This window comes from Nicotiana sylvestris, chromosome 9 (assembly GCF_000393655.2).
Source record: "Nicotiana sylvestris chromosome 9, ASM39365v2, whole genome shotgun sequence".
In the NCBI taxonomy this organism is placed as follows: Eukaryota; Viridiplantae; Streptophyta; class Magnoliopsida; order Solanales; family Solanaceae; genus Nicotiana; species Nicotiana sylvestris.
In genome coordinates this window covers 22,016,075-22,088,163 of record NC_091065.1, presented here as the reverse complement: position 1 = coordinate 22,088,163, position 72,089 = coordinate 22,016,075, and the positions used below count along the sequence as shown (strand labels likewise).

Here is a 72,089-nt window from a genome sequence, read left to right as displayed (position 1 = left end):
AGGAAATAGAAACACTAATTAGGGTAAAAAAGAGTACCTTGAGGAGGACGGCGGGTGCGAAGGAGCTGAAGAAAGTCAGAGCGAAGATTGGCGGCAACGATGGCTGCCTCCTCCGCCATTTTGTTGTTGGTGTTGCGATCAGTGAAGAGGACTTTATTGTTTGCTGAGGAGTAGTTGTTCACATTTGAGACTCGGCCCCGGTGTTTATAGCAGAGAACGCATGGCTTGTCGGATTGCACGTGCAGTATGGGTCCCACTCCCACCAACATCCCTGAAGGTTCCTGCGCACCTTCAGGGATAACAAACACACCAAGAAGGTTCCTACGCAGCTACCGCATCCTGCAACAAAATTAAGAAAGGGAGTGCGTGAAAATCCCAAGAAGATATATTTCAAGAAAGGGGAGTATCCTTTCAACGAGGGGAGGGTCATGTATACTCTTACGCAACGCTTTGCTGATGTTCTTTGGAACGGTAACGTAAGGCTAAGCAACCAATGTCACTGCGGTTGCTGTCCGCCAATGAGGTCCCCTCCGCACGCTAGACTAGATTGTCAGTGTCGTGCGCGAAAACTAATGTCATAAGCAATTGCGGAAGCTGAGAGAGAATTGGGTTTTGAATAATGATGATGATTTTATTGATGACTGAAAATGATGATTACAATGATGCGGTGTCAAGGGAGAGAGACACCAGAAAATGCTTGCTTGAAGATGTTTGATTGTTTGGTCCTTGCTTAAAAAAAATAAACCAACATTACATAACTAGTCCTAATAAAGCTGTAGAAGCACACTGAAATGAAAATGATGTAAACTAGTCTATGATTACAATAAAAATGACTTAGATTATTACAAGGTAAAACTAAGTCCGATGGCAGCAACTTTGTCTTGCGGGTCAGGGTCTGCGCGCGCGTTGCTGTGGGCACGCACGACACTTGATGTGCTGGCCTGAGGCTGGGCACTGGTGTTTGGCATCGGGGTCTGTGCGCGAGGCGCTGCTGGAATGGGCCTGCAGCTGGGCGCTGGCGAGGCATCAGGATCTGCGCGCGCGGCATTGTCGGGGCGCGCGGCGCTGTTGTCATTGGCCAGCCCTTGGGCGCTGGCGAGAGGCATCAGTAGGGTGACAGAGGCGCATGCGCGCTTGTCACTTGGCGCAGCCAAGACCACGGGGCCGACCATGACGCTAGGCATTGTGAGGCTTGCTAGGCCGCCATGGGGCGCGGCCAAGGGGTCATGGGGCATGTCTGGAAAGCAACTCATGGCATTCTCCCCCACCTGAGTTGGCGCCGTCCTCGGAGCCTTATGATGATAATGTTTCTGATGGTTGTTAGATGGGAGGTCTGCGCCCCTCTGTTCTGTGAGCTTGTTGTTGTGGCAACGCAATGATTTCATGCGGCTGACATGGAAGACTGGATGGATCTTCCACCAGGATGGAGTTTTTACCTGGTATGTGGACTTCCCAATGCGTTTTTCAATGGGCAGGGGCCCGATGTATTTTTGTTGCAGGCGAGGGTCATGGGTCCTTTCTGCAAACAAGTACCGCTTTGGGATGCATAGCATTACTTTGTCCCCTGGTTGATGTTGGGCAAAGCAAAGCTTTTGTTCGGTGAACCTTTTTGCCCGCTCTTGGGCTTTGACGAGATAGCTCCGCACTATCCCCATGTTGCGCTCCCATTCGCTCGAGAAGTTGGCAGCTCGAGGAGATTTCGGCATGGTTGATGCATTCACCGTTTGCGGGAGAAGCGGTTGCTGTCCGGTAACAATTTCAAAAGGGCTCTTGTTTGTATGATGGCTCTTTTGAGAATTGAAACACAGTTGAGCAGCATCCAGGAGCTTCACCCAATGCTTCTGTGATCCGGTTGCGAAGTTGCGGAGATATTCCTCCAGCATGTCATCGAACCGGTCTGTCTGGCCATCCGATGGTGGATGGATGTCTGAGTTGTGACTCAATGTTGACCCAAAATACATGAAGAGATGGGTCCAAAAGTTGCTAGTGAAGCGTGAGTCGCGCCTACTAACAATGTCTTTGGGCAGGCCCCAATGTTTGACAATGTGCGAGAAGAAGAGTCGAGCTGTATCTTCTGCTGATGCATTTTGCGGGGCTGCTATGAAGGTTGCATAGTTTGAAAATTGATCTATGACAACCATGATGGATGCAAGATTACCGACTTGGGGCAATCCCGTGATGAATCTGAGGGAAACACTTTTCCATGGTCTCTGAGGGACATGTAATGGCTGTGAGGGTCCCGTCTGTGATGAGTGATCCGACTTGTCCTTGTGGCATGGCTGGCAAGTCTTCACACGGTGAGGAGCGTCACCAGTCTTTTGAGGCCGATGACATGATGACTGATTGTTGCTGCGAAGGGTAGCCGGTATCAAGGGTTCATGTCTGTCGACTACCTTCTCCAACTGCATGGCCGAGATGTTTTCAGCGGCCATCTTTATGGGAATACATGGTATGGTGCAGGGCTTGGCCCCGTTTTCTCCCATCATCAGGAGCATGTTGGCATATAATACCGGTATGGTGTTGGTTTGCCTCATGAACTCCAAACCCACTATGATGTCGAAGTCATCTATGATTGCGATGCGCAGGTTGATGCTTCCTTTGTATGGGCCAAGTTTCACTGGGACATTTGTAGTTGTTCCACCCAATGTCTGAGATGGTGAGTTGATAGCCTTGATGCGGCCTTTGATCTTTTGCACAACAAGACCTAGGCGCTCTAATTGCGTTGATGACAAGTAGTTGTGGGTGACACCCGTGTCTATCAAGGCGTGAAGGGGCTTACCGTTCACTTTCAATTCGACGAACATTAGGGTCCTCGCTTGTTTAGGAGGCCTCTCGTCCATCTTTTCCTTCCCTTTCTTGGTGATTGGGACTGATGTTTTCTTAGGAGGACATGCACTGGTCCCCGCTAAGGCATGCGGGATAGAGCCAACAATTGCATTGAAGGCGCTTACCTGGTCATCTTCTGATGTGTCTGATGCATCTGTCTCATCCTCGACAGTCTGATGAGCATTGACCTTGATGTTTGGGCATTCATTGTTCCAATGTGCCCCACCGCAATGACGGCATTCTGAGGGAGGCTTTCTCCCCTGATTGTTGTTGATGGATGCAGCACTGTTGCTGTTGGAGGGAGGAGTCTTAGTTTTGGATGCACTCCGATCTCCCCCACTTTTGCTTGGGCCACCATTGCTGGGATGGTGCCCGTTGAATCCCCCTCGGACAGACGGCTGGGGCCTGTCGTTCTGAGTTCCCAAATGATAATCGCCAAGGCATTCTGCAGCTTGAATGGCCTTGGGCAGGGTGTCTACCCGTTGTCGCTGTAGTTCCATACGGGCATGAGGTTTCAAACCTTCTATGAATGCGAAGAGTTTGTCTTTGTCCCCCATGTCGCGTATGTTTAACATGAGTGCGGAGAATTCGCGCACGTACTCCCGCACTGATCTGGTGTGGCGGAGTTCCCGTAGCTTTCTCCTTGCATTGTATTCCACATTTTCGGGGAAGAACTGCAGGCGTATGGCTACCTTCAATTCATCCCATGTCTGGAGAGTATCTTCACCGGCCTTGATGGCTTCGTATTTGACCTGCCACCAAAGTTTGGCATCGCCCTGAAGATACATGGCAGCAGTCGCTACCTTTTTGGATTCTTCCAAATGTTCCACGGCATCGAAGTATTGTTCGATGTCGAAGATGAAGTTTTCCACTTCTTTAGCATCCCGGGATCCGTCGTATGGCTTTGGATCCGGTATCTTAAGTTTTTGTGGAATGGGGGTGAGATTTGCTGCACCCGTGATGTGGTTGTCGCCTTCTCGAAGTAGGCTCTGTAAGGCAGCATTGACAACATTGAGCTTGTCTGTCAAGTCGTCTATGGTTTGCTGCATGGCAGTTAGTCTGTCTGCCTCTTGTTGCTGATGGGCTAAATCGTCGGCACGCTCCTGTAGGAGGTCCTCAAATTTGCCATGAATATTGGCAGTTTCGATGGCTGCCGTTTGTCGGTCCTCGTCAGAGTCACGACTGATGTTTGCAATGTCATTTTCCGCCTGTCGCATTCGGCGGTCCAGGTCATCCAACCTTTGCACTAGGTTGTTGTTTTGATGAGGCACCGTATCCACGATGGGTCGTAGTCGGTCAACCGTCTCTTCTAGGGATGCTAGACGCTCCCCATGATTCACCATGGTCAGAAATGGTGATGATGGCAAATGTTCCCTCATCCGATGTCGAGCCTAGGCTCTGATACCAACTGTTACGCAACGCCTTCCAGATGTTCTTTGGAAGGGCAACGTAAGGCTAAGCAACCGATGTCAGTGCGGTTGTTGTCCGCCAATGAGGTCCCTCCGCACGCTAGACTAGATTGTCAGTGTCGTGCGGGAAAACCAATGTCATAAGCAATTGCGCAAGCTGAGAGAGAATTGGGTTTTGAATGATGATGATGATTTTATTGATGACTGAAAATGATGATTACAATGATGCTGTGTCGAGGGGGAGAGACACCAGAAAATGCTTGCTTGAAAATGTTTGATTGTTTGGTCCCTCTTAATAATGCTTAAAAAAATAAACCAACATTACATGACTAGTCCTAATAAAGCTATAGAAGCACACTGAAATGAAAATGATGTAAACTAGTCTATGATTACAATGAAAATGACTTAGATTATTACTAGGTAAAACTAAGTCCGATGGCAGCAACTTTGTCTTGCGGGTCAGGGTCTGCGCGCGCGTTGCTGTGGGCACGCGCGACACTTGATGTGCTGGCCTGAGGCTGGGCACTGGTGCTTGACATCAGGGTCTGTGCGCGAGGCACTGCTGGAATGGGCCTGTAGCTGGGCGCTGAAGAGGCATCAGGATCTGCGCGCGCGGCATTGTCAGGGCGCGCGGCGCTGTTGTCATTGGCCAGCCCTTGGGCGCTGGCGAGAGGCATCGGTGGGGCGACAGAGGCGCATGCGCGCTTGTCACTTGGCGCAGCCAAGACCACGGGGCCGACCATGGCGCTAGGCATTGTGAGGCTTGCTAGGCCGCCATGGGGCGCGACCAAGGGGTCATGGGGCATGTCTGGAAAGCAGCCCATGACAGTACGCATACCATACCCCTGCCCCGGTAGGACAGAGAGACTGTTTCCGATAGACCCTCGGCTCAGAACGACGGGAATAAAGAAAAACAAGGAAAACAAGAAAAGAAAAGAGAATTTATCAGTAACTCCGGTAAAAACCACTATAGTAACAGAAGCATAAAAATCAAAAGATGAATGACATGCAATAACAAAAATATTGCATAAAGAACAAAAATAGTGTGGGTTCAACATAAAGTACAAACCATGTAAGATTTAAACTTTAAGCCCGGCATTTTCAAGCTACCTAGAAAAATAAAAATAAAAAATCAAGAATAGAAGAACTTTGTAATTGTAGCTTTTTCATAGATTTTATTTTCTTACTAGTGATATAACGCTTGAATTGACGAAGATTCGTGTCCAAATTTTCAGCAAAAAGGTATCTAATAGCTTTTTGTTAAATACAATCCAAGAGGTTAACAGTTAGATTTTCTATTTAAATATTTTTTAAAATTTGTCCAATGGAAAAGATATCATGTGCAACTCTTCAAATCTTATATCTTATGCAAGATAAAAACTTTGCTTAATGGAAAAGATTGCGTGCATATTTTTAAAATTATTATTAGTTATTTCAATAATTTTATATGGCTGTTATAAAGGGGTAATTTTACAAAGAGCATTATAAATATAGTCATTATTGTTACAGATAAAAAATTATTATAAAGAGGTAAAATATAACTTAAAAATCGGTTCTAAGGAAAACTTGGCTTTTATAGTGAATGACTGTTATATATGGATGTTGTTATAAAGATATCTGACTGTATTAGAAAGCTTATAATTTTGCCCTTTAGTTGTTCCTTTTTCCATTAAAATAAAAGTGTAAAATAAGGTATTTTTTTTTTCTAAATATGTAATCAAACACTGAAGATTCATTTCTTTTTTAATAAAAAGTATTTGGTACTCAAGAACCATGAAAATTTTCATAAGCTACAAAATTCAATTATATTAGGCGAAGAAAAGCAAGTTCAATATATTTAAAAATAAAGTTTTAATAAGCAAAACTAAAGTTGAAAAATTATTTAAATTTGCTAACTTATGGAACAATTAAATTAGGTGTTTAAAGGATAGTCAATTTCCTGATTTATATCACGTTCTTAAATTTATACTAAACTCTTACTTCTCCTGATTAAAAACAATCGAGTGAATTCAAATTAGGGATTCCCTATATATTTTGTAGGAGCCTATTTCTTCTTGGGAGTCAAATTCCAAATCCCCCACCATGTTTCTAGTCTTTAAATTCCTCTCTTATGAGTCCCGAATTGATGTAGCATGTACCATATTCAAGAGACCTTCCTAGAACTCATATTATCACAACAAAGAAACAAATCGTATTCCCTCTGTTTCAATTCATATGGCTTATTTTATCACAAGCAGAAATTTTTACTACACTTAATTTGCTATTAAAGCCTTTAAATATTTAGAGATTAAGACTAAAGTGAACATCTGGTCGGTATACAACTTGATAAAGAGAGAGCGAGGAAGTATTGGTATAAACTTAATTGCAACAGTCAAATGGACAACCCATTTGTCATCTTTTATCATTACTAGTTTCTCGACACATGTGTTGCACGTGTATGTCGAGTCATGTAATACACAGTTTTATAAAAGTATTAATATTTTTAAAATAAATTTTTGAGCAAATAATTACAAATAAAAGAATATAATATAATTTTTTATGAATAATCAATGTGGATCTATCGTATATACGTTTTGATAATACTAAAGAATACTACAAGATAACATTAGTACGATAGGTTTATGTATGTAGACCTTACCAATAAGGACAAATGTTTGCACATGAATGAATTAGTTGTCACGCATATGATACATAATCCTTGCTATCAAAATTGTCGAATAAATTCATACATGAAGGACAATCAATATAAGAGTCTGTTCGGCCAAGCTGTCAAAAATAATTTACTTTGTAAAGTATTTTTGTTTAGAAGTACTTTTACAAAATAAAAATTTGTATTTGGCCAATTTATTTAAATATTGCTTTTGCTAGCTCATTGTGTTTTGCCAATCTTTTCAAAAAGTACTTTTAAATCAAATTACGAAAAAGAACACTAAATATTTAGTTTGTAATTAATATTATTTTAAAAATTAAATATTTATTATAAAGGAATTCAATTAAAATATCAAACGTATAATAAAAATATAAATTAAAAATCCCAATCAATATAAAATATAACTATTTCAAAGAAATAACATTGAGTATTTGATATTACTTATTATTTATATGACAATTTGAATATATTACAATACATTATTCAATATAAATTTAAAATCTACTCTTAGGAATAGGGGAGGAAAATAAAAATATGATTAAAATATAAAAATATAGAAAAAAGATATAGTAGAAATAAAAAAGTAAAGGAAAATAAAGTGAAACTTATTAAATTAATGAGGGATAATTTGAAAAATATAAATCTATTGTAAGGTTTTTTTTTTTTTGTCTTGAACAAATTAGTTTTCTACTTTTGCTTCTGCTTTGGAAGAAGTTAGAATTTGTAGCTTCTTCTCAAAAGTAGAAAAACTGCTTCTGCTGTTGCTCAAAAATACTTTTTCATCTGGGCAAAATACCATAAATTTTTCAAAAATTATTTTTGTGACAAAACTAAAAAAATATCATTGGCCTCCTAAAAGCTCAAACAGGCCGTAGGTGTCATTATCCTCGTCTGTTCAACAGTAATTTGCTAGTTGATTTACACATTAATAATGTTGTGACCTTCTCAACTGTTGGTTGAATGTATTTTTTAACATTGAAACCTGCGAAATATTTTGAAGTATAACGCGAATACATCATAGTCCATGAAAGAGAAACAAACTTTTTCAGTGCATCTCACATTTCTTCATAATCAACATTTATATATGTTACAATTGCCACAAATTGTACAACTATTTGTAATGTCTTATAGCATTTTTAGCAAGAAGAATACCAAGACTCATCTTTAATTTATTTATAATATATTTGTAATCTTTGCATTGAATCTATAATATAAATCATACATATAAACACTGGCTAATTAATTAGATTATATCATACACATATGAAAAAGAATGCATGTTGTAAAAATGATTGTAAAAAGTGAACCATGTATTTGCAAATAAGCAATCCATAATATATCATCTATCTTCACTTCTTTGATTTTGATTTTTTTTTTAAAAAAAATACTATTTGGTATTTTCTACATATTTTGTATTCATGGTATCACTTGTATTGTACTTTATGTTAAAATGTACCTTCCCTTTTGGGGGGAAAAGTATCAAACAAAAATATCGACATGTATATCAATATCAATTTATAATTAGAAATTAAATTGTGCAATCTTCAGGAAACAATAAGACCATTTTGCCCCTAAAGCAATTGACCTACAGAGGAAACCAGTAGAAAATGTGCACTAACTCTGCATTTGATGGCTAGTGATAAATTTTAAAAGTTTCACGAGTTTCGTAGACCATTTTAACTTCTTTGTGCACTGGAGAGCAGTAGTGGAGCCAGAAAGAAGCCAAAAAACAGAAACTATACTACAATAGGGAATTGAATTTGCGACCTTCAGTCACTTTTGACACCCTTTGACCATTGCACTAGGAGATTGTCTTGTGTCAAGGGTTGTCAACCCATTGTATATATTCAAATTTTTTTTAAAAAATACCTATTTACACAGTGTTATTTTTCGGCGACAAGGGTAGCTCCGCCCTTGCTGGAGAGTAGTTGGGATTAATACGATCTAATAGGTTATTAATAGTATAACGTATTCTCTTCGTTTACTTTTACTTATTCACTATACTAAAAATATATTTTCACTTTTACTTGTCCACTATACTAAATCAAGAGAAAAACAATCTTTTTTTTTCTATTTTACCCTTATCATTAACTACTCATCTTTCAATCTTTTTTAAAATACTGTTATTATCATGGGTAAAATGGTAAAATATTTATTTTTTCGTAAAGGGAGTGTAAAGTCAAAAGTGGACAACTAAAAGTGAAGGGAGGGAGTAGCTCATATTTGATTAAAAAAAAATTCTTTCACTTTTCGACAAAAATACCGAAAAATATTGTTTGGGTCTTTGTCCCCTATTATATTTAACTAATAATTGTGTCATTAATAAAAACGATATAAAAGATTATAGTTTTTCCCACTGTAGATTTTCTTTAATATGATAAAGCTTTGATTAGTATTAGGATTCAAATTATCAGTCTCAGAAATTCGGCATACTACAGGTATTGAACAATGTTGACCTCTATTATTTCTCATAATATGCTAAATTAAAGAAAGGAACACATGATACAGTACCTATGGAAGAAAGTACTACGTGAAATGAAATAATGCAAAATGATAGTAGGAGTATATTTTGACGGCCACAATGCTGCCTTTTCGCTCACATCTAATGGTTGTGACTATTAGGTTTCTTCAAAACAAGTAGTCGCCAGTCTTTTCTAATATTAAATATGTTATTTAGGCAAATAATAAAAAAGGTATTTTAGTAATTCAGCTTTTAACTTATGGGCTTCCTGATTTTAATATAAAAGATAATATAGATATAGATTAATCACGCATATTTCAAGAGGAAACATTTAATCTAACTAACGAATTTACACCAAATCGCTTTATTTGACAGGAATAGTATGTGAATGGTTCGGGTCACTCGGTTATTTTATAAAATTTGTATCACATTAACTTTTCGGTTATTCTATTATATATAACAAAAATTAGACTTTTTAAAACCGTCTCAATCATGTCGGTTTCTTTTCAGTATCGGTAATGTTTGATTAATTTCGGTATTGTTAAAAGCCGTGTAAACGTCACTAGTAGAAGTAGAATGTAATAACAGACGTACTTTTATAGGACCTAGCAAAACTCTCTAAATATTTTTATTGTTCAAAGGGTGATGAATTAAGAAAACATGAAAGATAGACTAGAGTTAGATCTATCAACTATTCTACACTAGCGAAAAATAAACTAAGCAAAGACAAAAAAATATAAATCACATTAGTAAAAAAAATATTAACCAAAAATAAAGTCTATGGAAGATTAAATACTCAAAAAAAATCTAAATTATACGAAAGGAAAGATGCTTAATACATTGTAGTTTGCTACTCAAAATCGCTAGAATACCTTGTGTCTTGCTAGTAAATATACTGAAAATAATTTAGTTTCAATAGGAGTAACATAATAGGTTTGGAACTTAGGATTTTGAGTTTTAATTACTTGTTGGCTTACAGTTGTTTTCATAATTCTAAGGCTCAAGGAAAAAATTAATGCTTTATTATTTTTAAACTTAATATATAAATATATTTTTCACATGTAAATTTATTCGGCACGATTCAGTATTTTGTCGATTTATTTTCATAAAATTAAAAATATACCTTAATTATCGATACGGTTATAGATTTATATAAAAATCTTTGATTTTATTAAAAGACACCTAAAAATCGATTTGATACGGTATGGTTCGATCGGCATAATTGATTTTTAAATATTCATTGACATCCCTACTCATTATATAAGAATAAAATAGGTTAACACAAGTATAGTGTTCAGGCTGGGAAAAAAGTTCAAGTTCCTATGACATATCAATAAAACGGTATACAAGCTTGGGATTAGATACTCATTATTGCTTAACTATTTTGTAGACGTGAGTGTCCAGAAGAACCCTCCATAATGTAATATCCTGGATCCACAAAAGTAAAATGCTTTATCAGTGAGATTTACTTTCTACGCATTTTTACTTGTCCACTTTATACTTTCACACCCTTTAAAAAATAATAATTATAGTATATATTTTACCATATAACCTTTAATAATAATAACATTTCAAAAAGTCTTGGAAAATAAAATTGGAAATGAGTAATTAATGATAAGGGTAAAGTAAGAAAAAAAAATATCTTTCTCTTGATTTGTTAGAATGGACAAGTAAAAATGAAAATGTATTTTTAGTATAGCGGACAAGTAAAAGTGAACGGAGAAAGTATTCACGTGAGTATGAATCACATTTTCAACATAAAGAGATTCTAACATCACAATTTCCGGCAAAGTCAGAAATAATATGGATAAGAGTAAGAAAAATTCAACAATCGTGCAAAAGGTAGCTAATACAAAACTTTCATTCTTTTGCCCAAAGGTAGAGCATGACTGACCTTTTAGTAATGCAACAACTATATGACCAAAAATCTTAATATCCAATACTTGTTCCTATTTCATTATAATTTCTTTTTCTATTCATCTGTTATCCACTACTAACAATATGTGTACGTACATATATTCCTAGGTCAAACCACTACTTTGTCTAGTTCTATCCTTTAAAAGTTCCAGCAAGATTATGATAAAGTAATTTGCAAATGTGGTGTTGAGCTAAGCATACTCCTCAGTCCTCACGTTATAACGCAATTTAGGTAGTGGAATTACTGATGTGAAATTATTTCTTTGGTAAAGACCTGGAATATGATTGGATAAATTAAACGTAGCTTATCTGAGAATTCAATTTAGTACAACCATATAATTACACAAGAGAATACTATGTAACTAGTGGAGAATTCCTCATTTTTGAAGGTGACTCGCCCGTTTATGTATAATATTTATGTAGATTTCAACATGATAATCAGATACTTAAATTTGAGGTAAGTGTGAGATTCAGCCTCTTGCGTGCATGCTTTTTTAAAAACATGGGTTATGAGCGAGCATGTACTAGGTCATTGTATCTTTTCGATAGACTGTTATGCATCTTATGACACATTCGTCATACTTTTGAGATACCAAAGCATGCTTTATTATTTATTTTCAGTAACTAAGCATATCATACTTTCTTGTATTGATTGTGAGCACGATTATTATCTATCTCATTGATATACGCGTTGAATATTCATGACATGACTATTTTATATCAAAAAATATTATTTGACTTGCACTGGTGCTCAGTTGTGATAAGGGCATAATAGTATATTGTTGTTTGGTCTAGCTGTCCTATTTCACGAGAGCCTATGAGTTGGCCTAGTGGATCCTATATCCATGGGGACTTATAGTGTGCGCTAGTTGGTCTAATGTATATCTTATTTACGAGGACCTAGTGTACATTAGTTGGTCAAGTGGACACTATCCACAAGGGCTTATTGTGCATGAGTTGATCTAGCTGTCCGACTAGAGTGCGTGAGTTGTGGTGTGACTTGTATACCCGTTTATGATTCGTTGCACATGTTATGCTTGATTGAGATTACATATGTTATATTATATGCACATGCATGATATTTAAAAGACTTGCTCCACAAGGGGCTAGTGTGCGACCACTCAGAGTCGGGGACTACAACAAGAAGGCCAGGGTATGACCACTCAGAGTCGGGGACTACATCCTCAAGGCCAAAACACAGGCAGCAAAAGATCCAAATGAAGGAAAATTGGAAACAAACTGGGACGGGCCATATAAAATCACCGCAGCAGCAAGCAAAGGAGCATTCCAATTAGAAACAATGGAAGGAAAACTACTACGAAACAACGGGAATGTCGCCCACCTCAAACATTTTCACTTCTGAGAAATGACGCCACCCAAGTCGTACTCTTTTTCCCTCACCCGGGTTTTATCCCAATCGGATTTTCTCAGAGAGGTTTTTAACGAGGCGACGAGGGGGACGTCTCGATATTCAAAGTATAATTCATCGCCCGGCCTGCCGATAGCATCTCCAGGCCGAGCAATGAGGGGACTAGGTACAAGGAAATTACTCTGTTGAATGTAAAATCGACATGTATCTCCAACGCATGAATGAAATTACTATTTATGTTAGTATGGTATTTTCTTTTAAGTAAAGTATTTTAGTAAAAGTTTTATAAGCATAATTTTGGATAGTTGTCATTATTACTATTTTCGGATATGGTAAATTATACTCATAATATAAGAAAGTTTATGAGATTTTGTTTATTGTAAATATAGAAATTATTTTCTCACAAGAAAAGAAGGTTATAGTTTTACCATTTTAAGAATTAAGCGTACGAAAATTTTTACTCTTTATATGAGATTAGGATAATTTGAAGTTGAGAAAAATATATGCATTTTTTCTTTTTACATGGATGTTTTAAATAATAGTATATGTATTTATTTTATATGATACCACATGACCATGATAGTAAGTTATATAAGGTGTGTTAAAAAAATAAGTAAAATTTTAAGTAATTTGAAATAATTCTTAATTATACGGGTAATTGGTTAATTATCGCGTAACGGGACATTAACTAATTAACTAATAAATTCGATAATGATTAATCCCCCCCCCCCCAAAAAAAAACGTGGCAGTCCCCCTTAAAGTTTAGATGACTCTTAAAGTCATGGGAAAGGTGGCAAATTTTGAAAACTGGTAGTTGGTAGTTGGTATACTAAAGCTCTAATTCATCATGTCACAGTATCGACCAGACTGTCTTAGCTTCAGAGCTATGAGTCTGTTCTTGTACTTGTTGAATCTTCTTTTTTGTATCTTCTGGACAAATGTATCGTCCTTTATCTGTCAGCTTGTAAATAAGATTTCATTACATATGAAAATATTTTTATTTGCAATTGACGAATACAACTGATTACCTAAATGTAAATTTTGATAATGATGTGTGCTATTTCTTATGCACCTTGAGTTGTCAGGGAGCTTGATGGCATATAGAAGTGGGGCAACCAAAGAAAAGAAATATTGATAGCTATACCGTAGGAAATGTTCATAAGGTTTTAAGCTCATCAGTTTTTATTATTGAGTAACACTATGACTAATTAGCTCCTAAAGATCGAGCATGTGATAATTCAGTGGCAAAGCTTAAGACAATGTGTAGCTTTGGCGGTAAGGTATTACCTCGGCCTAGTGCTGGGAAACTCAGGTATGTTAAGGTTATCCCTTCTTTCTTTAGGCATGATCCAAATTATACAGAAGAAACGAGCAAACGCACAATTTTCATAAATGAATCTATTCATAGAAGTATTAGAGATGCCTATGTTTTTGAATTCCCATAAGTCTTATTATTCTATTGTCTATTCATGAGTCTCAGAAAAATACGTAAGTTGAAAAAAGTTTATTTCACGATATTAGTCAGAGGTAAAATGGTCTTACGACGTTCCGAGAAGTTTTATTAACGTACTTCTCATGCATTGCACTCATTTACATGTGCATATACGTACTGTTTTGACACGAATTCTTGTTTTATCTCAACTTGGCTAATAATATTTATGTTGCTTGTTTTAGATGGAGAACATGACATTCTTTTTTGCTGAACTTGGTCTTATGAATTACAAAACCACAATATCATACTGCCCATCAATGCTAGCAGCATCATCCATTTATGCTGCTCGAAGCACTCTCAGCAAAACTCCACTATGGACTCAAACTCTGCAGCACCATATTGGCTACTCAGAAGATCAGTTGACGTAATTTTCCTCAAGAACTCATTTCCGTTTAGTATCTTAATTAGGTTGATATTAAGTTTCTATAGTCTCATGAGTTTAACTTTTTTGTGTAACAGGGAATGTGCAAAGCAATTGGTTAGCTATCACTTGGGTGCTGCAGAAAGTAAGCTGAAAGCAGTATACAGGAAGTTTTCGAGTCCAGATAGAGGTGCTGTTAAATTCATACTACGGAGAATCCTGCTGATATGCTAACTAAGGTGGTGACTGCGATCAAGTTTCAACATTGTTTGGATTTGATCAACATTGTTGAACACTGAAGATTGAAGATGAAGACACAACCAAAATTTGTTATTGAGAGAGAATTGAAAATGTGGAATTTTGCCAAGGTGGAGATTTGTTGAAGTTTGGCAAAATGCCAAAGTCCCACATTGGTTGGGAGTTAAGTTTGGGGGGGATTTTTCCCCTATAAAAGAAGGCCTAATGTTTAGGATTGAAATACACCTCTCATTTGCCTTCTCATCTGTTTAAGGCATTTGTATCTTCTCTCTTTAGTATTATTTCACTTGTATTTTTGGAGTGAAATAAAATATTGGTTGTGTCCGAGGAGTAGGCAAAATTAGCCGAACCTCGTAAATTCTGGTGTTCCCTTTATTGTTGCTTTATTGTCTTATTTATTATTTGGTGGCTGTCATAATTTTTGGTATAGTAGTTGTGACTTATTCACACTATATACATTTGGCTTCCGCAACAATTGGTATCAGAGCCAAGGTACTGTCTAAGTATGCTCTGTGGTTGCAGCATAGTCTGATCTTCCACATCAGAAAAGATTTATCTTGGTAACTGAGTCAAGGTTCTGTCTGAGTATGCTCTGTGGTTGCAGCTTAGTCTGATCTTCCACACCAGAAAGGAAATAATCTTGATTTGTGTCGTCAGCTATTAAATAATATTTGTGTCAAAGATGGGAGACAATAAACAAGAAGAATCTACATCAAGTGTCAACAATACGTCATCATTGGCATCTTCGCTTATGACAAGAATTGTGTCAAATGCGAAATTTGCGGTCGAAATATTTGACGGGTCCGGACATTTTGGGATGTGGCAAGGCGAGGTTCTAGATGTCCTTTTTCAACAAGGGCTAGATCTGGCCATTGAAGAAAAGAAACCAGATGTTATTGGAGAAGAAGATTGGAGAATTATCAACCGTGTTGCTTGCGGTACTATTCGATCCTACCTTGCTAGAGAGCAGAAATATCCATACACAAAGGAAACTTCTGCAAGTAAATTATGGAAAGCACTGGAGGATAAATTTTTGAAGAAAAACAGTCAAAATAAATTGTACATGAAGAAGAGACTGTTTCACTTCACCTATGTTCCTGGTACCACGATGAATGAACATATCACCAGTTTCAATAAGTTGGTCACAGATTTGCAAAATATGGATACAACTTATGATGATGGTGACTTGGCCTTAATGTTGTTGGCGTCACTTCCTGATGAGTACGAGCACCTTGAAACTACTCTACTCCATGGAAATGACGAAATTTCTCTCAGAGAAGTTTGTTCGGCTTTGTACAGCTATGAACAAAGAAAGCGAGAAAAACAGAAGGGCGGAGAAGGAGAAACACTGTTTGTGAGGGGTCGTCCTCAAAATCAAACGAGGACAAAGAAGGGAAGATCCAAGTCAAGATCCAGACCCAGCAAAGATGAATGTGCCTTTTGTCGAGAAAAAGGGCACTGGAAGAAAGACTGTCCGAAGTTGAAGAATAAGGCCAAACATAACAATGGAAAGGCTATTATGGATTCAAATGTAGCTGATTGTGATGATTCAGACTTCTCATTAGTTACAACAGAGTCATCAACATCATCAGACATATGGTTGATGGACTCGGCTTGTAGCTATCATATGTGTCCCAACAGGGACTGGTTCGTGGAATTTCAAGAAGGAGAATATGGAGTCGTCCACACAGCGGATAACAACCCTCTTACCTCATATGGCATTGGTTCAATACGATTAAGGAACCATGATGGAATGATCAGAACATTGACAGATGTTCGATATGTACCGGATTTGAAGAAGAATCTCATCTCTGTGGGAGCCCTAGAATCAAAAGGGTTCAAAATCATTGCAGAAAATGGAGTGATGAGAGTATGCTCCGGTGCACTAGTGGTAATGAAGGCTAATCGGAAGAATAATAATATGTACCGCTATCGTGGCAGTACAGTTATTGGGACAGCGACAGTGACATCCAGTGACGACAAAGAGGCAGAAGCAACCAAGCTATGGCACATGCGCTTGGGACATGCTGGAGGAAAATCCTTGAAAACTCTATCAGATCAAGGATTGTTAAAAGGAGTAAAGGCTTGCAACTTGGAGTTTTGTGAGCATTGTGTCAAAGGGAAACAGACAAGGGTTAAATTTGGTACAGCGATCCATAATACTAAAGGCATTTTGGATTATGTACACTCTGATGTTTGGGGTCCTTCCAAAACACCTTCATTGGGTGGGAAGCACTATTTTGTAACCTTTGTTGATGATTTTTCCCGAAGAGTATGGGTGTATACAATGAAGAGCAAAGATGAAGTGTTGGGAATTTTTCTCAAATGGAAGACGATGGTGGAGAATCAAACAGGCAAGAGGATCAAGTGTATTCGCACAGACAATGGAGGTGAATACAAAAATGATCATTTCAATAAGGTCTGTGAAAATGATGGCATCGTCCGACACTTCACTGTTAGACATACACCACAACAGAATGGAGTGGCAGAACGTATGAACCGGACCTTGCTGGAGAAGGTACGGTGTATGTTGTCCAATGCTGGCTTGGGCAAAGAATTTTGGGCTGAGGCAATTACATATGCATGCCACCTCATTAATCGTCTACCATCTGCTGCTATTGATGGCAAGACACCATTTGAAAAATGGTATGGAAAACCTGCTGTAGATTATAACTCTTTGCACGTGTTTGGCTCAACTGCATATTATCATGTGACGGAGTCAAAATTGGATCCAAGGGCAAAGAAGGCTATTTTTATGGGAATTACTTCTGGAGTCAAAGGATATCGCTTATGGTGTCCTATGACAAAGAAAGTAATATTCAGCAGGGATGTTACCTTTGATGAATCTATGGTAAATAAGGTAACAGAAGATACCAAACAAAATAAAGGTGCTTCTAAGCAGGTGGAGTTTGAGGGAAAATTTATTTTTCCTACACAAGAAGCAGAGGAGGAAACAAATGAAGATTACCCTCTGGAAGGAGAGCCAGTAGAGGAGATTCCAACTCAGGAACCTCAACAACAACTTGAATCAATAGCAACCAGCAGGCCAAAAAGAACAATAACGAAACCTGTTCGTCTCATAGAGACAGTTGCTTGTGCAACCTCAATTGTAGCTGATGATGTTCCTACCACTTATAAAGATGTTGTCCAAAGTTCAGAAGAAGATAAGTGGAGGATTGCCATGAATGATGAAATACAGTCCCTTCATCAGAATCATACATGGAGATTGGCCAATCTCCCGAAGGGAAAGAAAGCAATTGGGTGCAAATGGGTATTTGCAAAGAAGGAAGGATTTCCTAACCAAGTAGATGTTCGCTACAAAGCAAGATTGGTGGCCAAAGGATATGCTCAAAAGGAGGGAATTGATTACAATGAAGTGTTTTCTCCAGTTGTAAAACATTCCTCCATTAGAATTATGTTGGCTTTGGTAGCACAATTGGATTTGGAACTAGTTCAGATGGATGTAAAAACTGCGTTTTTACATGGAAACTTGGAGGAGGAAATCTACATGACTCAGCCAGAAGGATTCAAAGTTGCTGGAAAAGAAAATATGGTGTGCAAACTTGAAAAATCGTTGTACGGATTGAAACAATCTTCTAGACAATGGTACAAGCGATTTGACGAGTTTATGTTGCGGCAAGGGTACAAGAGAAGCAAATACGATCATTGTGTGTATTTGCACAAGCTTAAAGATGGTTCATTTGTATATCTTCTCCTATATGTTGATGATATGTTGATAGCTTCCAAGAATTCGGAAGAAATTGATAAGTTGAAGATTCAACTGAAGAAGGAGTTCGAGATGAAGGATTTGGGTGAGGCAAAGAAAATTCTTGGCATGGAGATAATTAGAGATAGACGTTCAAAGAAACTCTGTTTATCTCAAAAGGAATATTTGAAGAGAGTACTTCAACGTTTTGGCATAGATGACAAGACTAAGCCAGTTAGTACTCCACTTGCTTCCCATTTTAAGCTAAGTACTATTATGTCGCCAATGGATGAAGCTGAACGAGAGTATATGTCAAAGGTACCATACGCAAATGCTGTTGGTAGCTTGATGTATGCAATGGTTTGCACAAGGCCTGACATTTCACAAGCTGTTGGAGTTATTAGCAGATATATGCACAATCCAGGGAAGGAGCATTGGCAAGCTGTGAAGTGGATTCTACGGTATATTCATAATACTGTAGATGTCGGGTTAGTTTTTGAGCAGGAAGACAATCAGTCTGTAGTTGGATATTGTGACTCAGATTTTGCGGGTGATATGGACAAACGAAGATGTAGTTGGATATTGTGACTCAGATTTTGCGGGTGATCTGGACAAACGAAGATCAACTACTGGTTATGTGTTTACTTTTGCAAAAGCACCAGTTAGTTGGAAGTCTACTTTGCAGTCAACAGTTGCTTTGTCTACAACAGAGGCAGAGTACATGGCTATTACAGAGGCTGTGAAGGAGGCAATTTGGCTTCAAGGATTGCTAAAGGAGCTTGGTGTTGAACAAAAAGGTATCACAATTTTTTGTGATAGTCAAAGTGCTATTCAATTAGCGAAGAACCAAGTTTATCATGCAAGGACGAAACATATTGATGTTCGGTATCATTTCGTACGAGAAATCATAGAAGAAGGAGGAGTCACAGTGAAGAAAATTCATACTACGGAGAATCCTGCTGATATGCTAACTAAGGTGGTGACTGCGATCAAGTTTCAACATTGTTTGGATTTGATCAACATTGTTGAACACTGAAGATTGAAGATGAAGACACAACCAAAATTTGTTATTGAGAGAGAATTGAAAATGTGGAATTTTGCCAAGGTGGAGATTTGTTGAAGTTTGGCAAAATGCCAAAGTCCCACATCGGTTGGGAGTTAAGTTTGGGGGGGATTTTTCCCCTATAAAAGAAGGCCTAATGTTTAGGATTGATACACACCTCTCATTTGCCTTCTCATCTGTTTAAGGCATTTGTATCTTCTCTCTTTAGTATTATTTCACTTGTATTTTTGGAGTGAAATAAAATATTGGTTGTGTCCGAGGAGTAGGCAAAATTAGCCGAACCTCGTAAATTCTGGTGTTCCCTTTATTGTTGCTTTATTGTCTTATTTATTATTTGGTGGCTGTCATAATTTTTGGTATAGTAGTTGTGACTTATTCACACTATATACATTTGGCTTCCGCAACAATTGGTATCAGAGCCAAGGTACTGTCTAAGTATGCTCTGTGGTTGCAGCATAGTCTGATCTTCCACATCAGAAAAGATTTATCTTGGTAACTGAGTCAAGGTTCTGTCTGAGTATGCTCTGTGGTTGCAGCTTAGTCTGATCTTCCACACCAGAAAGGAAATAATCTTGATTTGTGTCGTCAGCTATTAAATAATATTTGTGTCAAAGATGGGAGACAATAAACAAGAAGAATCTACATCAAGTGTCAACAATACGTCATCATTGGCATCTTCGCTTATGACAAGAATTGTGTCAAATGCGAAATTTGCGGTAGAAATATTTGACGGGTCCGGACATTTTGGGATGTGGCAAGGCGAGGTTCTAGATGTCCTTTTTCAACAAGGGCTAGATCTGGCCATTGAAGAAAAGAAACCAGATGTTATTGGAGAAGAAGATTGGAGAATTATCAACCGTGTTGCTTGCGGTACCATTCGATCCTACCTTGCTAGAGAGCAGAAATATCCATACACAAAGGAAACTTCTGCAAGTAAATTATGGAAAGCACTGGAGGATAAATTTTTGAAGAAAAACAGTCAATTTGCTAAGAGTTTTTGTAATGAATCAAAAAGTATATGTACTCTTTTCCAGTTAAACCCGACCATGAACAACGTCATCTTCTTCTCTTGATTAAGAAGAATGATTCATCCTACTATGTAGCTCTCCACTATTATAGATGTTCAATTTGCTTACTGGGACATGAATTATGCTTTGCTTTTCATTAAACACAGAGCTCTATGCTAAAGCTCCATATAGAATTTATATTTCGATGTGTGTGTGCGCGCGGGCGTGTATAATCATCCGAAAGTTTTAGGAAATAATTAAACTTGCATTGTCAGGAGTTGACAGCAATACGGCTTCAAATTTTGCCTGACTGATAGCAAAAGCATGTGTCCCTTTTCATCATTCATGTGAGCTCTGTAGTCGTTTTTCAATTTTTTACTACTTACCTTTGCTTGCGTGTTAATTCCTTTTATTCGTTATATCTAGTTGAGCAGTCTGCAGCGTCTATTTTCACTGTGAAGCCGAGGAAGCATCTTTGCTCGAAATGAAATTTAAGGTTAACTGTGAAGAGTTACTTATATGTTGCAACTACAGAAATCTTTATGCATTATGACAAAAACTTATCATAAATAGGATTTAATAATTTTCTCTAGAAAGTAGTTAGCAAAATGTAATATTGATAAACTAGTCATCTTTTACCCTGCACAGATAATTGCACTTCATTTATTCTTGTCATATACCTCACTCTTCATCTTGTAGATTTTTAGTTCATGTATTGCTTGAACTTTCATCTCAATAGAAATTCATGAATTCTTGTACTTTCCCTTTTTCAGTGAGTTGAGCAAGGAGGAGTGGTTTAGAGTAATGCACATGTCCACTATTGAATGTGAAGCTCTAACAGAATTCAAAGGTATACGCGACACAAAGTTTGCCTCCTATCTATAAAAAATAGAAAAGTTTGCTTCCCAATATGATTATCGGATATCAGCTTAGCAGTTATTTTAATCAGGATTTGGGTAACAGTATGTAAGCTATTACTACTCTTAGCTCCGTTGGTGAATGGAAAGTTGTGGTGACATTCTCTATCGAATGGACAATAACCTTGAATGTGCTCTGTTAGCAAAGTGTAAGTGAAGAAAAGCACTGCTTTTTTGTGTGAAATTTAACAGTACTACTTCTCTTTGATCATTCTTAGAAAATATTGTGCAAAATTTTGTATCAATTATATCACCTAATGCTCTTAACTACCAATGTTTCAGTTTTGTATGTATGTTAATAAAAAAAAATGATCTGTACAATGTCGTTTTCTCTTGGAAGGCTCTTTCATTTTTTAGCTGAAAACTGCGTCTTGAAATTCAGTAAATGGAGGAGTGGCCAGTGGTTGATAATGAACTCATATAGCGAGCAAGATCATTGGTGGTATTATCAAGGTAAATAAGTGATTCTCCAGAAAATGGTGCCTATTAATTTTCAAGGATTCTCTTGGCTTGTTTATTAATTGCTTGTCTTTTCTAATATTCTAGACTACTATGCATCATTTATTTCTGTTGCAAAAATTATTTGTCCCTTCATTCCCCTATTTATACTCTCCCGTCACTTCCTGTATAACATGAATGGTTGCTTTGACAGGCAACAGTAACACGATTTATCAATCCTTTGATCGGTGAAAAAACTAAAATGATATAAAGCTTACAATTTCTGAGGTAATATTGCTTTTATTCCCCATTCTATGCTTTTGTGTACAATCATTCAAGCAGTGTACGGTCTCAAATCTCCATGCTGATATTTGAAGCTAACTTCTTTTCTTTTGCAGAAGGAGGTTGATTAGAATGATGTGATGCTTGAAGTTTCAGTTCAAACCACGTCTAGAATTTGACAAGGCGGATTCCTGGCCTAAAATTGCTCATATTTCCACCATAAGAGTCGATGGGAAATATGTTGCAATTACAGAAATTTTTATTCATTGTAAGAAAAGAAAAGACACAGTATAGGCTGAAATTAATAATTTTAACTAGGAAGTTCATAGCAAATTGTAATTTTAACAAACTAGACCTTTTTACCATTAGCATACGTAGATATGTCAGCCGGAGCCCGGATATGCATAGTCTTTTGAAATACGAGTGAATCTTACTTGAAAAATCTATTACAGCTCGTAGCTCAGTTGGTGAAATGGATGTCGTGCTGACATTCTCCATTGACTAGACAATCACCTTGAATGTGATCTGTCAGCAAAGTGTAAATGAAGATCTATGTGGAATTTGACAATACTACTTCTCTTAGGAAATATTGTGCAAGACTTTCAGTAGGTACATTTTAGCCTTATCGCTGTAGGAAAACTGCTTGAGTAGATTTTGCAATTAATCTTGTTCTTGTTACCTCTGCTTTTTGATAGTTGAAAGGATGAGCAGGAAGTCAGATTGTCTAAATTAATGTATGGCTCATCCAACAGCAAATTGTTCGAATATTTTGTGTGTTTGTGCGCATATAAACACAAAATTCGAAATAGAAAAACCTGGCTAACCTTCTTTGCAATTGTTGTAGTGAATGCACACTTGCTGAATTGACCAAATATGGTGGTTAATCCTCAGTATTTACATTGATTGACGGTCACCTCATCTGGTATGCTGGCTGAAGTTCTGTCCTCTTATTAACATAATCTATTTTTCCAGTTAACTTGCCCGCGATATCCTTTCCCTGGTAAAGAAGAAGCAAAGGTTCTAATACAACTGGTCAGATATATGCAGAAGATAAAAGGTCCAGATAAAGGCAACCTCGCTTTCTCAGTAAGGTAGCGAAGCCTTGAAAAGAGTTGCATCAATCTTGAGATTTAAAGAGATTGGGTAAGATTTTCAATGTCTGCTTCCATTATTTAAGCACATGTTATATCAAATTGATTTCAAGTTGATGTGACCGTATTTGATAGCACATACTAAGATCTTATCAGTATAGCACAATAGTTAAAACATCAGTTTTTGTTTTGAATATTCAGAGGTTTGGACTGAAGATGCAAACATTAAGCTGATAATTTTGGATTATGGAGTTCCTTTCAAAAAATTTCTATTACTCAACCTCAAGTAGCAGCTCAGAACTAGGGGAAAGGCAAGGAAGCTTATGCTACTCGGAATGGCTTCAAGGTTAGATAACAAAAACAACTCACTCATGTTTCAGTTGCCACGATCTTTATATTTGTACTGGTAGCAGTTTTTAATTTACTCGCTAATATTGACAACAAAACCAAGAAAGATCCATCTCTTATTAGTTCTTCTATCTTAGTTGATGCATATTACCTGTTCAAAATATGATGCAGTCCTAATGCGTTTATTGCACATTCTTGTCTAGCCATTCTTTCACTATCTATCCTCAACTGCCCATTGCTTCAACCACGTCTATAATTTCAGATGTAAGTTATTCTTTGCTTCAGTAGCTTTTTATTGTACATTACTTCTCTTTGCTTGTTTGTTAAATCTTGCTGTGTAGCATCTATTGCACTGTTAGATGAAGCCGAGGAAGCATCTGCAGCGTAAGATGAATTTTAATGTTAGGTGACAAAAAATGTAATATCTTGCAACTACAGAAAATTTTATACATTGTGTGGGAAAAAAAAAAGTGGTATAGGTAGAAATTAATAATATGCTCTAGGAAGTTGATAGCAGAATATAGTATTATCAAACTAGAAGTCTTTTTACTATGCACATACATAGTCTCAAAATTTTTCTACAGGAGAGTTCTTGATGGTATTATCAAAGTAAGTGAATCTCCAAATACTGGCACATTTAAGTCTACAAGATTTAAGGATATTTTTGTACATTATACGCATCTTTAGCTCAAATTCACACGATTCGGAAATCTTCCTGACTTTTATTAAACTCCATGCTGAAGACACATAAAATGATACGGAGGGAGTAATTTTCAAGGCTTCTCTTTCCTTTTCTATTAGTAAACTTTTTCTCTTTGCTAATCTTTTAAGCTGTATGGATCATTCTTTTGCATCACGAAATTTGTTCTTAACTCTGTTCCATTGTTTTTAGTCTCCAGTCGCTTCCTGTACATTTGATTGTTTTAGCACGATCTCACTTTTCTAATAGGTATGGTTGTTTTGCCTATCCCTTGTAGAAGAACTACTTAAAAAGGAGAAAAAAATAGTCTTGAAGTTTCATCTTAAATAGCATCTGAATGGCGTGCATTTTATTATTACTGTTCAAATGTAGAACTCCAATAGTAAGAAGGTTTCAATTTCCATGTGATACTGCCCTACTTTGTCTTCCTTGAGATGAGGCCTGCCTTGTTGAAAAGTTCTGATAGTATCTTTGCCCAAAATTTTGGTCGAAGCGAAAATTTTTATTCAACCAAGTAAGAAAATATATATAGCTAGCTCATTTAGATTTTAGACTATAGATACCTTACCAGGAAGGGTACAAGTCTAAGCCTCTTCAAATAGCAGCAACTATATGTAACTGGTCCATTATACTCTTCCATTTACAATTACCTTGCCCAACTATATGTAACTAGTCTATTCCTCTGGATTGAACATCAAAAAAGTTGTCCTATTTTCCAGAAGACGGCTCGACCAGGGGTCAGCATAGACTGAAGGAGACGGCTCTAATCTTGTGTTGGCTTCGCCAACTAATTATGGACTGCTCTACACTGGCACTGGGCGCGGTTATGTTATTATGTGAAGGGTATGCTATATATGCACCTAACCAGTAGTAAACTAGGCCTTTGGTACTCTGACTCTATGTTTTTGCCTACAGAATGTTAAAGACAGACATAATTATTCGACTACTGTATGAAATTTTTGAGTTGTTGGATATGATTTTTGTTAAAGCAAACTTGTAAGACAAAATATTTCCATAGTGATTGAGAATGCTGTCGTATTTATTTTTGAAGAATTTGGTTATTAAACTAGGGAGATTAAAACAAAATGTCTAAAGAAATTCAACTGCAAACGGTCTTTTATTATTTGTTAAAGGAAAAGTAAGCATACAATAAGACTTTTGAGAATAACAATCTCCTCAATCATATCTCTCCCTATATTTGTAACTTTTCACACAGATTTCCAACTACTATCTAAAAAACGATAATAAGCATGTCTCCATGATCTCTTGAAAAGCAAGCAAGAACATACTCCCCAAAAGCTAAGACCTAATTCTATTGTCATTGCAATGTAGAACCAATCCAATTCATCTTCATCACTCTCACAGTATCAATTTCAGGAATTTGGTAACAGTATGTAAGCTATGATAGCTGTTAGTGCGTTGGTGAAAGTAAAGTTGTGCTGATATTCTCTATTGAATTAACAAACACATCGTATGTGGTTTATCAGCAAAATACAAGTGAAGAAGGAGTACTAGTTATAGAATTAAATGTCAGGAAAACGCTACATCACAATCATAATTCTGAATTGCTTAATAATACTTAATCTTGAAACTTAGTGTCATATTTAGAATTGTAACACTAGAATAAAATTGAAATGATCAAGTAGAACAAGCAGGGAAAAAATGATATTTCCGCTGTTGTTTTTAAGATAACTCGCAATATTATTGTGTTACTAAGGGTGCTCGAAAGAGGAGATGGCAGGACTTTGAAAGAAACAAAAAACCAAAGCATGAAGGGACACTAGAGAAAACCCCAACGAAGAAGTCTCGTTGCAAATGTAACATTTGGAAGTGTTGACAACTTAATATTTAGGATTCAAGATAACGCATTATCTTTTTGCTCTTAGGCGTGCAACATGCCATCGGTAATGATTCTACCACGTTGTAACAATAAAAATTTTTATATTATGAGTCTTGCCGCCAAGGGTCTATTGGAAACAGTCTCTCCATCCTCACAAGGTAGGGATAAGGTCTGCGTACACCCTACCCTCCCCAGACCTCACGATTTGGGATAATACTGGGTATGTTATTCTTGCCCAATCGAGGATGAAAATGGATTTGTATTATTTGTAGTTTATCCCTTCAACTTGAAGTTGTAATCATTCTACCCAAATGATGCAAAACTCCCAACAGCCGACCATAGCCCCTACCCTACAACCCTTCCCACCCACCTATACGTGAACCAATAATGCCTGCAATATGTCAAGTAAATAAAGACATACTAAATATCACCACTTTTTTCCCGGTTAACTAAAGAGGCTGCAATTGATAAATTGTCTGAATTGTGTCAGACTCAGGAATTCTGCAGTACTCACAAATAAAACTTATCTCAGGCAAGAAAAGTTCATCAAAGCAACAAAGAATCACCATTTATAATTTAATCCTTGTACCATCCCCACAATGTAAAGAACAAGATGACTCAGAACAAAACTGTGACAAATGCCGTCTCCCTGACGACCCTTGAGCTTAAAACGCATTTGATAAACAAAACTTCTCAACATAATCACCGACACTCCTACCCTTGCAGGAGGACTCAAATGCAACATTTCTAATATACACATTCTACAAAAACAGAAGGGTTTTCCGTCTTTGCTCACACACTTTCAACCAAAGTGACAACAGGCTGATGCATGACCTCAAAAAGCCCAAATGAATGATGTTTTATGAGAAAGAATCGAGAATGAAATATGACACACGCGAAGCTACAGCCTAGCAGCTTCATTGCATTGGAGAAAATTGTCATCCTCCATACCACTACGATGATAAAATGGATTGCAGTGCTATCTGCTGCTGAGGCTGCAAGGATGACCATGTTGAGGCTAGTGTGGCTGGTGGTAATGTTTGCTGAAGCTGCCTCAACAGATTAATCATCCGACTAGCGGTTTGCTCTGTAGCAAGGTCCTTACCGGCACATAGAACCTACAGAAGAAGCATATTTGCAATTACACAAGGGCGCTTACTACATGAAAATCAGTAAGATGACGGGAAACATAGGACAATCATGTTAGCTGACCATTCAACCCATCTAAAGGTTAGCTGACCATTCAACCCATCTAAAGGTACACAGGGGAAACACCAAAAAAAAGAAGAGAAGAAAAGTGTTCGCTGGAAACCCAGAATAAAGAGATGAGTAAGTGGGTGCTCCCCATCTCTTGCCTACTTTCCCCTCTCACCACCAAAGAAAACAAAATTAGAGACCTCCTCCCCCACCCCCAACCCCAGCCCAAAACAAAAAAGGAAACAAAAAAGAATCTAAACATCGCACTAACTGAGAATGTAGATCCAACCACTGGTTCAAAATGGGGAATCTAGTTTAGGACTGCTACCTTTTTTACAAGTAATCAACCTATAACAAGAAGCTTTAGTAACTCACCTCGGCAAAAACCAACACAATTTTTGGAAGGTACTGATTGTCAGGACCCAGAAGTTCTCGGTCTGACCTGCAAGCAGGAAAATATGGTAAAATGTAAAGACTAAAGAAACATTAAAATATCATATGACATGCCGGCTTGAGTTAAGTAAAGCAGATTGGTGAATGCAGAGGCGGGTCCAGGATTTAAACTTTATGGGTTCAACTTTTAAGATTTTTAACATTGAACCCATTATATTTTTAAAGTTATCGGTTCAAATCTATTATTTTTGCAATTTTAATGAATTTTTACATATAAATTTCTACTCCGCGTCGAAAGTTATGGGTTCAATTGAACCCGCAGCTATCACATTGCATCCGCCTCTGGGTGAATGGCAAAACACGTCAAGGTGACTCAGTCAGATCAACCACCCATAGATCAAAGAAACATGCAACTGTTATATGAATGATATTGATGCAGGATACAACTGGCGCAAAATGAATAGAGAGGATTCATATAACTGAATCCAACTAGCTTGGGAATTAGGCATACAGAGACTCTTCCTTAGATGTTTCGTCAAACTTAATGAAAGCCATAATAAACCAAATGATATCACATAGGCTCCAGTTTGACTTCTACAAACCTCCTAAACAAGTTACAATTTTGAGATGCTACTTCAAATATTTAGCTCCCGTTGAAAGTAGCTTATTATTTTAGTTATAGGAAAAATAGCTTGTTATTCTCAGATCTGGAACAGCGCAATTTATTTGCACACAGGCATCTAATTATATGAATGATGCTGATGCAGGGTATTTGGAGCAATAAACAACTGCTGAAAGTAATTAGACAACATATGGGTTGACAGACCAAAACAAAGTTGCCTGAATTCTTCCACCATCTCTAAAGGTAAGAAAAAGGCCAAAAGTTAAAGCAAATTCATATAATACCTTTCAACCATTGAACAGAGTTGGTCATGAACAACCTTGGCCTCAATCAGGTCACCTTTTATGGGAAGGCAATTCAACCAAGCAGGAACAACCTGCAAAAAGTCATAAAAATGAGAACTTCGACAAAATTATAACAGAGTACCAAGTAGTAGAGGAAAATGAATTCTCTACGTGTAAAGGTTACATAGGTTAGAAAATATTTGACATGTACGCACATGCAAAATCAAGGACAGAATAATGAAAACAAGAACACTTCTACACAGTAAAGTATAAATTAACTTTTTTGCAGAAGCTAAAGAACAAAGAGATTGAAAGAAAAACAGATGATTGATCTAGACTGACACCCCCCCCCCCGAAAAAAAGAAGTTGTTTATTGAAAATGTTTTGACAGCCGATCTGATGATTTTGTCTTGAAAGTAACTATATCTCTGTAGGATTATGAAAATGGTAGGAGTTACAACTTACAAGCACGGGAGTAAATCAGAAAAGTAATAATTATGCTCTTAATATTTGATGCAACTGAAAGTTCATTGCTCCATCTCAAGAATATCGTAGCGATAAATATACGAGCATATCTAACAAAAGAAAAGTTTGGATTTCCGGAATACTATACCTGGGCTGAGTCAATACTGTCACGATGAAATTGACATATCTTCCCCACTGCTGAAACAGCATTATCATATGCCATTACATTCTCAGGTTGAAGAGCATTAGGATGCCTAATAACGACATTGAGCCTTGATAGAGCCTCTGAATTATTAAGGTCATAAATGTAATCAAGATAAGAACACAGTACTCCCATCTCAGTTGAATAATCCGAGCAAAAAAGTAAAAGAGGAACAGTTTCAAAAACAGTCAACTATATCATACCTCCAACAAGAGGTTTGAAAACAGAACCCCCATATTCTGCACATACACCAAGTCCATACACAGCAGCCTGAACAAAACATTATTTGGATTCAGTTAGATATAACAGCATGTGAAACTTGACTGGAAAATGCTACAACCAATAAACATTATACAAACCTGCCGGACATCCGGACTTTCGTCATTGCATGCTTCCAAAAGGAAAGGTAGATATGTGTCATAGTACCTATTTTGCACATGAAAAAACAGTCAGATCTAACACTTAAGAGTACTACCAGCTCAATTTTAAGACAAAGCTATAGACGTACTTTAAAGCTGCTTCACGGCACTGCTCTGCAACGTCATCAAAGATACAAATTGCTATCCTCCTTTCTTCAGCTGTTTTATCCTTGCCCTTAATGGATGCAAGTGGGGAAAGGACGGAGAAAAAAGAGTTATATAACGAGATGCAAACAGCATAAAAGACAGAGTTGTATCAAATAACATGAGGTGATCCTTACCCACATAGGCATGAGATACGATGAAAGTTCGTCAAAGAAAGGCAAGAAGGCTGCCTTGAATGTCTTGATAAGTGTGCCCAATATTTCACCAACCTAATCAAAAGAGATAATGAGATTCACCAAAAAGACATAATAGATTCCAAGGTTTGAGATATGTATCAAGATACACCACTCTAACTCATTTATGAACTTCAATCTTATGTTAAAAGCATACTTGGTCAAAAACTTCTTCTTCTTGCTCATTTTCCTCCCTTAGCAACTCATTTTCCTCGGCATCAAAGTCTTCAGCTTTGGCCCTCTCTGCACGTTCTCGTTTTCGACTTGAACTGGCTGTGATGACCTGCTTTATCTCTTCCACAATGCTTCGGACCTGACCTTCATCCAGGTGTAGTCCAGAGATCTGAAAAAACAGCAAAAGAGGATCCTTAATAAGATTAAACGTCTATGCCCCGCATAGAATTCTGACAGAATCACATACTGAAAGATACATTAAGCCTTGTGCAAGTGCAAAGGCCATTTGACAGGTTTCTAGTAATTACTTCTAGAAATCAAGCTCTAGTTCTCCCTCATGTCTTACTCTGTCTCCAATCCACTTTTCTTCAATATATATCACTAATATTAATTTTACAGGCATATTGTTACTGCTCTGACATATTTTCAGCTACTAAGCTACCACCCCCGCTTCTAGCTTTGACTAAACTAATGTAACAATTTATTTGATAAGTGACTAAGCCTAATGAAACATTCCATGCCATAGCCTAACGGCCAGTAAGCTGCCTAGATTTGTTTTTTGGGGGAGTGGGGGCTGAGGGCAGAGAGGCTCTCTGATTAAAGATCCTCTTTTTCCAGTCAATCTGACATCAAGTTGATAAACTGTTACATTTGCCGGTTGCACTGAGTTTTTGATCAAGGTGCTTCTGTAGAATTAGAATGTGAATTAGGTTTGACTCCATGCACAAAGGGTATTTAACAAGATAACTAATCAAGCATGTTGCAGTATTTATTGCATATAAATAAATCTCTAATTTCCAATGTGAGTGCCGTTACTCATTAGCTACATCTAATCAAGGCAAAAGAAAGAACTTAAATGACTAAAAAAGTAAACATAAATGGCCACATAACAAACCACACAACAACAAATGCTGCAGAGGCTAGTTTTCTCATCATACTGTTAGCTTAAAAGAAAGTCTTAAAAGAAAAAAATAAGCTTATAACGGTTAACATATCATCAAAAGAAACAAAAAGTCTTAAAAGATTAACCAACCTGCACACACTCATTAATTGCATCTAACATACTTGCACATATTTCTGTATCAGGCTCCTGCATGAGATTGCAACCGAAATGTCAGAAACTTCCTATCCCAACACAGGTACCATAATCACTTTCTACAGAAGAAAGAACACCATAACAACATCAAATAACTAGAGAGGTCAACCTTATGCAAAGCTTCAATCAAAGCTGGTATAATGTAGTCGGATAATTGCTTGACATAGGACTCATTTCGGCCCTGAGCAATCCCTTTTTCTACAGCCAGTTTAGCAGAACGTAACAGCTCCGGCATTGCTATAAGCCAAAATAAAATAAAATATCAGTCTTCACCCAAAAGAAAATCAATAATTGGAGAGCTATGGAAAACCAAAGAAAGGTATAGAAAAGGAAGAAACCTCACCTGACACCGCCGCTTTCCTTACTTCCTCATGGAAATAGAATTTGAGAAGTGGAACTAACGTCGGAGCAACCTATTTAATGCATTAATGTCCCTTGTTAAGTGGGATTTTTACACAACAGCATGTATAAAGAATATGCAAGTGATTATTAATGCCAACCTGATCAATCCATGGGTAGAAACCTTCCTTTAGCTCATCAGCATAGCAGCATAGCATATTACAAGCTGTAGCCTTCTCCTCTAAGACGCTTGTCTTGATGCCTATTCTTTTATCCCCAAGAGTTATGGTCTCCATACTGCAAGATATGAATCTTAACTAAGATCTGACAGAACTCCAAAAGAGAGCCAATATAATTCATAGGTCCATAAGAACAAAAAATGAGAACAGGTCATAAACGTTTAGAACATACAGCTAAGTTTGTTGCATATCAGAACTTTTGAATGTAAGAATGAAGTTATTATCCCTTAATTAAATTGTATCAAGCAGGGATGCAAATGGGCCAGGGCAGGGCGGGCAAGCCTTAAACCACTAAAGTTTTAACTCACCCCGCCTGCCCTGTTCAGCATTTTTCAGGAATTTGCCCTTTTCTGCCCTGTCCCATCTATGTGTTCTTTCATTTCCTTTATTTCTATGAATTTCTCACTGCTTTTACAGATTCATATACAAGTTTAGTATCCCAAAACTAATCTGTAATTAGAGAGTTTTGCAACCTCCTTAAACACTTGAGTCCTTCCATTTAGTTATTTTTTACACTCTTATTATTCAACTTAATAATACCCCTAATTAAACTTCCATTTATTGGTTCGATTTGAATACCCCTAATTATAATATAACTTAATAATTCAACTTCCATTTATTGGTTCGATTTGAATACCCCTAATTATAATATACACTTGTACAAGGAAAAAAAGAAACAAAGTGAAGGAAAAAAAATGGAAAAGGAAAAAACCGACAAAATATAAACAGAAAAACCAACTATATTCGGTTTGGTTAAATTTTATTAATTTAATAACCATAATTGATTTAGTTTTATTTAATAAAAAATTCCTTTAAGCTGAATTATATACACTTTCTGCTGAGACAGTCTCCTAAGGTTTTACTTTCTCTCTCTTCGGCTAACGGTCGACTTCGACCATCTCCCTCTCTCTCCGACAAACGTCCTCCACAGGCGAGCCGGTGCAGGCCTCTTTGAGCAGCGGCCCAGGTAGTTCATTTTCCCTATCTCTTATACTCTCTCTTTCGATCTACTCCTCCACTGAGGATTTGTTGAACTCATGTTCGGTGATTGTTCCGCCTTTTGATTTTTTATCTAACAATTTGCCAAACTCTTTTCTCTCGCCATTTTCTTCTCAAGTTTTCCCTCTTTAGAAGCTCTTCCTTAATCTCTCTAATTTCATATAATCGATTCACTTGGGTCTCCATTGCTCTTTAGTCTAAGATTCGATCAACCTCCAGCAAGTAAATTCCAGCGGCTCTCGTTGACATTTCCGCAAACACCTACACAGTGTTTAGAAAAGCGATCGCTTCGTCGCTTAAAGCGCGAAGCGACGCGAAGCGACAGTGTATCGCTTCAGGCTGCTCGAAGCGATGCGATCTTGAAAAGCGCGCGCTTCACTAGCTGAAGCGACGAAGCGAGAAAATCGACGAAGCGATCACTTCTTTTACAAAAGCGCACTGGGCCCTTTTTAAAAAAAAAAAAATTTGGGGTCTGTTTTTAATTAAACAAAAAAGACCCCTAAATAGTCACAACAGACCACTGCTTCTCCCGTCAAAACAGAGACATCAACAAAGGGCTAGGGTTGACCCCTTCTCTCTCAAGCTCGAGCTCGACCACCGCTTCTCCAGTCCAGGTAATTTCTTTCTCCTTTCTTCTTCATTTCTTCTTCTCCTTTCTTCTTCTCTTTTCTCCTCCTTTCTTATTTTTCTTCTGCTTCTGCTGCTTCTTCTTCTACTTCTACTGCTTCTTCTTCTTCTTATTTTTCTTTTGCTTCTGCTTCTTCTGCAGTTCTGCTGCTTCTTCTTCTTCTTCTTCTTCTACTGCTTCTTCTTCTTCTTATTTTCCTTCTGCTTCTGCTGCTGCTTCTTCTTCTACTTCTACTGCTTCTTCTTCTTATTTTTCTTTTGCTTCTGCTTCTGCTTCTGTTGCTTCTTCTGCTTCTTCTTCTTCTACTTCTACTGCGAAGGTGAAGAAGTATTTGAAGGCGACTCCGATTTCACTTGGGGTGATGTTGCGGTTGGTAGTGGAGTTGGGGAAGATCCTTATGGTTTAAGGAGATATACTCCAAGTTCAAGCTCTATTAGGAAGGGAAAAAGTGTGGCTACTACAAGTCGATCCCTATCCCTAATTGATGAAGATGAAAGTGATCATGAAGAGGAGGGGGAAGAAGAAGATGACGAGCAATATGAAGATAATAGAGGAATTCAAGATTTTGACAATCTTGAAGAAGAAGAAGAGTAGAAGAATAAGATGTTGATTCTAGTAATTTAGTAGCTTTGATTTTGCTTGTCCTATGGTTTGTGGATGGTTTGTGGTACCTAGTACCTACTTTTAAGTATTTAAATTGAAGTTCTTGATTATTTATAATTTTACATTATGTTTTTTAAGAATTGCGCTTCACTTTAATAAAGCGTGCGCTTCGCTTTTGAAGCGAAGCGAGCCCTTGTCGCTTTTTTGCGCTTCGCGCTCTCAAAAACACTGCACCTACATTACATCCATTTTACAGCATCAGGACAATACAATAGGCCCTTCCCACGGAGAATCACTTTCCTTTGTTGTTCTTCTTAGAGAAAATTCAAGCAATCACCACTTCACACGTAGAAAATCTTTCACAACAACGTACGCCCTTTTCACTATTGGCCATCCTTCAATCTCTCAGTCAAATTCTCTTCTCCAATTTTGATATCCCAATACAATCCATACGCCTAAATATCGACTGACGTACTCACAAACATCGCCTAGACAATTTCTTGCATTAGTTACTCCATTTCATATAGTGTACATTTTATATTGTTGGGGCTATACCAGTGGTAGCGGTGATAGCTCCTTCTGGTTTTTGGGTCGTGGTATTTTCTGTGTTTTCAGGAATTCTTGGAGTATTGGAGACAAGTTGGGCGCACGAGCACCGGCAAAGGAGAGCAACCTGGGTGAGTGTCAGCAAGGGCGGTAGGAAGTGGTGCGTGAGCGTACAACTACATCGAGCACAGCAAATCAGCCACAGGTTTTGTTATCGGGAGTTGGTACCTCCTGTTTTACTGTTTCCCTTTTGGTGTTAGCTAAATTACTGTTACTTTACTTCGCAATAATTAAACCTTTCAACTAAGATACTAGTTACCACGGGTTTCCTTCTAGTTTGATTTGTGTACGTTGTGCACTAGCGAGTCTTCTCTAGATTGTTGTAGGTGTAGTGGCTGCAGTCTGGGATGATAGAATAAGGGCATGTCCTCGGGTGGGGCAGAGTGTGGGGCTGGGTTCAGGGGGTGGGTCAGGTAGCAGGGGAGGTAGAGGGGGCAAGGGAGCCTATAGGTTGAGAATCAGGTCATGGAACATAGGTTCATTAACGAGTAAATCCATAGAGTTGGCAAAAATCCTGCAGAAGAGGAAGATTAATATAGCGTGTGTCCAGGAGACTAGGTGGGTCGGATCGAGGGCGAAAAACGTGGATGAGTATAAGTTGTGATACTCTGGTGTCCAGAGGGGTAAGAATGGAGTGGGTATCCTGGTAGATAACCATCTTAGAGAGTCCGTGGTAGAGGTCAGGCGGGTGAATGATAAACTAATGACTATTAAGTTGGTGGTGGGTGAGGGTACTTTAAATGTCGTTAGCGCGTACGCACCGCAAGCAGGCTTGGATGAGGATATTAAAAGGCGTTTTTTGGAGGGGTTGGATGAGATTGTTCGTAGTATACCGCCTTCTGAGAGGTTATTCATAGGAGGAGATTTCAATGGTCATATTGGGTCATCTGCAGGTGGGTACACTGAGGTGCATGGCGGATTTGGTTTCGGAGAGCGGAACGGAGGGGGCATTGCACTGTTGGACTTTGCCAAGGCTTTCGATCTAGTCATTGCAAACTCGAGTTTTACGAAGCGGGATGAACATTTGGTTACTTACCAAAGTTCGGTGGCAAAGACTCAGATTGACTATCTCCTCCTCAGGAGATGCGACAGAAGGTTGTGCGAGGACTGCAAGGTTATCCCAGGTGAGACCCTCTCGACGCAGCATAGGCTTTTGGTGATGGACATATGTATTAGGATAAGGAGGAAGAAGAGGTCAGTACAAGGACGCCCCAGGATTAGGTGGGGCGCCTTAACTAAGGATAAAGCTAAGGAGTTGGAAAGAAGGTTATCAGCAATGGGAGCTTGGAGAAGTAGTGGGGACGCAAACACAATGTGGTCGACGACGGCGGACTGTATAAGAAAGGCGGCGAGAGAGGTGTTAGGGATATCTACGGGCCACAATGGTGGCCACAAAGGAGATTGGTGGTGGAATGCAGTTGTCCAAGGTAAAGTGGAAGCAAAGAAGGCGGCTTACCTGCGGTTAGTAGGGAGCACTGACGAGGAGGAGAAGAGAGAGAACAGTCAAAGGTATAAGGTAGCTAGGAAGGAGGCGAAGATGGCAGTGACGGAGGCTAAGACGACAGCTTTTGCTCGTCTGTATGAGGAACTAAGGAACAAAGGTGGGGAGAAGAAGTTATTCCGACTCGCTAAGGCGAGAGAGAGGACAACTCGGGATCTGGACCAAGTGAGGTGCATAAAAGATGATGACGGCAAAGTTTTGATGGGAGATGACCAGATTAAGAGGAGGTGGCAGACCTACTTTCATAAACTTCTAAGTGAAGAAGGGGATCAGGATATTATACTTGGGGAATCGAGGAATGCCGACAGTCACCATGAAGTAAGTAATTGTAGGGACATTGAGATCGATGAAGTCATGGAGGCAATGCGTAAGATGAGAAGGGGCAGAGCTACCGGGCCAGACGAAATTCCGGTTGAACTGTGGAGGTGTGTGGGTAGAGCAGGCTTGGAATGGCTTACTGCATTGTTTAGTGTTATATTCAAGACTAATAGGATGCCTGAAGAGTGGAGGTGGAGTACAATGGTCCCGTTGTATAAGAACAAAGGTGATGTCCAGAGCTGTAACAACTATAGGGGCATCAAATTACTAAGTCATACCATGAAAGTTTGGGAGAGAGTGGTAGAAATGAGAGTGCGAAGGACGGTGTCTATTTCAGACAACCAGTTCGGGTTCATGCCGGGACGATCTACCACAGAAGCTATCCACCTTATTAGGAGGATGGTGGAACAGTACAGAGATAAGAAGAAGGATCTCCACATGGTGTTTATTGATCTGGAGAAAGCGTACGATAAGGTTCCTAGGAAGGTCTTATGGAGCTGCTTAGAGGATAAAGGGGTCCCGAGTAACTATATTAGGGTGATTAAAGACATGTATGATGGAGCTAAGACTCGGGTTAGGACAGTAGGAGGCGACTCTGAACACTTTCCAGTTATTACGGGGTTGCACCAAGGGTCTGCGCTCAGCCCATTCCTATTTGCCCTGGTGATGGATGCACTGACTCATCATATTCAAGGGGAGGTTCCATGGTGCATGCTATTTGCTGATGACATTATTCTAATTGACGAGACAAGAGGCGGCGTCAACGAGAGGCTAGAGATTTGGAGACATGCTCTTGAGTCTAAAGGTTTCAAGTTGAGTAGGACGAAGACGGAATACCTCGAGTGCAAATTTGGAGTTGAGCCGACGGAAGCGGGAGTTGAAGTGAGGCTTGACTCTCAAGTCATTCCCAAGAGAGGTAGTTTCAAGTACCTTGGATCGGTTATTCAGGGGATCGGGGAGATTGACGAGGATGTCACACACCGTATAGGGGTGGGGTGGATGAAGTGGAGGTTAGCGTCGGGAGTCTTGTGTGACAAGAAAGTGCCACCGTTACTAAAAGGTAAGTTTTATAGAGCAGTGGTTAGGCCTGCCATGTTATATGGAACTGAATGTTGGCCGGTAAAGAACTCACACATCCAGAAGATGAAAGTAGCAGAGATGAGGATGTTGAGGTGGATGTGCGGGCATACAAGGATGGATAAGATTAGGAATGAAGATATTCGAGAGAAGGTGGGTGTGGCCCCCATGGAGGACAAGATGCGGGAAGTAAGACTCAGATGGTTCGAGCACATTCAGAGGAGGAGCACTGATGCACCGGTGAGGAGGTGTGAGCGACTGGCTGTAGTGGGCACGCGGAGAGGTAGAGGACGACCTAAGAAGTATTGGGGAGAGGTGATCAGACAGGACATGGCGCGACTTAGGATTACTGAGGACATGGCCCTTGACAGGGAATTATGGAGGTCGAGCATTAAGGTTGTAGATTAGGGGAGAGTTGGGAATATTTCTACAGCACAATAGAGTGAGACTAGCCAGTTAGGAGTTAGACTAAGAATGTCATTGGTCGTCTATTGATGCAGGGCTTTACCTTCTAGTTTTACTATACCAGCCATCTATTTCGTATTTTGTATTCTGTATTTCATATTTCTTATATATTGATGTTATTTTATTATACATTTTTATGGTACTAATATATCGGCTGCTGTTGCTTTTTTGAGTTGAGGGTCTCCTGGAAACAACCTCTCTACCCTTCGGGGTAGGGGTAAGGTCTGCGTACATATTACCCTCCCCAGACCCCACTTGTGGGATTATACTGGGTCGTTGTTGTTGTTGTTGTTGTATTATTCAACTTATATGGATGTAAATGAAAATGCTCTCCCTCTGGACAGAATGCACATTTCATTTTCTTATGTTTCAGAAGGAAAAACAATATTTACTTTAAATAATTTATCATGATAAATACTATGTCGGGCATTGATCTATTTGAAATGCAACTTAAGAACCCAAAATCAAACAAAAATTTTTCTTCACCCTGAGAAAACTCTAGTCACAAAGAATGATCATTTCCTTCCAACTCATGAAGTTATGCTGGGCATCTGCAGAATGGCATACGAAAGATGTGGAAACGTACTCCACAACAATTTCCTTAGACTGAAGTCAATACATTGTGAGTGTTATTGCTGTTATTTTAAATCAAAGAATAAAATATAGCAATTTATTTGGAATTCTGAAGGTTTCAACTTTTAGTAACTTTTTTACAAGGTTTTCTACTGTTTCCTGCCATTAACAGTTTAACCCAAGTCTGACCAGCATATTTCACCAATTTTATATTTTTTACCAACAAATTTCTACATAACGCAAGATACAAATTGACAAGTAACACCAGCTGAGACGAACCCAATCAGCAAGGAACTTCCAGTTAAAGGTACAAGTGTAAACTTCATTGAGAAAATATTACCTATCATCATCTGATTCATCAAGTTCATTGTCTGAATCTGCAGATGATATTGTCACATCGGGCTTTAGTTGAGCAGACTGTAATAAAGGAGGCATGACTACACTCATGTAAGGAAGGAAATCCTGTCCCAAGCACTTGCAAAGCCTGGCCCATGCCTACAATGAAATCAAGAATGTAGTGATGACGGTGTTCAAATAAGTTCCTGTGTCTTTGGATTCAAGGAATGCACCCAAACCTGCAACATATAACTAGTAGTAGGGTCATCCGTCTCCATTTGTGATCCTTGTAATGACATAAGCACTTCCATAACCTGTAAAGATAATAAAGTTTCATGTAAGGGAATTGATATCTACAATACAACAACAACAACTACGCCTCAGTCCCAAACAAGTTGGGGTCGGCGATATGATCATTCCCGAAATAAAGTAAAAGTGAAAGCAAAAAAAAAAGATAAATATTTTTATAATAATGAAAGTTCTCTACCTAGTCTAAATCCTATTTCCAACAAGTAGGTATCACCTATATGGATCTTTATCTTCCATTATGCTCTATCTTTAGCTAAGTTAAACTAAAATCTCACTCATTAAAACTTGGCAAATTGTTCTCTATTGTCATACTGACCTGCTTAGCATCATCTCTGAATTTGTCCTTGCCAACAGCCATCCCAACCAAGCTTATGCACTCCATGGCTTTGGCTCGAAGCATGCGGTTAGATTTATCATTCGCATTTACCAAGATTGTTTTCAAATATGGCATTACAGCGTCATAGTACTTCTGGAAGTTCTCCTGTTGAATGTAATTTATCAACCATTGCAGTCCACTATGGAAATAAAAATATACTGGTATCAGAAAAACTGTAACAAGTTAATACCTGGGATGAATCAGCCACCGAAGCCAAAGCAGTTAATGCTCCTTCTTGCACCATTTGTTTGCCGTTCTGCATTTCAGACAATAGCAAAGAGCAGAAAGAAACCATGAGCATCATTTGTCAGTACTAAAAAATAAGACACTATTATGCTATCTTGTAGAGTACCTGCAGAAGTACAAGCAGTTTGCTAACAATTCCATCTAAGTAAGGTGTCAAAATTTCTGGTGTGCAATTCTCACTGAAGTTGAGGACAGCTGATGCAGCATGTGCCTGCGAATAAAGCAAAAGAAAAAAAAAAAGCAAAAACAATAATTAACTGCATTGACAACCAAACCAAGCAATAACATGCATAAGCACCATAACCAACAGTAACGTATATGATAGTTAAGTGCAGACTAGTTCCCAAAAAAAGTGGAAGCAGAAGAACACTTTTGAAGTTACAAAAACTCACCATCACCAATGATTAATCAGGTACTGAAAACATTCGCTACCCCTAATTATTAATCAAGTATAGTCACATATTATTAAAAAAAAAAAAAAGCAATTTATCATTCTTCCCACAAGTGACAACAATCAGCTAAACCTCAATCCAAATTACGTTGGGTTCAATCTAAGTGTCAGCTCCGCTCTTTTCACACCCATTTCATTTCATCAATATTAATTTTTCCATAAGGCAAATTAAGGGTTCTCCAAAAACTAGAGGTACGTTTAAAAAAGGGGGAATAAAACTTCTGACCTAGTGTAAGTGTACAAATAAAAACAGCTACATCATAATCTCAACTAATTGGTGTCATATGTATATATCCTTTATTTGCAGTGTATTCTTCTTGTTTCTTCAGATGACAGCAATCAATAATTAAAAATCCTACAGGGATGAAACCAATACTATAAAAAGTTAAGCCTTCGGCTCTCCTTTATTAAGCATTATCTTCTGCTACTGTTTAAAAGGGGCATTTCGCAAAGGTACAACATCTATAAAGGGTTCCAATTGCACTAGGACACACCTGTACTCGTGGATTTTGGAAATCGTCCATAGCTGATGCCAATGCCGGCAGTACTCTGCTGTGGTATTGCACTTGCAAATCTGGCCCCAAGTCAGTTGACAACTGGCCAATTGCATTAATAGCTGCCCACCTCACTCGAGGATGAGGATCTTGGAAACAGCTCAAAACCATGTTTACCACTTGCTCCAAATTCTTAATCATCACCTATCACAGGCGAAAAAAAAGCCACGGAAATAAAATCAACCAGCAAAGCAAAATAAGCAAGACTTAAATTGACAAACAGACAGAATTCAGACAGATTGCAGAGTAAAGTGTCTTCAACTCATACATAAATATACTTGCATGATTGGCAACATGGCACTGTTTAAAAACCAATACTAGTCCAATAAACTCCAGCTAGCTAACACTCGTGAAAATCACCAAAACGACCAATGAGGATCAGTAACCGATTCAGCTGTGCTATAGTAGCAAGTAAATAGCCATCAAAAAGCACCATCTTCACTATGATGTTCAACATAGATGGGCCTACAGTCATCAGAACTCACTCTTAATAACTACTCCCTCTGTCCTAATCTATGTGACATCTACCCTTTCCAGAATGTCCCGAAGTATTTGACACAATTCCATTTATAAACAACTTTTACAATTTCAGCAATATATGTAAAAGTACACTACATAAATTAACTTTTACACAATCAAACAAATATTTACTTTAACAGGTTCTTGCTCTATCATTAATATGATATACAAGTTAAATTGACATATTAAAATCTCGCATAAAATGGAACTGCGAGAGATAAAGACATATACAACAACTAAGCCCAAACAGTTGGGTCGGCTATATGAACCTTACTCCATATAAACACATCTCAGGCCAACATTATACAATATAAAAATAAAATGTACTAGAAGTTTTTTATAATTTCTACTGACATATAGACCTAAAGTAAAAGGTGCTAACAAAGTACAAAGACAAATGAAATAGAAAATTCATTAGTACCTTTGTGCAACCTTCAGCAATCTGAGCAAGTGCAATGAGTGCAGCATGGTGCTTTTGCCACTCGGGAGCAGCCAAGTAAGGAGGTAACTGCTCTGACGCAACAGGAACAATAGTACTACCGCCCAATGCAATCGCCAAACGATCCAAACACTCCTGACCAACACTGTAATTACTCGTCTCCCCTGCATCCTCATGCTCAACTTCAGCACTATGCCAGACGGGCTCATCCTCGATATCGAGCAACATCTTCATCAAAATAGCAAACAACCTACTAATAAACTGCGGCAATTTCCTCATCATTCCAGGCGCTCGTTCCCTCGCCTCAGCCAACGTAATCACAAACTCAATGGCCAAATGCCTCGTCCCCTCTTCTAAACTCTCTGCCTCGGCTACTTGCAACATTGCACCCACCACATCAACAAGTTGTCTCCTCAAAAACCTAGGCTCAGTACCCGCCAATTCAATCAACAACTCCAACGCCTCCTGCGCAGTCGCCTCCTGCCCACTGTTCAACGCCTCGGTCAGCGTCTTCATCATCGCAGGCAACAGATCCTGAAACCTATCCCTATCGTTCGAGCTCGATAAACACTGAATAAAATTAATCACAGCACTCAATCCAGCAATCCTCACATAAGGATTGGGCGAATGATTCAGCGTCTGCATAAACACTGAATGCAAATCCTTAATATACGGAACTAACATTTCCCCAACATACTGTGCCAACAACGCGAATATCAAAAACGCGGATTCCTGCAATTTAGGTAAATCAGAAGTAACACACTGAAACATAAACGGCAACAATTCCGGCCACTGGTTTTCGGGGAGAATCGAAGAGGCGAGTTCCGATACAGTATCGCACAACTTCTTAATTATCGATTTTGATTCTTCGCGTTGGATGCAAGTGAGGAGCACGGTTTTAATCCCCGACTGAGTTGACTCGGTGAGTTTGGGCCAAATGAACGAGTCGTCACGCGTGAGGAGCTTTCGTAAGAGAATTGTTGACATGGCGCGGGCTTCCTGGTGCGAGGAAGAGGTGAGGACGTTGGCGAGCTTCAGAGCGAGCGAATTCGGATCGTTTTGCTTGATGAGATTGAAAATCGACTCTGCTTGGGACCGTTGCTCGTTGGAAGCAGACATGAGATGAGAGATAAGGGTTTCAAAGGGTGCTGAATCTGGCCCGAGGATTGCAGCCAGTTGAGCTTGCTCCGCAGCCATGGCGAATGGAGTGTGCGTGAGAGAGAGAGAGAGAGTGGATATGGCTATGGAGAAGAAAGAAGGTGGCGGTGAGTTTTGAGTTTTGTGAAATTGGGGTTTTGTTTTCTCTCTCACGCACAAGGGATGAGGGAAGTGTGTGTCGCTATGAATATATAGAGAGGCGTGATTCGTGAAACACACACTGGCGCACTCTTTTTGGACTTCGTGGAAATAGAGAGAGAGAGTGGGGATTAGGAGGGTTTTTCGTTTTGAATTTTTTATTTCATTAAAAAATAAATAAAAGAATAAGAAATACTAAAAGGTTCTCCCTCGTTTATTTTATTTTATTTTACAAAAGAAAATACAACTTGTGCTGACAGGGCGGGCAGACATGACATGATTAGCCTATCGGGTATTAAAATGTCTTGGTTGTAATAAAAGATAGATAGAAGATAGTATATATTTTGTGGATTCAAATCTTGGGGTAATTTGCTTGGTGAGATAAGGGATTAAAATTTTGGTAAAATTATGAGATTATTTAATTCCATATTTGGTGTATAATATTTTTTTATTTTGAGATTAGTAATTCTAGGATTATTTATACCACAATTATATGTAGTATTTTTATACCACACTTTATATGAGGCTCATTTTCCCTCTCTAATACTTTTCTCCTAAATTTTTTAAAGAAAGTCAAGGTTAAAATTGAAATTAAAATTTTATCCCGATTTATATAATTTACACAAATACATTTTATATTATATCTCATTTTCAGTCCTGTGAACCAAATATTTATGAATAAAAGTGTATCCATTAATTAGTAATTCTGTTATTATTTAATTCTCATAAGTTATTTCATAATCAAATGACACTACAATTTACCATTGAACATATTGTGCTTTAGATATTATGATTCAAAATTCAATATTTATTGAATTTTAGTGAATTATATATATATATATATATATATATATATATATATATATATATATATATATATATTGTGTCTAGTTAAATTGGAAATCAGCTAAACCCGCACTCTGGTAGCAACGATCATCACACCTCCACCGGATACCTCTAGGAAACATTTCTTTTACTCTATTTTTATAAATTAAGAATTTTAGTCACATTAAAAAAAGAATGAATTAGGTAAAAGTTTAGAAAAATACACATTGTTAAGAAAAATACGAACTTGTATTGGAAATTAGTGAAAGAAACGCAAATTGAGAATTAATGAAATTTTCGTAATTTCCTGGTTTCTTAAAGGAATATCGTAAAAATTTGAACTGAAATGGTAAAAATTTGTTTCCAAAAGAGTTCGAAGAGGAAGGGAAGGAAAAAGAAGAGGAAACTCAAAAGGAGGAAAAAATGGACAAATAACGGGGAAAAAAAGGAGGGGGTTGGGGTTGTGTGTGTGGGGGGGGGGGGAGATTGGAGTTTTTCTTCCAACATATGAAAGGGAAAATTATTTTGCCGTTCTCTCTATAGTGAGCAAAGAGTGGAATTTTTCTCGTTTTTTCCTCATTTTGTATTTCCTTTCCTCACTTTGTTTACTCTAAATAAAAACAATAGAAAGAAAATCTGAATGTTAATGAATTAATATTTTGAGTCTTTTCATACTTATCGGTCAAACAAAAACTAGACTATAGAATTTGGTCGGCCTCGTACTTTTCTCTTCATTTTAAAAAAAAAAAAGAAATATAAAAGGAGGGACAGAAAAAAGTTAACACTATTGAAAATGGTGGGGCTAATTAGCGGCAAACGGAGAAGAGTATGAATTGGAATTAGCTGTTACTTAGGTGTCAAAAGTATTATAAATAGCTTATATATTGAATAATTAATTTTTCTCGAATTATCTTACGTGGAAATTTTCGTTCTTATACTATATAGGAAACTATATTACCAAATATGTTCATAGTTTGCATATTACCCTTCATGTTAATAGTATTCCTACAAAATATAGACAATGCATTAAATAAGGAATCATTGTAGCTGTAGGATTCCTTATTTAGGCGCGCTAAAATTGGAAAATTAAATATTCTTCAAGATCTTCCACAACGCAGATCACGCACATGCATAATTATCGTTGGCTTCACTCTGATCCTTCACAACGCAGATCAAGATTTTCCATACTCTGTTTTTGCGATACACTCTGTTTCCAGAATTCTCTCTACATCTCTCTCTATCTCTCAATCCCAAATTTCAGTAATACAAAGCAAAGGAAAAGAGAGCAGCAATTCCACCATTGACAGCCATTAAAAAGCTTGAAAATTTTGAATTCAAATTTGGGTTTTCAAAAATCATTATTTGTTTGGATTGGGTGTTGTTGAAAATAATTGGGAATATGATTTGGAGTTTATATCTCAATTTTGAGGGGTTTTGGTGAAGATTAGACTTGGTTTTGACTGAATTTCAGATTGAAGAAGAAGTATATTGCATAAATTGTAGAAAATTTGTAGATTGTTGTTTATTTATTTATTTTTTTATTCATTTACCTATTCTATGAAAGTTGAACAACAGTGTATAAAAATTATATTTAAGTGGCTGATTTAGTACTGTTTTGGACAAAAATATGTATCAAAAATGTGAAACATACATTTCAGGGGGAGCATGCCGAGTCCAAATATGTACCCAGTTTATAGATATTTTGTAGATAAATTGTAGATTATTTGTATTCTGATTGTAGATGCTTTGTTTTCTGTTTTCACAAATCAAAAACGAGTAAAACTTCTACAAATCTTCTGCAAAAAACGCAATAATGTCGAAAATCTCAATTATGCTACAATTGAATGAGAATTGGGATATTAAAATTCAATGTACCCAGTTTGTAGATATTTTGTCGATAAATTGCAGATTATTTGTATTTTGATTGTAGATGCTTTGTTTTCTGTTTTCACAAATCAAAAACGACTAAAACTTCTACAAATTTTCTGCAAAAAACGCAATTATGTCGAAAATCCCAATTATGCTACGATTCTGTGATTCTCCTATATGCTCTTAATACTCTTTACGAAACTGCTATGCTAAATATGGAATCCAAAAAAACATGCTGAGGGGATAGATCTTCCTAAGAAATTTTGTAGATAATTTGTAGAAACATTGAAATTATATATTTTCATATTAATTTTTCAAATGATATGTAGTTTTGTTGTAGATTAAATGTAGAAAACAAGCCATTGTGAGTCTTATTTGACTCATTCCTCACATTCAACCTATTCTACAAATTCATGCCTCTTTAAATACAATACAACCATACTTTCTTAAATTTAAAGGTATAGCAATATATATAACTTATAAAACATCTTCTCATCTGCACAAGTTAGCTCCAAACAGACGAAGTGGAATAACAAGCTCTCATCAAAACTTTTAACACAAAAACACAAAGCTCAAAAATAAATAAACAACAGTCTGCAATTTATCTTCTTCTTCTTCGAGTTTCAATCTGATATTCAGCCAAAACCAAGTCTAATCTTCACCAAAACCCCTCAAAATTGAGATATAAACTCCAAACCATATTCCCAATTATTTACAACAACACTCAATCCAAATAAATAATGATTTTTGAAAACCCAAATTAGAATTCAAAGCTTCAAAGATTTTTAATGGCTGTCAATGGTGGAATTGCTGCTCTCTTTTCCTTTCCTCTTATATTACTGAAATTTGGGTTTGCGAGATAGAGAGAGACGTAGTAGAGAATTCTCAATTCTTTGCAACAACATCCAATCCAAACAAACAATGTCTTTTGAAAACCCAAATTCGAATTCAAAGCCTTGGCTATGGAAGAAATAATAGGATTTTGATACAGAAATCGTGGGTGTGGGAGGGAAACATGGGTGAAGGTGTGGGAATTGGAGAGAGAAACGTGGGGGGAGTGGTATTAGAATGAATATATTGTACCATTAAATTATGAGTATAATTAATACCCTTAAAAACTACTAATGGTATATAATTGGTAATTAGATATACTAAATATAATTATATCAAACCTTAAACATTGAGGGTAATATAGTTTCATATATGGCATGGGAATGTAAAAATTCCTTAAAAGAAATCAAAAATGTTGTGCGGAAGGATCACTCAAACTCATCAACGGGGGGCTCATTAGGGATGCCCTGGGAACTTGGATTACGGGGTTTGTTGGTAATATCACTACAAAAAAATAGCATGGAAGCAGAATTACAGGCACTTTTCCATGGATTACAGTTAGCAATTAAGTTTAATTTGGTTCCACTTGAAGTAAACATTGACGCCTCAGAGGTAATCACAGTTTTAAGAAATGAAAATCTCATCTACACTAATATTATCTATGTTTGCAGGCATCTGCTCTACCAGCTCCAATATCTGCATCTCTTTGATGTGTATAGAGAGTAAAATGGGGTAGCAGATAGGTTAGCCAAGCAAGGTTGTATGATGGAGTACTCCACATCACTAACTATTTTTGTCTCACCACCCCATTTTTCTTATCGAACAACTAAGAGCAGATCGGTCAGGCGCTATAACACTCCGGAAAGTACCACCCGCTCAAGTATGGCAATCTGTCAGGCTTGACATTCAAACACCACCTTGTGACGACCCCGCCGATCGTCTTAAGAATTAACGCCCGATCCCCTATTAACTACTTTCCACGAGTTTATTTCTGCTATTTTGATTTGTCGGGATGTTCGGTTTTGAGTTTCGGAGAGTTTTGGGACACTTAGTCCCTAAATGAGAGCTTAAGTGTTGGAAAGTTGGCCATAGTCAGAACAATGTGAAGACGGCCTCGGAATGGAAATTTGATGGTTCTGTTAGCTCCGTTGGGTTGTTTCAAGGTTAGGAGCGTGATCGGATTGTGTTTTGGAGGTCCGTAGCTAATTTAGGCTTGAAATGCCGAAAGTTTAATTTTTGGAGTTTCCGGTCCGATAGTGAGATTTTGATCCGAGGGTCGGAATGGAATTTCGGAAGTTGGCATAGCTCTGTAGTGTTGAATGTGATGTGTGTGCAAAATTTCAGGTCATTTGGACGAGGTTTGATAGACTTTTTGATCGAAAGCGTATTTTTAGAGTTTTTGGAATTCTTAGGCTTGAATCCGATGAAAAATAGGTGTTTTGATATTGTTTTGAGCGTTCCGAAGGTTGGAACAAGTTTGAATTATGTTTTAGGATTGGTTGGTACGTTTGGTTGAGGTTCCGGAGGCCTCGGGATGAATTCGGATGGTTGACGGAAATATTTTTGGAGTTGGAAGTTTGCGGCATCAGTTGGTCTTCTGTCATAACCGCACCTACGGTTTGGGTCCCACATGTGCAGAGCCGCAGAAGCGGTGGGCAAGCGCAGATACGGATTTGGGGAGGATCAGCAGGTTCCGCAGATATGGGTAATTCACTGCAGAAGCGGTACCACACCTTCGGAAGGGTAACCGCAGATGTCGAATCTAGGCCTTAAGTGAAAAGTCGCAAAAGCGACTGTTGTTCCGCAAATACGGGACCGCAGATGCGGTCCCTTGACTGCAGATGCGGAAACAGCTGGGCAAAAATATGAAATTTCGAGGGTTTAGTTTCAAAAGTTGGAAATTCGATTTGGAGCTCGGGAGAGGGCGATTTTGAGAGAAAATTGAAGAGGATATCATTGAGTAACAATTCTTTAACCCTTTCTAGTTTTATTCCATCAATCTATTGTTAGTTTCATCATTTAAATTCGGATTGGAGATGAAAATTGGGGAAAGTTGGAAGAAAGTTCTTAGACATAGAATTCGATTTTTAGTTGGGAATTTGACCTTAGATTTGGATAATTTTGGTATGTATGAGCTCGTGAGAGTATGAGGATTCTGAAAATATAAATTTTACCCGATTCCGAGATGTGGGCCCGAGGGCATTTTGGTCATTTTACTTAATTTTGAGTATTAGCTTAGAATTTCTTTGTAGAATCAGTTACTTGAAGTGTTATTTATATTATGCAATTGAATTGAATAGATTTGAGTCATTTGGAGTCGAGTACTCGTGGCAAGAGCGTGGTTTCAGATTGATTATTTAGCCGGTCCGAGGTAAGTGGCTTGTCTAACCTTGTGTGGGGGACCTTCCCCTTAGGATTTGTATTGTGTTAATTAAAATACCTTATACGTGAGGTGACGAGTGTGTACTTGTGCTAATTTTTGATAATCTGGTTTTCATTAAGTAACTTTAATTGTGTTTTCCCTTTCTATTTATTCAACTTGCACTTTCAAACCTGTTGTTAGTTAGAGAAGCATGTCTAATTGACTTAATTGCTTTATTTGCGTTAACTGCCTTATTTGTATTACGTGAAGCATGCTAGGTTAGAATTGTCTGTGTTGCCTTGTTATGAAGTTGAGTTTATTTGAGTATTTCTTGTTCCAATATTGTGTGTTTTACTTTGAGACTACGGGGCGGCATCCTGGGAGATCCCCTGTACGCATTTACAATTTGAGCTGAAGTGCGGGATACCGAGAGATCCCCAGCACGTATATTGAGGATACCAAGAGATCCCTAGCATATATTGAGGATACTGAGAGATCCTCGGGATACCAAGAGATCCCCGGGATACCAAGAGATCCCCTATCATACATTAAGGATACCAAGAGATCCTGGGGATACCAAGAGATCCCTATCATACATTAAGGATACCGAGAGATCCTCGGGATACCAAGAGATCCCTATCATACATTGAGGATACCGAGAGATCCTCGGTATACCAAGAGATCCCTATCATACATTGAGGATATCAAGAGATCCTCGGGATACCAAGAGATCCCTAGCATACATTGAGGATACCGAGAGATCCTCGGGATACAAAGAGATCCCTGGCATATATTGAGGGTACTAAGAGATCCTCAGGATACTGAGAGATCCCCGGTTATTTCCTTGTGATTGTTTTGCCTCTGTTTCTGTTATTGAATTCCGTGTTTTCCTGTATTAAATTTGTATTGTTAGCTTTCAATTGTATCGCTTATCTTATACTGTCATACCTTATATTTTTTCTATTTTACCTCAGTAGGGCCCTGACCTTCCTCGTCACTACCCGACCTAGGTTAGGCTTAGCACTTACTGAGTACCATTATGGTGTACTCATGCCCCTCCTGCGCATGTTTTTCATGTGCAAATCCAGGTACTTTCACTCTGTCTTATCATCCTTGAGGCGAGGCGCTTTTGTAGAGACTTCGAGGTATATTTGCCGTTCGCAGACCGAAGAGTCCCTTTCTATCTTTCTGTAATAGTATAGCCTTTCAGCATTCCCCTTTTGGTTAGAAATTTCTGGAGTTAGAGCTTTTTATGTATCTCTTAGCTTGTGATTCATGGGTTTCCGGATTTTAGAAAAATGTATTGGTTTTAAGAGTTAATATTGCGTATGCCGAGCGACACTTTTAAACATTGTTTTATCACTCTTCATGCTGTTTTAATTTGTTTTTATTATGCACTTTTGTTATCTTCGGCAATATAGGGTTACCTAGTCGTAGAGGACTAGGTGCCGTCACGATGGTTCATGGAGGGCGAATCTGGGTCGTGACAAGTTGGTATCAGAGTTCTTGGTTCATAGGAGTCATGGATCACAAATCGGTTTATTAGAGTCTCACTGATCGGTACGGAGACGTCTGTACTTATCTACGGGAGGCTATGTAACCGTTAGGAAAATTCCACTTCATTTGATTTCTCTGTCGTGCGAGATTTTTGACATCACAATCTTAAACTTCTGTCTTCTATTCTCTCACAAATGGTGAGGACACGTGCAACCAGAGATGATCAAACATCTGCACCCCTTACGAGAGCCGTCAGAGGTCGGGGCCAAGTTAGAGGCCGAGGACACGCACATGGTGTAACCAGAGCACCCGCGCGAGCTGCCACTGAAGAGTCACCAGCAGTTCCAGCCAGAGCCCAGGCATCGGATACGCCTACTGCTATTACTACTCCAGTACTGCATGAGACATTAGCAAAGTTCCTGAGCATGTTTGGTACATTAGTTCAGGCGAGGTTGATTCAGGTTGTACCAACTACTTCACAGATCGAGGGAGGGATCCATACTCCCGCCGCCCCCGCTCCAGAGCAGCGAGTTCCCATTGGTCAGGTTCCAGATGTCATAACGACACAACCTGTGGTCCCAGTTCTGCAGGTGGTGATGACTTCTCGCCGAGTAGAGGACAGGTGGGTCCAGGAGATAAAGGACAAACAAGGTCAGAAGAGAGAGTATAGGGAAGTGAGGATATTTCATAGACTGGAGAGACCCACTGGTCCTTATTTTGGAGGAAGAGTACGGCATGGTAGAGGTTTTGTAGGTCAGCCAACTCAGTTTGCGTCTTAGATTTCACATAGTGTTTCAGGTGTTCAGGGGTCGTAGAGTACCCGTACCGTACAGTTTCCACTTCCACGTCCTCCTAGAGCTTGTTTTGAGTGTGGTGACATACGCCACGTGGTGAGGGATTGCCCTAGACTTGGGAAGAGTGCACCTCCACAGACTTCTCAGCCATAACATGCCCCGTAGAGTTCTCAAGCTATGATTACAGCTCCAGTTGCTACCCCACCGGCTCAGCCAGCTAGAGGTGAAGGTCGGGGAGGTAGAGGTTGCCCTAGAGGGGGAGGCCATGCCAGATACTATGCCTTTCCTACCCATATCGAGGCTACTGCCTCCGATTCTGTCATCATAGTTATATTAGTTTTTCATAGAGATCCATCGGTTCTATTCGATCCAGACTCTACTTACTCTTATGTATCTTCTTATTTTGCTCCACATTAGGTGTACCTCGAGATTCCTTGAGTTCCCTTGTTTATGTTTGTACTCATATGGGAGATTCTCTTATTGTGGACCGCGTTTATTGGTCGTGTTTGGTTACTCTTCGTGGTTTTGAGACCAGAGCCGATTTATTGTTACTCATCATGGTTAATTTTAATATTATCTTGGGCATGGACTGGTTGTTGCCCCATTATGCTATTCTTGATTGTCACGCCGAAACCGTGACGTTGGCTATGCCAGGTGTACCACGTGTTGAGTGGAGGGGTACTTTAGATCACACTCCTAGTAGAGTTATTTCTTTTCTTAAAGCTCAACGTATGGTTGAGAAGGGGTGTGACGCGTTTCTAGCTTATGTGAGAGATGTTAGTATTGATACCACTTCAGTTAATTTAGTCCAGTAGTACGAGATTTTCCCGATGTGTTTCTAGCTGACCTTCCGGGCATGCCGCCTGATAGAGACATTGATTTTGGCATTGATTTGTTGCCGAGCACTCAACCCATTTCTATTCCTCCGTACCGTATGGCTCCTCCTGAGTTGAAAGAGTTGAAGGATCAGTTATAGGAATTGCTTGATAAGGGTTTTATTCAGCCCAGTGTATCACCTTGGAGTGCTCATGTCTTGTTTTGTGAAGAAAAAGGATGGTTCTATGCGTATGTGTATTGATTATCGCCAGTTGAACAAGGTTACAGTGAAAAACCATTATCCGTTGCCTCGTATTGATGATCTATTTGACCAGTTTCTGGGCGCACGAGTGTTTTCTAAGATTGATTTACGCTCAGGTTACCATCAGTTGAAGATTCGGAAGCCAGATATCCCGAAAACTGCTTTTAGGACTCGATTTGGTCATTACGAGTTCCTTGTTATGTCATTTGGGTTGACCAATGCCCCGACAGCCTTTATGCATTTGATGCACAGTGTATTCCGGCCGTATGTTGACTCGTTCATCTTTGCCTTTATTGATGATATTCTGGTGTATTCACGGAGTCGGGAAGATCATGAGCAGCACCTAAGGACTATGCTTCAGACTCTAAGAGAGAAGAAGTTATATGCTAAGTTCTCGAAATGTGAGTTTTAGTTGGATTCAGTGGCATTCTTAGGCCACGTGGCATCGAGTGAGGGTATTCAGGTTGATCCGAAGAAGATAAAGGTCATGCAGAGTTGGCCTAGACCATCCTCAACTACCGAGATCCGTAGTTTCCTTGGTTTGGCTGGCTACTACCGTCATTTTGTGGAGGGGTTTTCATCGATTGCAGCCCCTATGACCAGGTTAACCCAGAAGGGTGCTCCGTTCTAGTGGACGTAGGAGTGTGAGGCGAGCTTTCAGAAGCTCAAGACATTTTTGACAACAACCCCAATTTTGATACTACCTATAGGTTCGGGGTCTTATACGGTCTATTGTGATGCCTCGAGGATTGGCCTCGAAGCGGTGTTGATGTAGGACGGTAGGGTGATTGCCTACGCGTCCAGATAATTGAAGATACATGAGAAGAATTACCATGTTCACGACCTTGAGTTAGCTGCCATTGTTCACGCCCTGAAGATTTGGCGCCATTATTTATACGGGGTTCCCTGTGAGATTTATACTGACCATCGGAGCTTGCAACACTTGTTCAAGCAAAAAGATCTAAATTTAAGCCTGAGGAGGTGGTTAGAGTTGTTGAAGGACTATGATATTACTATTTTGTATCACCCGGGTAAGGCCAATGTGGTGGCCAATGCTTTGAGTCGCCGAGCGAAGAGTTTGGGGAGTTTGGCTTATTTACCAGCATCGGAGAGGCCTATGTCAATGGATATTCAGGCTTTAGCCAGCCAGTTTATAAGATTGGATCTTTCAAAACCCAATCGGGTTCTAGCTTGCGTGGTTTCTCGGTCTTCCTTATTTGATCATATCAGGGAGCGATAATATTATGACCCTTATTTGCTTGTCCTCAAGGACAAGGTTCAACACGGTGATGCTAGAGATGTGACTATTGGTGATGATGGGGTATTGAGGATGCAGGGTCGGATTTATGTACCCAATGTTGATGGGCTTTGAGAGTTAATTCTAGAGGAGGCCCATAGTTCGTGGTATTCCATCCATCCAGGTGCCGCAAAGATGTATCGGGATTTGAGGCAGCACTAATGGTGGAGGCAGATGAAGAAGGATATAGTTGGATTTGTAGCTCGGTGCCTCAACTGTTAGCAGGTGAAGTATGAGCACCAGAGACCAGGTGGGTTACTTTAGCAGATAGAGATTCCGGAGTGGAAGTGGGAGCAGATCACCATGGACTTTGTAGTTGGGCTCCCACAGACTTTGAGAAAGTTCAATGCTATTTGAGTGATTGTGGATCGGCTGACCAAGTGCGCTCACTTTATTTCTATGTGTACTACTTATTCCTCGGAGCGGTTGGCGTAGATCTATATTTGGGAGATTGTTCGTCTGCATGGTATTGCAGTATCCATCATTTCAGATAAAGGTACTCAGTTCACATCACGGTTTTGGAGGGCCGTTCAACATGAGTTGGGTACTCGGGTAGAGTTGAGTACAACATTTCACCCTCAAACGGACGGATAGTTCGAGCGCACTATTCATATTCTTGAGGATATGCTTCGTGCATGTGTGATTGAGTTTGGAGGGTCTTGGGATCAGTTATTGCTATTAGCGGAGTTTGCTTACAACAACAGCTATCAGTCCAGCATTCAGATGGCATTGTATTAGGCTTTATATCGGAGATGGTGTAGATCCTCGGTGGGTTGGTTTGAGCTGGGTGAGGCCAGATTATTGGGTACAGACTTAGTTTAGGATGCTTTGGAGAAGGTTAAGGTGATTCAGGATAGACTCCACACAGCCTAGTCCAGACAGAAGAGTTACGTGGACAAGAAGGTTCGTGATGTTTCCTATATGGTTGGAGAGCGGGTTCTGCTTCGGGTTTCGCCTATGAAGGGCGTTATGAGATTTGGGAAGAAGGGAAAGTTGAGTCCGAGGTTTATTGGCCCTTTTGAGATATTGAGGCATGTTGGGGAGGTTGCTTATGAGCTTGCCTTACCTCTCAGCTTGGCTAGAGTTCATCCGGTATTCCATGTTTTGATGCTCCGGAGGTATCACGGTAATCCGTGGCACGTGTTGGATTTCAGTTTAGTCCAGTTGGATAAGGATCTATCTTATGTTGAGGAGCCAGTGGCAATATTGGACAGGCAGGTTAAAAAGTTGAGGTCAAAGATCATTGCATTAGTAAAGGTTCAGTGACGGGGCCAGCCAATCGAGGAGGCGAGATGGGAGACTGAGCAGGAAATGCGTAGCCGTTACCCTTATCTTTTCGCTACTTCAGGTATGTTTTTATGCTCGTTCAAGGATGAATGAATGTTTAAGTGTAGGAGGATGTGACAACCCGACCGGTCGTCTTAAGAATTAATGCCCCGATCCCCTATTAATTGTTTTCCCCGAGATTATTTCTGCTATTTTGATTTGCCGGGATGTTCGGTTTTGAGTTTCGAAGAGTTTTGGGACACTTAGTCCCTAAATGAGAGCTTAAGTGTTGGAAAGTTGGCCATAGTCGGAATAGTGTGAAGACGGCCTCGGAATGGAAATCCGATGGTTCTGTTAGCTCCGTTGGGTTATTTTGGGGTTAGGAGCATGATCAGATTGTGTTTTGGAGGTCCGTAGCTAATTTAGGCTTGAAATGTCGAAAGTTGATTTTTTGGAGTTTCCGATCCGATAGTGAGATTTTGATCTGAGGGTCGGAATGGAATTCCGGAAGTTGGAGTAGCTCCGTAGTGTTGAATGTGATGTGTGTGTAAAATTTCAGGTCATTCGGACGAGGTTTGATAGACTTTTTGATCGAAAGCATATTTTTAGAGTTTTTGGAATTCTTAGGCTTGAATCCGATGAAAAATAGGTGTTTTGATGTTGTTTTGAGCGTTCCAAAGGTTGGAACAAGTTTGAATGATGTTTTAGGATTGGTTGGTATGTTTGGTTGAGGTCCTGGAGGCCTCGGGATAAATTCGGATGGTTGACAGAAAGATTTTTGGAGTTGGAAGTTTGCAGCATCAGCTAGTCTTCTGTCATAACCGCACATGCGGTTTGGGTCCCACAGGTGCGGAGCCGCAGAAATGGTGGACAAGCGCAGATGCGGATTTGGGGAGGATCAGCAGGTTCTGCAGATGCGGGTAATTCACCGCAGAAGCGGTACCGCACCTGCGGAAGGGTAACCGCAGATGCGGAATCTAGGCCTTAAGTGAAAAGTCGCAGAAGCAACCGTTGTTCCGCAAATACGGAACCGCATCTTACCGCAGATGCGGAAACAGCTGGGCAGAAATATGAAATTTTGAGGGTTTAGTTTCAAAAGTTGGAAATTCGATTTGGAGCTCGGGATAGGGCGATTTTGAGAGGAAATTAAATAGGAGATCGTTGGGTAACAATTCTTTAACCCTTTCTAGTTTTATTCCATCAATTTATAGTTAGTTTTATCATTTAAATTCGGATTGGAGATAAAAATTGGGGAAAAGTTGGAAGAAAGTTCTTAAACATAGAATTCGACTTTTGGTTGGGAATTTGACCTTAGATTTGGATAATTTTGGTATGCATGAGCTTGTGATAGTATGAGGATTCTGAAAATATAAATTTTACCTGATTCCGAGATGAGGGCCCGAGGGCGTTTTGGTCATTTTACCTAATTTTGTGTATTAACTTAGAATTTCTTTGTAGAATCAGTTACTTGAAGTGTTATTTACATTATGCAATTGAATTGAATAGATTTGGGTCATTTGGAGTTGAGTACTTGTGGCAAGAGCGTGGTTTCAGATTGATTATTGAGCCGATTCGAGGTAAGTGGCTTGTCTAACCTTGTGGAGGGGGGGGGGGGCTTCCCCTTAGGATTGGTATTGTGATAATTGAAATGCCTTGTATGTGAGGTGACGAGTGTATACTTATGCTAATTGTTGAAAATCCGGTTTTCATTAAGTAACTTTAATTGTGTTTTTCCTTTCTATTTATTCTACTTGCACTTTCAAACCTGCTGTTAGTTAGAGAAACATGTCTAATTGACTTAATTATTTTATTTTCTTTAACTGCCTTATTTTTATTATGTGAAGCATGCTAGGTTAGAATTGTCTGTGTTACCTTGTTATGAAGTTGAGTGTATTTGAGTATTCCTTGTGCCAATATTATGTGTTTTACTTTGGGATTACGGGGTGGCATCCTGGGAGATCCCCTGTACGCATTTACGATTTGAGCTGAAATGTGGGATACCGAGAGATCCCTAGCACGTATATTGAGGATACCAAGAGATCCTCGGGATACCAAGAGATCCTCTATCATACATTGAGGATACCAAGAGGGCGAACCGGGGTCGTGACACACCTTTTGCTTCACATCCGAAGACTTGTTGGCAACAGACATTCACCCTCTGCAATATGGTGCTGCACATGGAGTTACTGTAGTAGAAAACTCCCCTTTTTGTAATGATCCTTTGGATCAACACTCCCCAATAGATGTTAGCAACAGTTCTACTAGTAGTATTTGTAGTATTATTACTTTGGTGCAATCCCAGCACCAACCTATTTGTACGAATGCTTCTTTATAATTATTATAAGCTTATCTTTCCTACCAAAAAAAATCAATAGGTTCAGCTGATTTTGATTTCATTTTTTAGGTTAATTTTTGTATTGGTAAAATACAATAATACTACATAGTAAGCATAATAGTCGTCATATGGAGAGTATTTTCTAGTCAACACTGAGTGAGATAGGTCAACTTTGATTAAAGGACCAAAAGATCGATCAAGAAGCATCTCTCGGAATGATTCGACTGGGACCAAACATCGTCATTTCGAGAAAATCATTCGGAGAGTCTTCAATGTCTGAAGAAGTTGATCCTCAATTCAACAGATATTGAAATATGTTAGATTCAGCATTAACTCTTGAACAGTTATAAATCCCCAGGAATAACGTACGAAACGAGTCGATAATGCTCATTACAGACAAGCTTAATTTTAGGGCGCAATTACACTAGATTAACACTATAGATACTATTCCCCCCCCCCCCCCGTAATTGGAACCCATAAGAAAATATATATTTTTTACTATTATAATGAATTTACTATTGATCTTCCTCTTAACATGTCAATTGATTGTTTGCATTCTTCATAGGATTATTAATAAGAATTTTCTTCTTCTTTGTCGTTATTGCATTGTTCAAATTTACAGTTATTTGATTTGCTCGTTTATTTTTTTACTAGATAAGATTAACTCAATTGAAGTGAAACAATTGCTTATGACCTAATTCTATAAATTTAATTAATTTAACTTATTATATATTTTAGGTTAAATAGTTTAGTATCGTGTAGGGCCGAAGAATATTTGTGTTCATTCAAAACGCAGTTGATCTTCCTACAACTCCTATGATTCTCTTTAGATTTGCACTTTTTAACTATTATGTGAAGGAATACAATGTCAGGAATTATCAACCAACTAATTAATCTTTCTCACCAAATGGATCAAAACTTAGTGATGAAGGTACTCCAAATGATCAGAGCCCCAGAATTCACCACATTCATCCAAGGAGAATTCCCCTGAGAGGTCTTCTAGTAGGATCATGGGGCAACCTGGATTAAACGAAACAATGAGAAGCTTCATAACCCAACAACGTGCATAGAATAATTAGATTGGGAGGTGTTGATGACCTTAACTAGTAATGCTAATGCCAAAGCACCAACAGTTCCTCCCCCGAGAATAGAATGAATTGTTGAAACTCCTAATTACATTCATAGAAACTCTGGTACCAGGGGGTCGGTGGCTCGGGAGCCGGAGGTTCAAGCATAACCATTACATCTAAATTGCAAAATTCTATATTAAACTTGCAGGAACTTTATTGAAACATATCAAAGAACAGAATAAACGAATCGATCGCATTCTGAGAGTTCCCCCCATTATCAAAATAATTTACATGGACAAATACTCTCAATAATTGTGGAAGCCAAGCGCTTCCCCTTTACCGATACCTAAAAGTTCAAGAACCCGAATACCCCAAAATATGATGAAACCTCTTATCCTTGAGATCACGTCATAGCCTACCCTATCAGAGTTAAGGGGAACAACTTGAAAAAATTTGTAACGCCCGACCGATTGCTTTGAGTTTTAGCATTTGGTTCGGGAGTTTGAGATCTTGAGTAGCTTCATATTATGTATTATGACTTGTGCGTGTGGTTGATTTTTATTTTTCGGAGATTCACATTTAATTTGGAAGGGTGATTTTCAATTCGGAAGATTTAAGTTGGAAGAGTTGACCAAGATTTAACTTTTGAGTAAACAACATCAGAATTGGGATTTGATGATTTTAACTAGGTTTATATGGTAATTTTGACCTTGGGCGTATGTTCGGATATAAATATGGATGTTCTAAGAAGGTTTTGGCTCTATTTCTCGAAAGTTGGCAATTTGAAGGATTGGAGAGTTCACAAGTTTGACCGGAAGTTAACTTTAATGGTATCGAGTTCCGATTGTTATTTCAAAACTTGAAATAGGTTTGTTTGTCAATTGAAATTCGTATGAAAAGTTTGACAATAATCTGAAACGTCTGAGTATGGTTCAGATGCATTCGGTGAAGTTGAAATATTTGAAAGTTAAGAGAATTATCTTGACCTTCGATTCTTGGTTTTGATATTAATTGTGGTGTTTTGAGCCTTTGAATAAATTTGGATAACGTGTTTGGACTTGTTGGTACAATTGGACGGGGTCCCATGAGGTTCGAGTGAGTCTCGGGGTGGTTTCGGACCACTTTGGGTTGTGATCGCATTGTTGATTTCTGGTGCATTCCTGATGAGCTTCGCGATCGCGGCAAGAGATCCACAATTGCGTAGGGTGTTTTTGGGTGCTACTATTTTTGTTCATCGCTTTCGCGGTAATGATCCCGTGTTTGCGTAGTGTTAGGGGTCAGAAGCATCATGATCGCGTGATGACATCACATATATGGAGTTGTGGTGTCAGGTAGGGCTTTTGCCTTCTTGTTCGCATGGACAACAACACGTTCGTGGTGCAGGCTTCACTTTCGCAAAGCACATCTGGAACTGGCAGTTGTTTGGCTTTTGCGATCGCGAGGGAACGGTTGCAATCGTGTAGCGTACTGCTGGACAGTGTATTTAAGTTGTTATTTTCGGGATTTTATCCATAATTCCATATTTTGATCCCTAAAGTTCGAGAAGAGGAGATTTCGAAGAGCAATTTTATTACTACCTCGGAGGTAAGTGTTTTCACTTGGATTTGATTTTATATATTGATTACCATGAATTTTTACACCTAAAACTTGGAATTTTGAAAGAAAATTAGGGGTTTTTTCCTACACATCAAAGAGTGTATTTTGGTGATTTGAGTACCAATTTGGACTCAGATTTGGAAATTAATTATATATTTAGACTCGGAAAATTATGGGTCATTGAATTTTGGTATTGGTTTCGGATTTCGGGTACATGGGCTCGGGCTGACTTTTTTTGACTTTTGAGAATTTCTTCAAAATCGAAGCTTTATGGATTGGGATTGCTTCCTATGACATGTTGACTTCCTTGGATGATGTTTGGCTTAGATTTATGCGACTAGAGAGCTAGATTGAGATTTTGGCACGATTCAAGGTTGGAGACTGGCATCGGATGAGGTAAGTATCTTACCTAGGCTTAGATTGGTGGTATTTCCTCGTTGACTACGATATTTGTTATGCATTGAGGGTGACGTACATGCGAGGTGATGAGTGTATACATGTACACCATGGTTATTCATGATCCGGGTAGTTCTTAGGTCATTATATGCCTTATTTTGCTATCATGTTTCCTTGATATCATATTTTCTCCACTTGTATAACTACGTGAGCTATTATTCATACTGGAAATCATGTCTAGGCTATGTGCTTATCTGTTTGATATATATGATATGGTTGTTTTTGCTATATTGATCTGTTTGCCTTAATTGTAGTCTTATTTTTCAGTTATGATATTATTTATGCAGGTTATATCTCTGTATATCTGCACTTTTTATATGGTATCTCAAATGTTGTTAGTGTCCTTATTTGTGTGACACGAGTTTGAGCTGAATTTTGGTACCTTGGTGTATTCCATGCGGTATTTTAATTTTGATACTGTGAGATGTGGGCATATTGAGACTTGAGCAGATTGATGACTGATCTTGGGGCATAGAGCTGTTTTGATATTGATAATGAGGTTACGTGTACGCCTGGCTCCATATTAGGCTGAGTGGTATTGATATTGAGGTGACACATGCGGCAAGCCATTTGGGTTGAGTTGTGATGATTGTTGACTTTTGATCCAATCGGCGCTTGGGCTAGGATCTGTCATTTGGGTTGAGTTGAGGTTACGTGTACGCCAGGCTCCATATTAGGCTGAGTGGTATTGATATTGAGGTGACACATGCGGCAAGCCATTTGGGTTGAGTTGTGATGATTGTTGACTTTTGATCCAATCGGCGCTTGGGCTAGGATCTGTCCCTCCGGAGTCAGGTGATAACTCATGTTACTTTGGGCCATATGAGTGCAGACACACGTTACATGCTTGGTGAGGGACTCATGTCAGGCACCCGTACCATGTTGAGTGTGTATGTGTGAGGATCCATGGGCATCCTTGCCAGGCACCGTAAGAGTGCTAAGTGTATGATTCAGGGGCATTGATCCAGGCACCGTGAGGGTACCGAGAGTATGGTTCATGGGTACTTGTGCCAGGCACTGAGGATGTGCTGAGAATTGCGTATACTCGATGATTAAATTGTGATATTTGTTGACTTGGCATGCATATCTGACATGCAGTCAAAGAGTTGTATTTTTCTCATGTTGTTTAGTGTTTGATGTCTCTACTTGATATTTAGAATTTGAAATCACAGTTTACCTTGATAAATCTTTGTCTAGGTTATTTATGTGGAAAAGTTGATGCCTTGACAGAAGCAAGCCTATTTCTCCTCTTATTGTGTTAGAGTTGAACCTATTGTTATTTGAGTTGCTTTTCCCCGATATGCTCTTATTCTGCTGTTATTGTTGTTGTTGGCTGTGGGAAGTGAGCATCGGACTTTGCCAAGCTCTTCACTACTTTTATTTTGAGGTTAGGCTTACTAATTATTAAGTATTTGGAGATTGTTGTACTCATACTATACTCTACACTTCATGTGCAGATCCAAGTGTTACTGATCATGGTAGTTGTCTGTGAGCTAGATCCGGACTAGCTGAGATTTCAAGGTAGCACTATTGTTTCTTTCGCAGGCCTTGAAGTCCCTTTCCTCATTTTATGTTATCACTGTTTAGTCTTTCAGATAGTATTGTATTTGATTCAAACCTTATATTAACTTATTTTATAGAGCTCATGTACTCGACGACACCCGTTTTTAGGAGGTTTTACGATGATATACCTATTTTGACTTTATTTAATTATATTATTTTGCATTTGAGACTATTTAGTATTGTATAAATTTTATTGGTTGTTGGCTTGTCTAGCAAGCAGTGTTAGGTGTCATTACGGTTTCAGTGAAATTTTGGGTCTTGACAAGTTGATATCAAAGCACAAGATTCATATAGGTCTCACGAGCCATGAGCATGCCTAGTAGAGTCTTGTGGATCGATACATAGATATATGTACTTATCTACGAGAGGCTATAGGGCTTTAGCAATTTTTCTCTTTTCTTGATTCCTTACCGTGCGACTTTATCTCGGCTTGAAGCCTATATATTTAGTTATTTCCTACTCATTGTATGCTATTTTTAGTACTTGATATCAGTTGGGCACCGACGAGCTTTAATGATGATAGAGATGTTGTGCAGAATGTTTATCCCCGTGTTATAAGGGCAGACTACTATTGTCACTTTACAAAGGGTTGTCGTCTATTATAGTCCTAGTGTTGGTATTTCCCGCGGGTTCTAGGCCCTATACAATGTATTGTAATGATCCGCGCATTGGTCTTGACATGGTGTCAGTGCAAAATAGTAGGGTGGTTTCTTAAGCTTGCGGCCATAACGGCCCATAAGAAGGATTATCTGGTTCGCGATTTGGAGTTTAGCATTTGTTATATCAGAGGCGAGGTATTTGGGATATGGATATTCATACCCCAGTCGATAGATTTACAAGATTGCGTATTTCTGAGTTTAGTAGAGCTCTTGCTCGTGTTGTTGCATAGTGTAATGGTTTCCATTTACTTGTCCTCAAGGACATGGTGTTGCGAGGTAGTGCTAAGGAGGTGGTTCTTAGTGTAGATATGTGTTTGCGACTTTGGGGTCAGATTCATATTCCAGTATTGATGGTTCGAGTGAGGTAATCCTTGAGGAAGGACTTTATTAGGCATGTTCCCGGTGTTTGATTGTTAACATATCGAGAATGAGCATTAGAAAGTGAGTGGTTTACTCCAGAAGATAGCTATACTGATGTGGAAGTGATACCATATAATTATGGATTTTTTGGTAGGGTTGCCATGGTTTTCGAGGAAGTTGATGCTATGAGGTCATTATGGACTATTGAGGGCATTTCATATTTGTGGTAACTTCTTACATTTTAAGGGTCCAAATTTGACGAGAATGGTTTTCTTGAGCTACTAAGGGATTATGGATGCTTGGTTATCATCTTGGTGTACATACCATCTTGAATTGGGATATGTTGATGGGTTTTCTAGTTGTCCAATAATGGAATAAAACATGATTTGTGGAGCCTGTGGACGAATGTGGACATAGGAGGAGTCATTAATTACGTAGTGTGTGCTAGGACAGGTCATAGAAAGATGTTGATATGAGGTCACACATGTGGGCTATCTCCTATGGGAAGGTTAGGGGTTGCCTAATTTCTTATGAGGTTTCTATGAAACATTTTTCCTTCTATCTAGTGGAGTTTGTGTGCTACGATGTGGGTCCGGATCTCTTGAGGAAGATGGCACGATTGTCACGAGATTGAGTGTGAGTTTGGGCTGAGAATTTGGGATGTATTATGGTTGCGCAACATGAGCTTATGAGAAATTTAATTGAGTAGCAGTGTGGGGTCATGACAGTTAAAGATAAGCGGTCATTATGGATTCTTGTATTATGTGATTATGACTTAAAACCAAGTGGGGGAGTCTACCATCGACGATTGGGTCACCTAGTCATTTGTTGTTATAGATTCCGGACTAAGGGGCACTTGTGGATTACATATGATCTTAAGAGGATGACTTCGAGGATGATTCGAGCAAGGAATTGTTGGGTGCGTATTGAATTTCACCTTGGCGATATATGGAGGTTGTGGGGGGACTCATGTCCAATATTCTTCCATGGAGGTAGTGTGCAAGGTAAGGATTCACTAAATTGTTTCTTTTTGAGTATTAATGTGCTAACAGAGCACTAATCATTTGTCATGGTTGACTCTCTCCCCCCCTCTCTCTATATATATATACGAGGCTAGGACTGAGTAAGTGAATCTCGAAAAGGTTCTAATGGATTTAAGATGCAATACATAGTATCTAAGGATTTTCGAATTTGTGTGTGACTGAAGATTCGAGATTGGTGTTGGTTTGTGAGAGAGACTTGGAGCATTTCTATATCATTATTGGTTATGTGAGGTAGTGTTTGAGAGATGGAAGGAACAACTTCAGATTATTAGAAGGCTTATTCAGAACATTTATGTGGGTTGGATGTTCTATATGACGTATAAGAGGGAATAAAGTGGCTCACGAGTCATAGATGACGAGATTTCATGTTGGGATCACTTGGGATGAGTTTTGATGGAGGTACATAGTATACTTGGGATGAGTAGCATTGTCGTGAAGTCAGGTCATGAGTAACTTGAACGAGTTGGGTCCATTTAGTAGTGGCTTGGGTCAGCATAGTAATAGAGACGATCAATTCCTTTGGTATATAGGGCTCTATAAGTATTTTTGTGGTAATACTGTTGGGTTTAGTAGTCTGTGTGATTTGGGTAATTTAGAGGGATACAATTTGGCTGGCTTGGTTATGTGCATGTGGATTTCGAAGAGTTTGTGATGGTTTTGACCATGCCTTGCGGTTGGTGTCTTCTACAGGCATGAAAGATTTGGCTACACGTTGTGATTTTCTCCTGAATTGAGTTCAATGGGAAGTTTTTTGTGGATAGAGTGTGTATCATATTTGTGATTCAAAATTGGTACTAGGATTCTCGTATAACATGATAGATGCGATGAGCTATGTGGAATTGGGATTGAACGAACAAGCTGTGATTTAGTTTTAAAAGGAATATCATGAGTTCTAGGCAGTGTGAGAGATTTCAGATGTTTAAGAGTATGCTAGCACTATTTTCATATCGCCTAAGAAGGGTGTGTTTTTATGGAAGGTGCATCGTCTATTGATTGTGGATGCTTAACTAGTACTACAGAAATCGCATGATTGGTAGCCATTGATGTTCTGGTTTTGCTGCTTGGTACTGAAGGCTATGAGAGTATCTCCCAAGGGATGATTTTGTATGCGTGACATGTCAGTCATTTAAGTGGGAGAGCTAGAGATAAGGTATGGTATTTTGGTGCCCTCATAGTTTGAAGATTATATTTCTGAGAGGCAGACTATACCGCAGGTTGTAGACTCTAGATTGTATTCAGGATTTGATGGTTGATTGTATGTGTCGTAGATGGGTTCACTTGGACTTTTGGAAGGCTATTGACCTATATTGGAATGAGAATCAATTTAGAGGCCCATTGGTAGGCCTGATGAGAATATGTATTCTACACTAGATTGGATTCACTCATTCAACGAAACATTTCCTACTAGTGTGTCATCGGGCAGAATGGGTGTTATTCATGCCTTGACCTGTTTCATGTGTTACTTTCTTATGCTATGATGAATTGTGAGATGACTTGATTATTCACACACATGTGGTGTTTCTATTTAGGTATTGTAGCGATATTGGAACGAGGTGGCTCTTGAGATGTTAATTTGCTTATTGCACCTTAGTCGTGCTTGGCCTTTTTCATAGCGCATTATGCAATTCGTCTCCCCGCGGTTATATTTATGCACTTTACATGCTTGTTGTTATTGCACATGTGTTTAGTGAACATGAGCATTATGGCTCAATGGGTAGCCATATGTGGATTAATATATGTGAATCGCGTTGCATGCCGCTGTAGATATGTGATTTTTAACCCTCCCTAAGATTTTTTATATTTTAGTATGTAAATATTTAATTTAGGCCTAATATTGCTATTTCAATTAATTTTGACTCTTTTACTTTATTTTATTACAAGAAAATAGAAATTACAAAAAAATAGTTTCATTAATGTTTTGTAGGTATTTTTAATCTTGAAAAATACCAAAAATAGTTTTGTTTTAACGACCAGTTTTATTTTAATAGTTATTTTACTTAAGTAGGATTAATTAATAAATGATATCATATTTTTAGTCTTGTTCGCGGGGAAATAATAAAACTTGGGCTCAAACGACCCATTTTTTAGGCCTAATTTTCGGATCTAACCCATAATCCCCAAGCCCATAATTCCTAGGCCCATACCCCTTAACCTAAAAAATCTACAAAACTAACCTAGACCCCTAGAGACCCTTCAGTCGTTTTTCCCATTTTTTTGGACACACACCCATCATTTTCTTCATGGAGAACAACTACCCAAAACGATGAGCAGCCATCTTCAGCACAAAAAAAAGGACCTAGATCAGATTTTTGAACGAAAAAGACAGCATCCGTTTTCTATCACCCCACCAAAAGATAATAACTCTTCTTCATCATATACACAAAACTAACTCTGGAACTAAGCTATCAGAACCTAGAAGACCTAAGACACATGAGATCCGCCATTATTGATGAGGAGATACAAGTTCATCTTCTTCACAAAAATAAAACAGCCACACACAACACAAACGACCCCTGATATCATCTCCTTCACCCCAACCCAAGCCATCGGACCTCACTGCCTGAAACCTGCCAGAAAGCACTCACTCACGACCACCCACACCCAAGAAACCATTGGAGCCGCTGCTGCTTCTTTGAATGCACACAGCAACAGCCGATATCTTCACTTCTATGTCGGACGGATTTAGAACTAACAGTGTCGTCATTGTCATGGCAGTAACGTCACCGACTCCGGTAAGTTTTGAGGTCTGAATTTGAGTCCGTTCGAGGTCAGAGTCTGAGGTTCGCCGGCGCACGCGATTCAGGTTCTAGTCATCATCGTAGGCCATAGCAATATTGCATCCGAACCAAATGTGTAACGTTGGAGGTTCTCGTTAATTGAAAAGCTCAGATTCAATAAAGGTCCCTTTCCTTTCCCTTAGTTCGTTTTTACTCATGAATGGTAAAATATAATATATAGATAATTGTATTAATCTTATGGGTTTCTCTGCTATGAATGTTTGAATAGATATCCCATTGTTTGATTTTGCTTTTGGTTTGTTGCGATTACTTACCATGTATAATTATTTGTGTAAATTATGGGATAAATGCTCATGTTGTTATTGAGGAAGGAATGTAGGAAATTTTTACTTGATTGGCTCATTTGATTTAGTACTAATAATTAATCAGCTTTAGTTGGCAGGGTATAACTCTGATTTTATTTGAGTGAGCCGTCTTTTAGTTTTAGCTAGAAAAGGATTCTGGTCATTTGGTTTTAAGTGGGAAGTTAATTTGCTTTGCCATAAATTAAAAGGGTTTTGAGCTTGAAATATTTTTCCATACCTTATTCTTTTACTTAGTTGCATTAGTAAGCTTTAGGAATAAATTATGGGGTTGCAACATTAACTCTAATTTTTTTTAGCATCATTTTCAATAAATTCATGCCAACTAAATAACATCACCTCCCCCACAATATCTTCATAACTTTAATCTCAAATTAGTTTAGGAATAATATTTATGAACGTCCGTAGTTTGCTTTAGTTGAGTGTAATCTTTTGAAATAATTTGAGGCACGCCATTCATAATTGAATCCCATAATCTATGGCCCTCACATTAATACCAAAGCAAGTGTGGAAAAGACTTGGAACTTTCATGACTAGTGTAGAACACAATCTTGAACTTTCGTAGCTTGCTTTAGGCGCATATTAATAAATTATCGTGATTATGGGTACGGTTCCCGTGACATAGTTATAATACCTAATTCCCAAATTCGGGGGTGCATTTCATGTAACCCGATCATAACAACTTCAAATAATAAAACCTTTTAAAATAAATTGAGGTGTGCCATAGGCAAACAAAATTCATAACTCATGACCTTCATAAAATTAAGTCAAGATTTAACACTTATAAAAAAGGGGTTTGAGGTGTGCCATAAATAAATTAAATTATCCGTGGCCCTCACAAATGTTTCTATTGAAAATTGAACCTTCGTAGCCGCTTTAGGCGCGTTCTTGAAAATGATTTTTGATTACTAAATTCGGGTGTATATTTCATGTGACCCAATTTTAATTCTCAACAATTTTAAATAGAACGTGTCGCTAACCGCTGGTACATTTCATGTAGCGTGGTTCGAGGCATGTTTTAAGTAACGTTGAATCTTCCTAAAAGTGTTTTAAAATAAATAAAAGCGGTTATAAGGCTAAAATGCACAAATGGTCTAAAACATATAATAAATCAGATAGTATGCCAATTTTTAATAGTTTAAGTGACCGTGCTAGAACCACAAAATTCGGGAATGCCTAACACCTTCTCCTGGGTTAACAGAATTCCTTATCTAGAATTTCTGGTTCGCAGACTTTAAAACAAAAGTCGAATTTCCCCGATTTGAGATTTTAAAATAAACCGTTGACTTGAGACACCAAATAAACTATTCCAAGTGGCGACTCTGATAAAATAAATAAAATAATCTCATTTCGAATAATGTCACTTTAATTGAAAAAACTCCCTTATACCCTTCCGGGGGTAGGAAAAAGGAGGCGTGACAGCTCTGTCGACTCTGCTGGGGAAAAGAACCCAGAACTTTTTGTTCAGGATTTAGAGTTCGAGCTTAGAATAACTGTTATAGTTGGTTTTTGTTTATTATCTGATTTGCTACGTGTAATGTGCTAAATGCCACTTTTACCGCTTTGATATTATTTGAACTGTATATAAACCGCTGCGAAACCCCTCTCTTCTAATCTCTTGGGATGTGTACGCTGGCGTGACTCCTCTTCTGTTAGTGTCATACCTTAAATTAGGAAGAGGCTCGGACAAGTTACAAAGCTGGATGACCTTTTGGTTCCCGGCACGTAGCCCCCCCTCGGCTCGAGTTGTCCGCTGGGGTAAGCCAGGTCAAGAACAATACACCTATGTTTTAAACCTAGAATAACATAGCCTCATGTCGGATCCCTAGTAGGAATGCTTGTTTGCATCACGTGCATTTGACTTTGGGAACTCAACACAGGGGTTGGGTTCGTCTAAGACAGGTGTACCCAAATTAAAAGACCATCCTAATGCATTTACGTGATACTTGTGTATCTGTCTATTTCGTCTTGCATGTTGACTGGCAAGTGAGAGGTAGGTATTTGAAATATCCTGAAACTCTGCAGAAATTTTGAAAAAAAAAAGAAAAGTCATTTCAAAATAAGTCAATTTCTGTTTCGTTAAAACTTGGCGAACTACGCGGGTCTTATTCTCACCGGATGTGAGATACGTAGGCAAACCTCATCTATTCCGGCCCACAATTTGTTTTTAAAAAAAAATCCAAAAATATTTTTCTTTACTTTCTTCTTTAGAAAGTCTTTCTTTTAGACCCCAATTTTTTTTTAAAAAAATGTACAAAAATATTTTCTTATAATTTCTTCTCAAAATCCAAAAATATTTTTTTTATTCTTCATTCAAAAATTGAAAAGAAAATTCAAGGTTCAAAAATATTTTCTTTTCCCTTAGAAGCCTTTCTTTCATAAATTCAAAATAAAATTCTAAAAATCCAAAAATATTTTCTTTCTTCTTTAGAAGGTTTTCTTCGAAATTCCAAAAAAAAAAAGAAAAGAAAAAGGTCGACATTCGAAAAAAATATCTCTTCTCTTTAGAAGTCTTTCTTTGCAAAAATTTTGAGGAAAAATCAAAATCCAAAAATATTTTGTTTCTTCTTTTAAGTCTTTTTTTTCGAAAAAAAGAGAAAAATTAAAATCCAAAAAAAAAAAAGATTTAGTTTATTTCCTTTATTCCTAATCTTCTCGAACTACGCAAGATCTGATTCATGTTTCCACATGATACGTAGGAAACCCACATCAGGTTCGATCACCATTAAAAAAAATGAAAAAAAGGAATAAAAAAGAATGATAATAATAAGGACTGACTGAGTCCATTCTAACATATTTTATTTTGAATTGTGAAGAAAGTTGAGGTGGTCGGTTTGTGGTAAGCTGGCAACACAAGTTCCAAGGAAAAAATGTCAATGATAATTGACATCGAAGCTGTTACAAATGCTCAAGAGACTTAGGGTCAGAGAGTTCAACAAGAGTCTACTGTGGTTGAGGAAAATAGACTATTGAAACAAAAAATGACTAAAATGTGTCAAGCATGGGCCAATGGCCAAGGACCGCCTTTTTCTTCTCATGGTTTCCCAAAGTTCACATCCATCTCGACTACTACCATACCAGTCCCATTGTCTGATCAATCATGTCCACCTGGGTTCAGTCCTTATCCCAACTGTATGACTACAGCTGGGACTTCTATTGCATGCTCTCAAAGTTTGTCATTCACAACCAATCAGACAACATCTACTGTTATGCCCGTCTTCACTATCCCACAGCTGAGGGTGGTACAGAGGAAAACTCATGAGTCATAATTTTTTACCCAGCAAGAGCAACACCACTCTCCTGAGTACCACTTGTACTTGTTTGATCTTCTTGCAAACATTGAGAAGCCTGCCCGAAAGATGGCACAAGAAGAAATGACCCAAAGAGTGAAAAGCTTAGAACAACAGTTGAAAAACATGTAGGGGTTGGCAGGTCAGAAGAGTATTGCATTCAAGGATCTATGTATGTTCTCCGATGTCCACTTACCGCCAGGTTTCAAGACTCCCAAATTTGAAAAGTATGATGGACATGGAGACCCCATAGCCCACCTGAAAAGGTATTGCAATCAGTTAAGAGGTGCAGGAATAAATGAAGAGTTGCTAATAGCTTATTTTGGGGAAAGCCTTATGGGAGCAGCCTCCAAATGGTTTATGGATCAAAATATCTCTCACTGGCATGTTTGGGATGACATGGCTTGGGCATTTGTCAAACAGTTCCAATACAACATTGACATTGCCCCATACCGCAGTTCCCATTCAAATCTGAAAAAAAAACCAACTGAAAGTTTCAGGGAATATGCCATTAAATGAAGAGAGAAAGCGACTAGAGTTAAGCCAACCATGGATGACCACGAGCTAATCACTGTCTTCCTTCATGCGCAAGAGCCAGATTACTTTCAAAATATGATGTCCGCAGTTAGTAAATCCTTCTTGGAAGCAATCAAAATGGGAGAAATGGTAGAGAATGGCCTTAAGACAGGTAAAATTATAAGTCAAGCAGCTCTCAAAGCTGCAACTCAGGCGGTCCAAATTGAATCTGATGACACGAATGAGACGGATGAAGAAATCATGATGACATCAGGGTCGAGAAGAGGTCCTAGGAGAGCATCTCGAAGGTATGACTAGCTTCGCCTATTTTCCGATGATTCTCCTAAGCATTACTATCCACCTCAAAACCCCAATACTCTGTTTCTCTATCTCAGTATATTGCCCAGCCACCAAAACACCCTAGAAGGCGAGCACGAGCATCACAAAATTTCCACTAGCCTCCACAAAATTTTCAAGTGCCCTATAACCGACATCCAAGCCAGGGGTATAAGGGGGAACAAAGGTTGAAAGATAATTTTACACCAATAGGAGAGTCCTATGCAAGCTTGTTTGAGAAATTAAAGCATTATGACATGATTGAACCTATTTCTCCAAATCATGTGGACCCACGTGCGAGAAGTTTTGACCATTCTAAAAGGTATGAATACCATTCCAATGCCCAGAGGCACAATGTTGAAAGCTGTCAGGATTTGAAAAGAGAAATAGAAAGGATGATCCGGGAAAACCTAATTGTGATCCATGACAGTGACACCCAGAATATCATGCAGAATCCTTTTTCTGCACATGATGGTGCACACTTTGTGGGGCTGATGCCTGGTGACATGGAGTATGAGAATCCTCTCGGGAACTTGCCGATTGAGATTGGAGAAGGCCATGGTGATTCTAATGAGAAAATTTGTGGCTAAATGTCAAGCTTAGCAATTGAAAAGTCATTCTATCCTCACAAGGAAGAAATCTTGGTAGCTTGTTTTGATATTTTTCTATTATCTGGGTTATTTCAGGGTTGTGATCCAGATTTTATTCGTTTTATTGAGTAAAACCCTTCTATCCTTTTATTCTGTT

At 38.6% G+C, this 72,089-nt stretch overlaps 3 protein-coding genes across 3 annotated transcripts in view; 1 reads left to right on the top strand and 2 right to left on the bottom strand.

Moving 5' to 3' along the window:
- LOC104209961 (uncharacterized) overlaps positions 1-387 on the bottom strand; it is an 8,396-nt gene extending 8,009 nt beyond the window's left edge. Inside the window, exon 1 of the mRNA XM_009758733.2 lies at positions 38-387. Within this exon, the coding sequence (XP_009757035.1) occupies positions 38-269 (232 nt within the window). The 5' untranslated portion in view covers positions 270-387. The remainder of the gene's footprint in view (positions 1-37) is intronic.
- A 26,290-nt stretch (positions 388-26,677) lies between these two features.
- On the bottom strand, positions 26,678-43,254 carry LOC104210504 (uncharacterized). Its single transcript, XM_070155870.1, has 20 exons — positions 41,886-43,254; positions 40,886-41,089; positions 40,047-40,151; positions 39,885-39,950; positions 39,635-39,799; positions 39,249-39,323; positions 39,014-39,168; positions 31,826-31,961; positions 31,669-31,738; positions 31,435-31,562; positions 31,263-31,319; positions 30,213-30,398; positions 29,999-30,091; positions 29,807-29,892; positions 29,658-29,724; positions 29,502-29,568; positions 29,245-29,381; positions 28,632-28,723; positions 27,708-27,774; positions 26,678-27,253 (listed from the first exon to the last, which is right to left on the bottom strand). The coding sequence occupies exons 1-20, from the start codon at positions 43,098-43,100 to the stop codon at positions 27,089-27,091; spliced, it is 3,336 nt and encodes a 1,111-aa protein (XP_070011971.1). The 5' UTR covers positions 43,101-43,254; the 3' UTR covers positions 26,678-27,088.
- A 26,936-nt stretch (positions 43,255-70,190) lies between these two features.
- LOC138877328 (uncharacterized) lies at positions 70,191-71,009 on the top strand. The gene is made up of 2 exons (XM_070156929.1): positions 70,191-70,442; positions 70,623-71,009. The coding sequence occupies exons 1-2, from the start codon at positions 70,191-70,193 to the stop codon at positions 71,007-71,009; spliced, it is 639 nt and encodes a 212-aa protein (XP_070013030.1).
- Positions 71,010-72,089: the final 1,080 nt, after the last annotated feature.

Excerpts from the sequence above, each read along its gene's own strand:
- LOC104210504 (XM_070155870.1), bottom strand. The coding sequence starts at position 43,100 with ATGGCTGCGGAGCAAGCTCAACTGGCTGCAATCCTCGGGCCAGATTCA. Across the intron at positions 40,152-40,885 it reads TCCAAAATCCACGAGTACAG|GCACATGCTGCATCAGCTGT; the intron begins GTGTGTCCTAGT and ends CTTTATTCGCAG. Across the intron at positions 31,563-31,668 it reads AAGGAAAGCGGCGGTGTCAG|CAATGCCGGAGCTGTTACGT; the intron begins GTGAGGTTTCTT and ends TTTGGCTTATAG.
- LOC138877328 (XM_070156929.1), top strand. The coding sequence starts at position 70,191 with ATGTGTCAAGCATGGGCCAATGGCCAAGGACCGCCTTTTTCTTCTCAT. Across the intron at positions 70,443-70,622 it reads CTATCCCACAGCTGAGGGTG|GGGTTGGCAGGTCAGAAGAG; the intron begins GTACAGAGGAAA and ends AAAAACATGTAG.